Below are 72089 nucleotides of genomic sequence, written 5' to 3'. Positions count from 1 at the left end.
TCTAATTGGCCAGCAAATAAAACAGTGGTCTTATGTAAAAATATGTGTATGATTATTATATACCTTATAATCATATGAAGGTTATATTCACATGAATCAATCACATATATCCCCAGCTTTTATTCCATTTTTCTGACCCCATTTAGAACAAAATCCCCCAGAAATATTTCATTATTCCCCTTGATCTTTTTCTTTTTTCTTGAATTTAGATAATGGCTGGCATGACTATTATAACTGAAAGGTTATCAAGTCAGAGGGTGACTGCAGTAGTCATATATATTTTTTTCATTTTCTTAAATCAGTGAACTAAGACTACGTACCACCTGGTTTCCATAGCACCACTATTAAGGCCATACCACTTCTCAGTCACTAATAAATGTCAACAGAGTCCTATATTCTCACAATATATCCCATTACCACTTCTATGGTCTTCTCACATCTACTGCAAGAGTCAATACAGGCCTCTGGGTCTAAGAGTGTTCTTGACAAGGCGTATGTCCCAATACCACTCTACTTATATCTCATCAAAATGTTCAACTTTAAGATCACCAGATCTCATCTCATTTTGTTCTTTCTTCTAGGTTATTTCAGTAACCACAAGAAGTCTAAGACTCAGGTCGCCTCTCATCTCATGTACTCAAACCCCCATAAGGCTCTGCCTTTCCTCCTTATGACGCCTTTGACTTCCTTTCTTAAATTCTGAACTCTTTATACCATGCTTATTGGGACTGATAATCAATTATCTGCAAAATCACCTCTATTCTGAACTTCTGTCCTAAATATCCTCTTCGGCTTCCTAGTCTAACTTGAAAATGGCTCTTTCCTGGGAACACATATTCTCTTTCTGCTCTCAAAACTCTTAGCTACTTTCTCTTCACACATTTTACACGACTGGGCCAAGAAATGTGCCAAGTGTTCTTCACACTGTTTTCTGATACTTTTTTTTTTCTCTTTCTCTGTTAGGCACTTCCAACTTTAAGTCATGTGATAGCACACCGTAGTACCCACAGAAATGTTGCATCATTATTTCATAGTACCCAATATGCCTGATTGTTATAAACTCCCTAGGTTAATTGCCTTCACTCAGTCGATATTCTATCTTCTAGCTCTCTGTTACTCTCTGATATTACTCCTATTGTAAGTACGCATAATTTTAGTAACAACTTTGATTGTTCTTCCAAAGCCCTTGACTTTCCATTTTTTGACTTCGTAGATTTCAAGAATTTTGTCCTCTACCTAACATTAGCCACTTAATCCCATAGTTGTAATATAGAATCTCTAATCGCAGCAACCCCCCTCATTATTTTAATCTCAATATCTTTCTACTCTATCCCCAGAGTACAGCAATTACCTAATTGTTATATTTCTCTTCTCAACAAGAGCCTAAAATTAGCTTAGATCACTTATTTTCACAAATTATAACCCTCTTCATTTCTATATTTTCATCTTATATAGGTTAAATTATCTGTTAGAGCATTATAATCAGTCCTTTGTATATAGCTTTAATTCTCATACCTTCTATTTCTTCCTAGTCTTTTAAGAAAACCCCAATCTTGTTTAAGTGATGTCTCTACCCATTCTGATTCTATAACCAGATAATGATACAAAGCACAAAAAATCTAACAGTCTTACTGCAAATCTGTGGTTACTAAAGTGACCACTAAATGCTGCCCCAGTCATTGTATCGGTGTTTCATAATCTATTCATATACTATTCTTCTAGAAGACAATTACATTTTCTCCTCTCTCCTTAAGTTTGTTAAGCATCTCTCACATTTCCCATTGCCTCATGCATGTCTTATCACACTTTCTCTTTTACTGGCTTCCATTGCCTTTTTTTGAGGAAAATATCCACCTATCTGTCAGCATCACTAACCATATTCTCTTCCTTTCTTTCTCCAACTAAAGATGAACAATTTCTGTTCCTTCCTGGGGCTATCCTGTCTCCTTATGCACTGAACCCATCCTCTTTTGCTTACTCAGTATTACTCTGGCAATTGAATTCCTCTCTCTTACTTTTTCACTGTCTCCCTTAATATTTTTCCTCATTTAATGGTATTATTTCCTGCAACATGGAACTGCAGTAGTTTATCTCATGTTAGAACAAACACATAAATACACATATAGTAGTATCTATAAAAGCTAAGCATTACCAAGCCCAAAGGCCAATTCTTAGCCCTCATCTTGCATAACCATTGGATAACTATTTTCCTGTTAAACATTTCATTTATTTAACGTATATTTTGTTTGTTTGTTTGTTTTGAGATGGAGTCTCGCTGTGTCACCCAGGCTGGAATGCAGTGGTGCAGTCTTGGCTCACTGCAACCTCTGCCTCCCAGGTTCAAGCAATTCTCCCTGCCTCAGCTTCTAGAGCAACTGAGATTACAGGTGCCCACTACCATGTCAGGCTAATTTTTTGTATTTTTTAGTATAGACAGGGTTTTGCCATGTTGGCCAGGCTGGTCTTGAACTCCTGACCTCAAGTGATCCGCCCTCCTAAGCCTCACAAAGTGCTGGAATTACAGGCATGAGCCCCCACATCCGGCCTTATATTTTTAATATAGAAGAATGTGCTTTTTATGACCACATAGTGATGGTCATGTGATGTCAGTAAAATACGACAGAATAAACTTTTGCTTACCTCAAAATATGCCCCTTCTAGGACATCTGTTCAAGACTGAGAAAAAGAAACTGTGAAAATCCATTAATAGTATGTTGAAACCAAAGGGGGAGTAGATTCCAACATAAACAGAACTAGTAGTATTTAAATATAGAACAAAGAAAGGAAGGAGGTAGGCAGAGAGAGAGAGAGGGAGTGGCAAGAAGGAGGGAAGTAGGGAAAGTGGGAAAGAACAAAGAATGACAATTGCTAATTGATACAGTTTCACTCACATCTCATCTGAAATTGTAATCCCCACATGTTGAGGGAGGGAGGTGATTAGATCATGGGGGGCAGTTTCCCCCATGCTGTTCTTGTGATAGTGAGTGAGTTCTCAGGAGATCTGATGGCTTTGTTTGTGTTAGAAAATTCTTCCTTCACTCTTCTCTCTCCTGCCACCTTCAGGAGAAGGTACCTACTTCCCCTTCTGCCATGATTGTAAGTTTCCTGAGGCTTCCCCAGCCATGCAAAACTGTGAATCAATTGAATCTTTTTCCTTTATAAATTATCCAGTCTTAGGTGGTATCTTTATGGCAGTGTGAAAACAGACTAATACATTAAATTATTAGGGCATTTTCCTATATTCTAGTGCATTCTAAACTTCAACTAGAAGTCTGCGTTTAATGTGGTCCAGGGTTTTAAATGATGGATTAAATGGGTTTTCGTCTTACGTATTTAAAGCAAACAATTTCCATTTTTGAAATATCAGTGCTCTTTATATGACATAAACAACCTAACAATGCATTCACAAACCCCAGTAGAATACTCAAAAACAGTGACTCAAGTATTTGGCAGAGATAAGTTGAAGTTAACCAAGCTGCATGGGTCCTGACACACAAGGCCTGCCACAGGAACGCTCAGCCCCAATTCAGCATAGTTTTGTATTGACTTGACTACCCTGTAAGTAATTTCAAAAGATACAGGAAATGTTGGTTATTGCATTAGTATTAATGTCATATGCGCTCTACCAGGAAAATGATAAGGCATAAATGAAGCTAAATTATAAGCAATAGTTACACAGTTAATTTGTTGTTTGTTAATAACACAGTTAGGAATATTACATCTTTGTTACTGTCAGGAGCAGCATTCACCATGCTTCCTTATATGTGAAGGCAATTATGAATGAGCAATTCAAGGTCTAGTGTAATAATTGTATACAGTTTCCTAGTGCAGAGTTATAACCATTATCTAGTAGCACCTAAAAGCTGTAATTTTTTTAATGTTTGTATTTTGAATAAAGGCTTATTTTAACTTATTAGCCTACTAATGATGCACTCTGTTTAGCTTCAACAACCAGCTAGTAAATTTCCATTCCTAAGGTGGTTCCAAGATGTTATGATGAAACAGGCCATAATTTGTTAAAAAATAGTTAGTTCTTATGTACATGGAATGTTATAATAATAACTGTTTCCTTAAGGTGCTTTTATGATTGCTTCATAGATTTGATTATCAATCCGATAAATATTATCTATTTTCTAAAAGGAAGGAGTAGAAAGAGCTCTAAGATCCAAAATATATTATGAAATAACTAGAGCAGTGCAGTGAGAAAAGGACCAAATTAATTAGATAAGCATAAATCATATATTTTTAAGCTTATTTGGAATCAATTTATATTATTAATCAGGTGCTTTCTTACTTCTCTTTTTTATCTTGTCTTTTAAGAACTTTTTTTTTGTTATGTGGAAAAATTTCTGTCTTGTAGTTATTGACCCATCTTTTTACATATGGAATACTCTTTCAAATATGAAATAATCATAATTTTTCATTCAAACATGGTGTTTCAAAAATGAGATCATCAAACACACATAAAACATTTCCTTGAAAAACCTAATTTATGTAAACAATTCTAATAAACTTTATGTACTTCATTTTTATAGAATATTGTGAATGTATCGTTTTCAATACACAAAAATACATTCTGAAAACCTCAGGCAATTGTCACTGTCATATAGAATAAATAGTATCATATAATAAATACCTTACTGAAAAATAAAGAATAAAGTAGTTATAAAATAATTAAAAATTGTCACGTTTCAGACAACATGCATTTTAAAATATTTTCTTAGCATCCTCTCATCCATATCACGTTAGAAACCTCTTAGATATTAATGATGTTTGGAGTAATCTTGTTGAAATCACTACTAAGACTTGCTGGAAAGGGATTCTTTGCTGATGCTTTGAAATTTAATAGTAAGTCCCTGCAATACACTGAGATAGACTACTCCTATAATGCACTGTGAAATATGTGCAGTATCATGTTTTAGATCTTGTTAACTCTGATTCATAAAATGTGACATTTCTTATGCCATTTGCAAGGCAGTTAATTTATCCAGCAAATCTCATGATATTCTCTACACTCGAAAAGCTTTACTATTTAGTAATAAAAACTGTTTTGGAAGAGGTAGAAGTGATATAGATGTATAATGTGATAAATATGAGATTGTGTTATAAACTCTAAAGCAACCCACTCTAGAATGCTGAAATATTAGCTTCCAGATCAACAAGGTGCAAAACAACGACAATAAAATGTTAACTATCAACCTGGCACAATATTTTGTATGTAGCTGTATTAAAGTTTTAGTCTCTAACCTTTTAATTATACATACTTCTCTGAAAAGTGTCTCTGCAGAAAACTGTGCTATTGGTAAAAAAAATAATATCATAGAAACCAGTTGCATGAAGTATTTGTCTTCAGTTTTTACTTTTATAGATAAATGCTGAAAACATACTAATTAGTCATTTGTCACAATGTCAAATGCTGTTATCTAAACATTAAATTTTTATACCTTTAGCAGTTTTAAAATGCCAGGAAACACAATGACTCATATCTTTTCAGCATATTTTGAAGTAAAGGAGATTCTAATGTAACTCATATTTGGAAAATAGTGTATAATATGATAAATATGATATATCCTGTAGAAAGCCAAAAATGTGAAGAAAACAATAAATATTACCTGTCAATCATAAATATAACTATGTCATTACATTGTATAATTGCTTGGTTACACACTTATAATTTGACTATTCCTAAAGAAAAATTGTTAAGATATTACTTATGTCATTCTCCTTTTAAAATAATAATAATTAATCTTTAAATAAAGCTATGGAATCATTGTGTTTTATAGCATTTTTAAGTGGCTACAGTTTCTTTAGAAAATAATAGATTTATACAATTATAAAGTATGTTACAGTTGTCTGTAACCTAGAAACATTATAAGTGCTCACTTCCTAAAAATATATGTGAATTTTTAAATATTCCCATAAACAATAATTGATGTAACTGCAGGATGAATGAGTAATTTCAAGTACAAAACACAATTTTTCAACCACTAAAATCACCATGAATCATGTAAGCACTGTAGATCCTCTATCATCACTCATAATCATCCTTACATTGTTATAAATCATCTGCTAATATTTACTGGAAACTTTCTTGGTACACAGCATTTTCTTAAATAATAAGGAGGTTTTGAATGAGATAGCTTGTGGAGCAAAGAAATTTATGTAGCAAGCATGAGATAATATTGCTGGCAACTCAAAAAGAATAAAAAAAACGGATTTTAGTACTTAGTTGTACAGCAAGATGGATGACTTAATCTCTAGATTTCCAATAGGATCTACTTCACAAGAAAAAAAGTAGTCAGCAAACAGAAAGAAAATGATTCCCAAGAGTCTGCTTGCAATGAGAATGTGCAATACTTAGGAGTGTTAGTATTTGGAAGGCAATAATGTCTTACCAGTTGTAAGCAGAGGAGGGACAGAATGAGGAATTAGAAGAAACGGGAGTGAGAATGAAAGAGAGAGGAAGTAAAGGTAAGAGACAGAAAATTAAGGGACAGAAGAAAAGCATTTTAGCAGCAGCAGAGTGTGAAAGGAGTACAATAAGGAAATATTTTGAAAGTAATTTTATAGAATTTTCACCTAGGGTTTGCTTTCAAAAAAAGCCACTATTTTTTGCATTGTATTTTAAAGATTTAACTCAGATTTTTTTTTTAAGCTGTAATAATGCCCTGGGGAAATCCCATATTTATGAAATGCATTTTCAGGCTTTTAATGGTATTTTGGGTTTAAGGTACAATGAATACCCAGGTACGTCCTAGATTAAATTTTTACCCTAACTTGACAAGATCACCTTTTCCCTATCTGACTATAGTCTTATCATTAGACTTCTGACTCAAAGGGCTGTCATTGGTCAGACCTATACTTTAAAACTATGGGAAAACAGTAAAATACAATTGAGGTTTGGGAGAAAATATGCTATTTGAGATTGGACATGCTAGAATGAGAATCAATTTGTGATAGGTTAAAGAAAGCTTACTACATAGATAGAATGGAATAAAAACCACCATAAACATAAAACCTGGAAATATATCATTAGCCAGCTATTAGAGACTGAATGTTTGTGTTGTTCCCCCACAAATTCATATGTTGAAACCCTAATATACAAGGTAATGAGATTAGGAGATAGGTTCTTTGGGAGGTAATTAGGTCATGGGAGTGGAGTCATGTAAGAGCCCAACAGAAACACCAGTATGCAACCTAGAAGAGGATCCTCAAGAGACCACAACCATGCTGGCCCCCTGATCTTGTACTTCAGCCTACAGAACTGTGAGAAAGAAATCTTCATTGTTTAAAACCTACCCAGTATATGGTACTTTATTATAGCAGCCCAAACTGACTAAGACATTTATTTTCCAGGAATACATAATGTATTAAGAAATTTGAGGTCTTTCTGAATATAAGAAATTGAAAACTTTCCAGCTTTTGGCTCTAACATGCCTTGGGATTCACTCTTCTGAGGAATTAGACTCTACTCTGGGACTGAAATCTATCATGCTTTAGAAATGCTGGTATTGGCCGTTTGCCATTAGCAAACATTAACTGGAAAATTTAATGAGAAGCCTGGAATGCTGTGCCAACAATCACAAGATAAAATAACCACATAGGGATGCCCAGATAGTTTAGGCAAGAGGCATTAATTTGTGGAAGACACACTGTGACAAGATAGCTAGACTAGATATGCCATAACAGACATTTTAATTCTTCTCTGAGTCTGATGTGTTTGGGTTTTATCCCTGTAATCTGAAGTTAAAAAAAAAAAAAAAGAAAGAAAGAAAAAGGATGCAAATTATGCCAAGATTCTGTCTATAGGTGTTTGTTTGCCTGGAAGAGAAAAAGAAGTGGACAGTGCCACTGCCTCAATCACCAACAGCTACTGAGGCACTCTGTGGACAGGGAAAATGATGAACAAGCAAAACCATTCTTAGAGAATAGCTTTTCACAGCCTACAAATTAACTATTTTCTCATTTCCCTTCACGTCCAGCTAATTCTCTTTTGCAGTAGGCCCAAAGAGCAAGTGTCAGCAGATTTTTATTTTTTATTTTTTGTAAAAACTAGACAGTAAATATTTTAAATTTTGTGGGTCATATGGTATCTGTTTCCACTATTCAATTTCACACTGTCTCACACACACACACACATCCATCTCTGTTCACACAGTACTCAATTGAGAAACCAATGCCTGTGGGTATACGGCCCAGATTTACCCTATCATCATAGTATAAGAATCTCCAAACCAATGGATTAATATCAAAATAAATATCTGTGGCACTTAGCAAAAAGTAAAACTGGCTAAAAAACATCACAAGCTCATGAGATCCTCACAAAAAGAAAACACTATGGTTGAAGATAAAAATCACAATGTAAAAAATGAGATGAACCCAAATGAGTTACTTATAGCAGATAAATAAAAGAGGACTGTAGGACTAAGAAATTTTGAACATGAAAATGGAAAGTCTATAAATTGTAAAGAAAAGGAACAGAGAGACTATAAGCAAAGAGAACAGGTAGATTTAAACAAAAATAAAATTGTGGAAATAAATTGTGATGCTTAACTTTATGTGCTCATGTAGATGTGGCTAGGCCATGGTACCTAGATACTTGGCCAAACACTGGTTTAGATGTTGCTGTGAAGGTATTGTTTAGATATGATTCACATTTAAGTCAGTAGGCTTTGAGTAGATAGATTAACATGCATAATATAGTAGACCTCATTCACTCAGTTGAAGCCCTTTAAAAAAAAAGACTGAAATCATTCCGAGGAAGTTGAAATTCTGTCTCCAGACTGTTTTTTAACTTAAGTTGCAATACCAACTTACCTGGGCCTCCAGGTCTGCTGGCCTGCCCTGCAGAGTTTCCATTTGCCAACCCCACAATCACATTAGCCAATATATGTCTGTGTGTGATAGATAAATACATATGTTGTGTGTGTGTGTGTATATATATACACACACACATATATACCAATCCACTGTAACCTATGTAAATCAAATACCACCTCCTCAAGTTTGTCTATACACACACACACACACACACACACACACATATATATCGTAAAGGTTCTGTTTCTCTGGAGAACTCAGACTAATAAATAAATCATAGAGCTCTTGCAATTAAGATAAATGAAAAAGATGGTAGTGGGTTGAATTGTAACACACTAAAAGATATTTCCATGTTCTAATTAAAGAACCCTGTAAACATTACCTTATTTGGGAAAAGGATTTTGTAGATTTAATCAGATAAAGGATCTTGAGATGAGGAGATCATTCTGGATTATTCACGCAGGTTCTATTCCAATGACAAGTGTCTCTTTAAGTGTGAGGCAGAGGAGATTTGGTGGACAGCATAAAAGAAGGTGACGTGAAGACAAAGGCAGAAATTAGACTGATGTGGTCATAAATTAAGGAATGTTAGTGGCCGGCAGAAGCTAGAAGAGGCATGAAAAGATTCTTCCCTAGAGAGTGTGCAGAAGACATGCTATAAACAGATACTTAGGCTGTACATGCGATGCCCGATATTTTAATTCTCCTTGGAGTCTGATACATTTAAATTTCATAGAGCCGCTGCTAGGAATGAAGTCCTGCTCACACCTAGATTTTAGACTCTAGGCCTCCTATAAAAGAATAAATTATTGCGTATTAAATCATCAATTTTGTGGTAATTTTATATGGTAGCCCAAGGAAACTACAAATTTAAGTAGCAGATATGACAAATGTTTAATAGGAATTCTAAACGTAGAGAGTATTTAAAAAGTCAATAATTATAAAAATTCTTTTTTGTGGTTGTGTTGTTTTTGAGACAGGGTCTTGCTCTCTTGCTCAGGCTACAATGCAGTGGAGTCATCAGGCTCACTGCAGCCTCAACCTCCTATGCTCAGTGATCTCCCACCTCAGACTCCTGAGTGAACGGGACTACAGGCATGTGCCACCACATGACTGACTAATTTTAAGAATTTTTTTTTTTTGTAAAGACAGGGTCTGCCTATGTCGCCCAGGCTGGTGTAAAATATTCCAGATTGATGAAAGACAGACTAAAGAAGTACATGTCTTGAACAACAAGAAAAAAATTAATTCATGTCTATATTCATGATAGAAAAACTGTTACAAGAAGAGTAACCACTGTAATTTAACAACACACTCTTAGGTAAGTAATAGCTCAAAGAAGAAATCAACAGACATATTTTAGAATGTATTTTGAGCTGAATGATAAGGGAAACAAGATCTAACAAAAGTTGTGGGACACAGCTAAGCAGTGCTTAGAGGAAAATTTACAACTTTCAAAGCCTATTATCAGAAAGGAAGAAAAATCAACAATCAACGGCTTCATCTTCCAAATTGAAAAGCTAAGAAAAGAAGAGCAAATTAACCCAAAGTAAACAGAAAAAAAACAAATAGTAAAGATTGACTTAAAAATCAGTAATAGAAAACAAACACTAGTAGAAAAAATTAAGAAATCCAAAGGTTAGTTCTTTGAAAATCTCAATAACATTTACACACTTAGTGTGCTCAAGAAAACAGAGCATGCACATGGCCAAAACCAGGAGTAAAAGAAAAGTTACTAATATAGGGGTTAAAAAGACATTATTTAGGCAGTAACTAAGGGTCAAAGAGTTCTTGGTATTTTTTCTTAGTAAAAAGGTAGCCCCCAAATCATTTCTTTACTAACAAAAAGCAACCTGAAAAATCAAGCTACAAGCATAGGTAAGCAAGCTGGAAGCTTGCGTAGGTAAATGCCAGCAGCTGTGCCAACAGGAAATGGATATCTGGAAGCCAGGTATATTCAACATGGAGGTTTCATCTTCTCTTTTCTTTGTCACCACATGTGCAGGTAACATGGTTCCAGCCAGGTAAAGACCTCACTTGCCTAATAAAAAATTAGGAATGGGATGGCCAGCTGCCTGGCACACTATGTAAATGGCACACACCTGGTCCAACCAATCCACTGTAACCTATGTAAATCAAATACTACCTCCTCAAGTTTGTCTATAAAACCATTCGCATCTTGCCCTAAACTCAGAAACCCACTTGGGTCCCTTGCCTCTACATGAGGAAGCTCTCTCTTCTTTAGCCTGTTAAACTTCCCTCTCTTAAATCTACTCCATGGGTGTTCATGTTTTCAATTTCCTTAGTGCATAACAATGAACCTTGGGTATTTCCCCAGACAAACAACACTGCTTCAACACCTCTATCGATTCCACAGACATACAAAGAAAATGTTACAAGAATGTTATGAATTTATTATTATGCCAGTTACATAAACAGCTTAGATGAAATTGATTAATTTCTTGAAAATTAAAGCTGACCAAAAGTAGCACATGACGAAAAAAATCTGAATGGTTACCTATCTGTAAAATAAACTGAATCTATTCCCATAAGTCTTCCCACAAAGAAATTCAAGATAGCAGTAATTATGTTGGTATATTTTAATTTAAATCAATTATTTAAAAAGATATGATACCAATTTTACTTTCACAACGTAGGAAAATGTTACCTAATTGTTTCATAAGGCCAGCAAAATATTTATAAAACCCTTGACAAAAACTTGACATAAAATATGAAATAACTTGTAAACATAAAACTTAACAAAATGTTACATAGAATCTAGTAAGATGTAAATAAATCATATATGATAAGTGTCTTAATCAGCCTGGGTTGTCACCAAAGACAAGGTGGCTTAAACAGCAAACATTTTTTTTTCCTCACGGTTCTGGAAGATGGAAATCTCAGAACAGAATACCAGCACGGTCCATTTCTTGGTGAAGAGAATTATCTTTATTTGATAAAGGATATGTACAAAAGAACAGAGGAAGAGGGGCAGGAGCAGGGAAGAGAAAAAGAGGAGAAAATAGAAGAAAAAAATCTACAACTATGATCATACTTAATGGTAAAATATTGAAAGTCTTACCTCTAGAATTGAGAAGTGGAGGTTGCAGTGACCCAAGATCACACCACTGCACTCCAGCCTGGGCAACAGAGCAAGACTCTGTTTCAAAAACAAAACAAACAAAAAACTAGAACTATTAAGTAGAAAATGTATTACTTAGAACTGACTTGAGATTTTATAGAAGGCATAAATCTACAGACAGACCAGAAATCATCCTTCCTATTCCATCTGTATTCCCATTCCAACATTTATTTATGCTCATTATATAATTGTTATAAAAATAAATAGTTACTTTTAATTATTCAACATTAATGCCTACTTGCATGTCTTTGATATTTTCATAGCGCATACAAATGATAAATTTTTAGGTTCAATTATCTCCAAATGTTTAAAAAATATCTTTCACAGATGCAAAAGAACCACCACAGCTATAAACAGATCATTTTAAAAGAATCTTCCTTTTGTGAAGGGATGCTTGTTTTTAATTACAAAGTCAGTGAAAAAGACTAAGAAAATTAAATACAGAGTGAAAGATAAAAGCATTGAAAATTTTATCAATGGTTGAGAAAAATATGAAATAAGTCATTGATTTCTCAGCTGTGTTAAGAGACTCCTTAACACAAACAAAAAAGATCTAAAGATAGTCAGGTTTCCTTTTCTCCACCAATCAAAGAGTGGTGTTTTTAACTACCTGATAGAAACCAGGTAACCATGAAGTTAATTTTCCAGTGTTGATATTTTGAACAAGGACAAATAGAAACAGACTATCTGAGCAACTAGAAATATGAAATTGCAATGTACTGAGTTGGATAAAATTGAAGGATAATCTGGTTAGTCACAGGGGGACATTGTATTAAGGTTTGAACAAATTTAAGTTCAGATGCTTATCAGAAATCCAAATACAGATTCTAGTAAGTACTTTGATAAATGAGCCTGAAATTTAAGGGAAAAGTTTGGTAGAGATACAATGTGGGAAATTATTTATACATCGTGGCCAAAGCCTTGAGAATGGATGAGATCAATAAACAACAGGAAAAGTCCTAAGACGGTGGCCTAACATACTCCAGTACATAAAGCTCAGGAATGTAAGGCAAATCTAGCCATGGAAACTGCCCTGACCAGCTCGGTTGTGGAGACTAATCCAGCAGCGCTAGAGGAATTAAAAACACACACAAAGAAATATAGTGTGTGGAGTGGGAAATCAGGGAGCTGACAGCCTTCAGAGCTGAGAGCCTTGAACAGAGTTTTACCCACATATTTATTGACAGCAAGAAACAATGTCATGATAAACATTGTTTGTATAGATTATAGATTAACTAAAACGGGAAACAAAGGGATGGGCTTTGGCCTGTTATCTGCAACAGGAACATGTCTTTAAGGCACAGATCGCTCATGCTATTGTTTGTGGCTTAGGAAAGCCTTAAGTGGTTTTCTGACCTGGGTGGGCCAGATGTTCTTTGCCCTCATTCCCGTAAACCAACAACCTTCAGCGTGGGCATCATGGCCATCACGAACATGTCACAGTGCTGTAGAGATTTTGTTTATGGCCGGTTTGGGGGCCAGTTTATGGCCAGATTTGGGGGCCTGTTCCCAACAGAAACGAGGAAACAGTGACTAGTGAGGTTTAAAAAAAAAAAAAAAGTATGATGTCCAGGAAATTAGAACAAACATGTGGATTCAGGAAGGAAATAGTGATCAGTTGCATAAAATAATGCTAATAGGTGAAAATATATGAGAAGTGCGAATTAATTATAGATGAATTTTTTTTAAGCAAAGTCTTACTCTGTCACACAGGCTAGAGTGCAGTGACTCACTCTGAGTTCACTGCAGCTTCTAACTCCTGGGCCCAAGGAGTTTAGGCCCTCCACATTAGCCTTCTAAGTAGTGGGAAGCACAGGTGTGCACTGCCATGTCCAACTTTACAGATTTTTATTTTTTGTAGAGACAAAGTCTTATTCTGTTGCCCAGTCTGGTCTTAAACTCCTGGCCTCAAGTGATCCTCCCACTTCAGCCTCCTATAGTGCTGAAATTACAAGCATTAGCCACAATGCCTAGCCTATTTTTTTAAGGTAAATGTATTAAAGCTTATTTGTTTACTGATAAGATTGACCTATTAGATTTATAACAGTTGATGGTCATAGATAATAAGGCAAATTGCTGAAACATTATCTATGCAGTTTTTCTCACAATTACTGTAGAAGACTTATTCACAAATGTTAATGAAATGATCATAGTATTGTAAACCAAAAAGTGTGTGAGACAGGTCACAATCAATTTAGAGGTTTACTTTGCCAAGGTTAAGGAAATGTCTGGGAGAGTAGTCTGTGCCTTTCTTTAAAGATGATTTTCAGGGCTTCAATATTTAAAGGGGAAAAGTGGGCTGGAGGAAAAGGAGGATGTGGTCATCCACACGTTGCAAGGGAAAATGAGCAGGTTGAGAAATGATCAGTTATGTTTTTGTCTCAGTTATTCAGCACTTTTCATAAGATTACATGAACATAGAGTAGCTACCTGTGATATATTTAACCTTTTATCTGTACTTGTTTGTTTAGGAACAAAAGGAAAGGTAGCTTCTTGTATGACTCAGCTTTCAGCTGAGTTTTTTCCTCTTGGCATAGTGAACTGGAGTCCCGAGTTTTTATGTTCCTTTCACAGTATTATTTTATCAGAGTAAAGTTTTGAAACGTTTTCAAGATGGATAAAAGTTAAAAGTTTGACTTAGGAAAAATAAAAATTTCCCCCAAATAGTGCAAAATGGACATGTGGTATACAACAAACACTTAATATTGTCCACAGGTTCTTGGTAACTGTGACTTTAATAGAAACAATATACAATAAGTCCTGGAATTACATAGTTTTGTTCAATGACAACTTGTTATAACATTGATGAGGGAGAAAATGGTTTTCTTATATTGTTGTTTTGTTTATTGTTGCATTTTCCAAAAACCTGCTCACATGTTAAGTGAGGATTTACTGTTGTTACGTGAATAAAAACAATATATCAATGGATTAGAAAATCTAAAAGTATCTCTCTCTGTGTGTGTATATGTGTGCCTGTGTGTGTGTGTGTGTGTGTTTGAAAAAAAGAAAGACTAAGGCAGAGAATTCAATAGTAATTAATACCAAAATGGTGATTAGGGATAACTATAGTCTTCCCAACTGGATATCCATTTAAATATAAGCCATATTAAATATTTTGAGCAACAATTTCTTAGAAAAGACTCTTGTAAGATTTTAATTATTTTCTAGTTTTTAAATTTTATGTACAAATGATGGGTGAAAAATTGTATCAAGTTACTTTGAGTCGCATTCCTTGTTGAATAGGAAGTTCTGCATCTTTTTTAGGTACATATATTTTAATGTTTTTAAAAGACTTCTTTGTCAATTACATGAAACACAAATGATTTTTTTATAATATGTAACTTGTCTTTTTACTTTTTAAAACTTATATGGAATATGATCCCATCTTACTCAATGATTTCTAAAACGTCTTAAAACTCCAAAATTTGACTTTACCATTGTTTAAAGGGTGTTTACTATAAGCATACCATCTTTGTCTCCCTCAAACTAATTATATCAAAAAACTTAAGTTTACATTAAAAAGCTGTTTGGGACCAGGCACGGTGGCTCAAACCTGTAATCCCAGCACTTTGGGAGGCCGAGGTGGGAGGATCACAAGTTCAGGAGTCCGAGACCAGCTTGACCAACATGGTGAAACCATGTCTCTACTAAAAAATTACAAAAATTAATGGGGCATGGTGGCATGCACCTGTAATCCCAGTTACTCGGGAGGCTGAGGCGGGAGAATTCCTTGAACCCGGGAGGTGGAGGTTGCAGTGAGCCAAGATGGCACCACTGCTCTCCAGCCTGGGCCGTGTTGAATTATCTCACAATAAAAACACTGAAGTTAGTCTTTAATGCAAAGCAGGATTTGACCTTCCATAAACTTCTGAGGCATGGAAAACATAAGCTCATTTGTGAAGAAAGATTTTCTTTACTTATCCCAATGTAGCAGAGGAACTCGCCCTTGGATGACTTAATTTTTGCATGGCAATGAGTTTTGAGATACATATATTTTGTGACATAAAGAAGTAGTATTACCATATAAAATTACTTAAAGGTATGGAGTTTTTGATATATAGAGTGTGCATGTATCACACATATGTGTGTATATCTTTGGTTACATGAAGAGAGCTTGATTTCATAATTCTCATTAACAGTACTTATAAAAAAACAAAATGACTTTTAATTAAATATTTTATTTACATATTTTTCTTTATACTGTGAGTAAAACTTTTCTTAAATTAATGTAATCATAGAATTTATGCCAAAATAGAAAATACTTATAGCATAGACATAAATAGCACAGGTGAAAGCCACGTGTTTTATTTGACAATTGCGTATCTTTGAAGGCTAAAAATAAATTAAAATTAAAATTAAAAATAAAATTATTTAAATTAAAAAATAAAGCTAAGAATAAAAATATTAAAATTTAAAAAGCAGATTTTAAAACTTGAATGAAAGAAGCATAATGTTAATTTCTATAAAGAGTAATTTGGACTACTTTTAGGAAATCAAGCAATAAATGACTTTTTAAATAAGACCCAAAAAGCAGAAAGGACAAAGTAAAATTAGCTAATTTGACTACTGGAAAATTTCTAAGTTTAGTATGAAAATAAACAAAGTGAAAAGAAAAGGCATATATTGTGGGAGAAAGGGTATCTGCAGTACTTTTGACAAAAGCAAGCATAAAACAAGAACAGCAACAATAAAAACTGGTAAAAATAACCTCTTAAATTTTATCTTTATAATTTGAGCAAAAGTTTTTAAAAATCTGAAAATAAGAAGTAGATATGTAGAAGAACAGAAACTATAAGGTGATTGGTAAGGGTGTGATTAAGAATATCAACTCAGAGAATAATCAAAATCTGGTAGTAATAAAAATAGCTACTAGCTGAAATTTCAATTAATACGTATAAATATATTAGATATATATTACCTGATGTAGAATATTATTTGGGGTCGGACACAGTGGTTCATGCCTGTAATCCCAGCACTTTGGGAGGCTGAGGCAGACAGATCACCTGAGGTCAGGAGTTCAAGATCAATCTGGCCAACAAGGTGAAACCCCATTCTCTAGCGCCTGGGCGTGGTGGCAGGCGCCTGTAATCCCAGATACTTGGGAAGCTGAGGCAGGAGAATCGCTTGAACTCGGGAGGCAGAGGTTGCAGTGATCCAAGTTCAGATGGTGCCACTGCACTGCAGCATGGGAAACAAGAGGGAGACTCCATCTCATAACAAAACAAATTAAGGCAAAGGAGGCATACATATGCACGAAATGTGTCAGTAGGGATTAATTTCTAAATGAAAACCCGGGTCCCAGTAATTTGCATGATATCATAACATTTATAAAAACTTTAAAACAATGGGAAAAACTTATATAAATATACATACGTAGTGAAATGTAAAAATATATACATACATTTGTTAAGAAAAATAGTCAAATTGTTGAAAACAAGCAGTGGCAGGGCTTGAGACGATTTACTCCAAGATCTACTGTGAGAAAAATGCTATCAAATGGCATCACATGCTACAGAGAAATATTTCATGAAAGGAAGAGTCAATTGATGAGGCAGACTTTATTGTTGTCTTATTTTAAGAAGTCGCCACAGCTCTCTCAGCCTTCAGGAACCTCAAACCTGATCAGTCAGTGGTCATCCACATTGAGGCAAGACCTTCCTCCAGCAAACAGATTATGACCAACTGACAGCTCTGATAATTATTAGCATTTTTTAGCAATAAAGTATTTTTTAATTAAAGTATGTACTTTTTTTTTCACATAATGCTACAGTACCCTTAATCAACTATAGTGTAGTGAAAACAACTTTTATATGAACCAAGAAACAAAACAAAATTGTGTGACTCGATTTATTGCAATATTCACTTTATTCTGGTGGTCTGGAACTAAAACTGCAATATCTCCAAGACATGATGTAGAAATCTTACTGGAATTAAGAGCCAAAGGAATATTTGTAGTTCAAAATGTATTTGTTCATTTGTGATAAATACCTTAAAAATACTGCCTTTTCTTTTTCAAATTAGATCCCACAAGAAATGTTACTTATAGCATTAACGTGCTTGGGAAGCATTTATGAAGCAAAACATAAGTTTCATTACATTGTCATGAATTATACCTTTGTGGTCCTAATTATATGTATATTTTACTATAGAAAGTAGAAGATCGAGGCAAATATATTGTGGACATTTTTAATTAGGTTTTAGGTGGAAATGTTAATACTATATTTTCAGGATGATACATTTTACTAAGAAAATGTGAAAAAGAAAGTTAATATGTTGTTGTAGTAAAACTAATTATTATTCTTGTTGGCATACAGTATTTCTTCACTGAAATTTTACTGATTTCATTAGCTGGTCCATTAAGTGCAAATTTTCACTTGTAACAGCCAAAATGAATTAGCGACTTGCTTGTTTTGTTATACTGTAAACTTAACAGAACATATCTGCATATATATATGTATATATATGCCTGTATATATATATGTCTATCCTGCCTGCTGAGAGCCTTTAGGCATTGCTATGTCTCTGCAGAAACTCAGAATATGCCTTAGGTTTCCATTGGGGAAGTTAACATCTCATATGTCAACATTTTCTGTCAAGTGAACTGAGTCTTTATTTTACCAACACATTTAAACCTTGTAAGCATTTGACTTATATATTTCAGCGTGAGATATATAACATTTTCAAAATGATTCTACTGTACTGTAACAAAAGTTGATATTTTTCCTCCAAATGCTAAAAGGATACAAATCTGTGCTCCTGTTACAGTTTAAATACAACAGAATTGAATTAGCGACAATAAAAGCCAAGCCACAAACCCACATTTGGCGATCCTCAGACAGCACAAGATTTCGTTATTTTCTCCTTTGTCAGGCAGTGTTTATTTCACTTTAAAATTCTTCAAGCTATGGATCATATATCTCGTCTTTGGGGAGACTATTGCACCATCAATACAGTTCACAGTACACTAGCTATGTCGAAGTCCAACTTTACTGGCTGAGAATCAGAGTTGAGCAGAATTTCCTTCTAACAGAGGGGCCATTGGACTCATTTTATTATTTTTATTACTGAACACCATAGTGAACTAGCCAGTCAACTGTGCAGTCAAAGACATGGACCTGCCCGAAGGACTCACATCTCAGCAAATGATCCCTTTCCTCTGCCTGGCTAGCCTAGCAAAGGACAGAGAATGCAATCATCTTGATCAATGAACCTGAGGAAAAGCAGAGCAGGCAAGACACTAATCAAATAAGTGGATCTGCTGAGGCTCATCCTTCAACCCCAAACTTTGTTTCTTGAGGGCCTGAAGGAGGTAAGCAGGAAAAAAGAAAGCCTGACAATATGCTGTACTTGCAATGCTTCAAATTGGCCCTCTGCAGTTGCATTTCCACTTAGTTACCTTGAGAATACAAAGCAATGTCAGAGACTTACAAATGCATATTTTGTTTCAGGTAGACTCTTATATATAATTTTGCTACTGTCAGGAGCCTTTCAAGTTACGAAAAATCACACCTGTAATTGCAAGCATCATCAGAGAAAGATAAATAGGTAGAAAACCAATTTGAAAATAATTAGTCTTCATAAAGTTCCCCACATAATATTCTTCAGAGATTGTTACAATTAAAACACTCGAGAAAGAATCAGAATCAATCGAAAGTTGAACATCTATGAACTATGCCACCTTAAGGAAATGATTTCACTTCTCAGCACTTCAAAAGTGTCTGTAAAACAATAATAATAACTACTTCAACAGATTGTTGTGAAGTGTGGTTGGGATAATGCATTCAGAAAGACCAATCATAAAATGCAGTTAACATATGCTATGTTAGATTTTACTCTTTATTACTAAAACAATCATAAACATATTAATCCTAATCAAAAATTCTTATAAACTTCTATGTGGTGTTTTGGGAACCAAAAAATGAAAAGTAACTAGTTTTCAAAAAATGAAATAAGAAACTCATATTAATAGGTCATTTTAGGGAATGTCCAGAGTAGGGAAATTATGTAATGGAAAGAGTTCAATGTTGTGCCAGACAGCAGAAATGATTGTTTTACTTATTAAATTTAAAATAGTAAATGCTAAATCATTTATTTAAAATTTCTTTTCACTATCAGCCTAAACCTCTTTTTTTACATTCTTCTTTTTAATAGTATCAAGTTCTCAGCTTTAAATTGGAATATTCCTTTAAAAAATGTCTAGCAAAATCACTAGCATATTGAATACTTAAAATATTCATATGTGTATTTACAATAGAATACTGTTCAGCCTTATAAAATAATACAATTCTGTCATTTGTAACATAGATAGAATTGGAAAACATGCTACATGAAATAAGCCAGGCAAAGAGAGAAAAATATTGCATGTTCTTGCTTACATGTAAAATTTGTAACAATCAAACTCACAGAAGCAGAGGGTAAAATGGAGGTTACAGAGGCTGGATGATCAGGAGAACGGGGAGATTATGATCAAAGTGTACAAACTATCAGGTGAACAGGAGGAATACTTTTTTAAAATTAGATTTCTATTACACAGTATGGAGAATACAGCTAATAATAGAGTTTGTGTATTTCAAAATTGCTGTGTATTTCAAAATTGCTAAGAATAAATTTCAAATGTTCTGACAATTAAAATATTATTTGAGGTGATGAATATGTTAATTAGCTTTATTTAATTATTCCATATTGTATTTATAAGTTGTAACATCACTTCTTATAACTTCAAAAGAAAATATTACGTGTGTAATTAAATTTAGGGAATTTTTTTTTCTTATGTGTCAAGTTTACACCTGGTAAGGGAACTGATGAATGGATCCCAATGACAACACACAGTTGGGCATATTTGAAGGGCAGAATTACATCAAAGAGAGCAGGAGTGTGAGAAGTTGAACCACAGTGAGATCTGGTAATAATAAGAACTGGTGACTTAGATTCTAAGTAGTTACCTCTAAGAAACTTACACACACCCGCTACAGGACAATCAGCATTTGGCATGTCATGGAAAGGAGAATGAATATTGGCCAAAGAGTTTTGACAGCCAACATCAAGAGAAAAACACAAAAGATCAGTGATGTAAGAGGTTATTTTGTCTCCAATATCGCTCTTCTTCTACCCCAAATGCACTGGTAGAATCATGCCTTAAAGGAGAAAGGAAAGATGTGTCTCAGCCAAATACTCTACCCATCAATGAAAATAATTAGCATGTTTACGGTGACTGAGGCAGTCTTCTCAAGTGCAAAATTTAAGGCAGGAGATCAAAAGACTTAGTAGTCAACATAAATTATATTAATGTATTTTTAAATCTACATTGGAAAAAATTCCATGATGGAAGAAACATAAATATTTTTCATAAAGACAGATTCGCCTGGATGCAGTGGCTCACACCTATCATCCTAGTGATTCAGAAGGCTAAGGTGGGAGGATTGCTTGAGGCCAGATGTTCATGATCAGCCTGGGCAACACAGTGAGATCCCCATCTCTAAAAATATATATGTTTTTAATTAGTTGGACATGGTAGAGCATACCTGTAGTGCCAGCTACTTGGGAGGCTGAGGTGGGAGGATAGCTTTAGCCCAGGAGTTTGAGGCTGCAGTCGGCTAGGATCACACCACTGTATTCCAGCTTGGAAAACAGAGTGAGATCCCTTGTCTAAAACAAAACAAAACAAGACATATTTAGTCAGAGTCATGACATCAAACCTGTGATGCTGGAACAGGAGTTGGACATGTATTGCTCTAGGCTATCTAATAGCCTAGAACTAATAATTAGGAACTAATAATTGTCATTAATGTAGTTTTTAAAAAAAATTCATAATACTAATATATACACAAAAAACCCACTCTGTCAGATAAAAATACTTTATGATAGCTTTTACTTTGAATTCAAACAATTCAATAATCTATCTGATATTTGGGCAAAGGGGTAGGTAGGCAGGATATACTGTACTGTCCTTTTTTAGCAGCTTCATTTCTATAGTTGATCCACAGGTTTCCTTCAGTCTCACAAATGAGACTCACTTCCTGCTGTGTTCTGTGTTGTTATTTGTCATTTTTATTACATGATGGTGTTTGAGGGACTATCAGAAACAAAGAAATGGGTCCCTTTTATGCGTATCTCTGTTCAGACCTGATTGTATTTTATTTTTTAATTTAAAAGCAGAGTTGGAAGATGGTTATTTCAACTGATTTTTTCTGCATACTTTACTCCAGCTGGTATCTCTTAAGATTTACTGTTTTAATTAATTATAGTTTAGACATCATGAAATTATTTAGAGTTAAAAGCAAGCCTGATTTTCTTTGGAACTTTGATAACCAGGGAAAACTACGGAAATATGATGAGGGGTGTGTGTGTGTGTGTTCACCTATATAATAAATATATGTTATGTAGCATATTTACATAATTATATGTATGGTTTATAAAACTACGAAATATAGTTTATGCCAAAGACTGAGTTTGTCTTTTTTATTTTAATCTGTCTCTTGAGGAGCATTTAAAATGTGCTAGCAGGTTGTATAAAAGACATAAGAAGTGAAGCTATTTCATGAACTCCTAACACATAACTCGGTGATGTCTTTTGTCTGCAAGGCAACCTTCAATAAATCACCATGTCAGAGAGTATGCGGGCACCTAAGATCTGATTTCCAGGCCTGGCAAGTGTAAAGGCAATGCTGGAGGGTAATTCCCTCCTCCTATTTCAATGTTTCTGAAGCCCTGACAAAGAGTACATGGTGGATGCAAAGACCTTTCATGCGAATGAGCTTGCAGTTCTGATTTCTGTCATCACAGACTATTTTTATATGACAATAGATTAACCTAGATGAGTAGATACTTAATTATTTAGAAATTAAAAGAATAAAAACGTCTTCCATTTTTTAGGTAAAAAAAAGAATTTTCTCTCAGTGCAAGTTATGTATCATACATTTTTCTGATTTCTACTAAAAAGATGAGCTATAAATATTGGCATGTAACTCCCAGTAAAATAAGAAAAACACTATATTTAAGTTATGCTTTTCTCTGAAAGGCTATTTCCAATTAACATTCCTGCCTGCAATAAAGATAGGCTCTGGAGTTGTCACTGTAGTCATGACATTGTAGTCAAGATTTGACTTGACCTATAAACTATAAAAAAGCAAACGAGGCCGGGCACAGTGGCTCAAGCCTGTAATCCCAGCACTTTGGGAGGCCGAGACCGGCGGATCATGAGGTCAGGAGATCGAGACCATCCTGGCTAACACAGTGAAACCCCGTCTCTACTAAAAAAATACAAAAAACTAGCCGTGTGTGGTGGCGGGCACCTGTAGTCCCAGCTACTCGGGAGGCTGAGGCAGGAGAATGGCGTGAACCCGGGAAGTGGAGCTTGCAGTGAGCTGAGATCCAGCCACTGCACTCCAGCCTGGGCGACAGAGCATGACTCCGTCTCAAAAAAAAAAAAAAAAAAAAAAAAAAGCAAACGAATAGAAAAATAAATGGTACCTTCCTTTTTCTTTTCTTTTTTTCCCTCTCTCTTTCCTCCCATTTCCTTCTTTCTCTCCCTTTCTTTTTCTTTATTTCTTTCAAAGAAAGTTGCAGTTACATCAATTTTTAATGGTGACCTTCTACAACTATATTTTCTTAGAGATATACAAAATTTAATGGTAGTGAATTTTATTAAAATACTTGCTGATAGCATTAACATTTAATTATATTTTATAGTTGTTTTATTTAGGAAATAATTTTTGATCTTCACTCTTATGATATGGTTTGACTGTGTCCCCACCCAAATCTCATCTCGAGTTTTAGCTCCCATAATCCTCACGTCATAGGAGGGACCTGGTGGGAGGTAATTGAATTATGGGGGCACATTTTTCCCATGCTGTTCACATGACAGTGAATAAGTCTCACGAAATGTGATGGTTTTATAAAGGGCAGTTCCCCTGCACATGCTCTCTTGCCTACTGCCACGTAAGGCACGGCTTTGTTCCTCCTTTGCCTTCCCACATGATTGTGAGACCTCCCCAGCTATGTGAAATGGTGAGTCCATTAAACCACTTTTTCTTTAAAAATTATTCAGTCTTTTGTAGTTCTTATAACAGCATGAGAATGGGCTAATACATCTTAATTCCAAAAAAACTGGTTATAAATCTATTTGAGCTACTGAGAAAACAAAAAACAATAATACACAATATAGTCATTTCTATAATTTCTATAAAAGTATAACTCCAAAATAATTAGTAAACTGTTTTCAATATTACTAAATAAGGTTAATAAATATAAATATAAAACAAAATTTTAAAAATATTGACATCTAGTAAAATTAAGTAAGTTTTATATGAAGACTAATTGCAATCACTATATGACTGAAATTTGGCTAATTTTATTATCTCAAAACTTTCTAAAAGTACTTAATAAGTTTAGAACATTATTACATGTAGACAATATATTTTATAATTTGTAGGAATTGTGTAGTATAAGCAAAAAAGCTATTCTTAAAACTTACATGTCACTTACATGTCAAAGAAGATGGAGTAGGTATATCTTTCTCTATTCTTTGCACTAAGTGCAACTGAAAGCCCTGGAAATCATATATAAGACAAGCATAAATGGACTATAAAAGGCAAACAGAGAAAGGAAGATCATTTAGGGACTTTGGGACCCAAGGAATGACATGATAGTGTGTTGTCTCAAATTTCTTTTCACTTCATACATTCTGAACTTGAAGCTGAACAAACTGACCACCCCAAAATGCCCATAGGTCTGCACAACAAAAGCCCCAACAAAAGCCTGCTATCTCTAGACAAAGGACCAGGAAAAAGAACAACTTAGCAAGACAGAAAACCTTTAGAAAATAACTGCTCTTTGCCTGCCTAAAAGCACAGGAAAACAACAACAAAACTGGTTTCTCACCCGCCCACATCAGCAAGAGTCTAGTGGGAAATCTAGATTACCTAGGCTGTAATGAGTCACCTCAACATCCCACCACAGTGGTGTTAGACAGAGTACATAGGGACCTGAGGTTCTTATACCGGCCAGGGGTCCACAAGTACTTGCACCCTCTGATATCTGTAAAACAAAAACAGAATTCTAAATCCCTCAGTTGACTAAATGGACCCCTCCTCTCAGTCAAGGCCATTCCAAAGTAAACCTGAAAAACTAGTGCATCCATCATGGGAAGAGGGGTGTCAGACATGTCTCATTACACCCTTCTCCCTTTGGAATTAAGGCACAACTGACCAGGATTAGCATTAAAACAGAGATCTTAGGACTGACAAACAGACTCTTTACCACAATAAAATACTTAGTTCTAACCTGACTCAAATACAGTATCACATGACAGATAGCAGGCCCTAAAAGAAATCAAAGTATTTCACCCCAAAATATATTTCACTGACATATTTGAAATGACCCTGCAAAGCTATCACTTACAGGGAAAATCTATATTCTGCAGAGAATCCTCCTCTCTTTCCAAGCCTTTTTGTGACACAGAAGAGATTTAACTGTCTGGCACCTTTTAGGGTCTGATAAGAGACATTTATTGTCTATTCTCTCTGAAGCCAGCTACCTAAAGGCTTTATCTACATAATAAGAACTTTGGTCTCCGGAGTCCCTTACCTTAACTCAGAAACTCCTTTCTATCAATTCCATATCTTTAGATAATAACTTCACTCTATCAACCAATTGCCAATCAGAAATTTTGAATCCACCTCTAACCTGGAAGTCCTTCAACTCTGAATTTTCCTGCCTCTTCCAATGTGCACCTAATACATATCGATTGATGATCACTTGAAATATCTGTCCCCCTAAAATGTAAAAAATCAAGCTGTAACCCAACCACCTTGGGCACGTGTTCTCAGGACCTATTGAGGCTGTGCTATGGGCCTTGATCACTCACATTTGGTTCAGGATAAACTTCTTTAAGTGTTTTACTGCAATAAAGAACTGGAATCAGGACTTGTGTGATCTTCTAGTGACAGAGAGGTCACCCCAAGTGCAATGTTACAGAAAACCACATGGGAAGCTAGAATGCCCTCAGTTCCCCCAAAAGCAATCCTTCCCTCAGTTATCTCCACTATTCTCCTTAAAGGAGAATAAGTGGAGAAGCTGGACTTTTACCTCTGCCTATCAGAGAAGTGGGTACCTCTGCCTATCCTTTCCCTGCCAGAGTGTTGTCAAGAGAGACACTGAAGACAGGAAATCTAAATAAGATCATATTTTAAATATGTAAATATCCAGGTTTTAAGCAATCATTTCTATCATTCCCAGAACCTGCAAGATCTCAAACTAAATATACAAAAAGACAGTCTGTGGATGTCAATACTGAGATAAGAGAGAAGCTAAAGTTATCTGAAGCAAAATGTAAAACAGTCGTAATAAAATTGATGAAGTGAGTAATTATGAACAGATTTGAAACAATTGCAAAACTAGTCCCAGTAAAAAGAAAACATGAAGGTGAAACAAGTGGAAATTTTGAAACCAAAACATACAATAATCAAAATTTTAAAAACTCCAGGAATGGATTCAACAGTAGCATAGAGGAAACAGGGCAAAAAAATCAGTCAACTTGAAAATGGAATAATAGAAATTATCCAACTTGAATGACATAGAAAAACAGACTAAATAAATGAATGAACAGACCATCAGGGTGCTGTGGGAATCCAACAAAATACCTCACATTCAGGCCGTAAAATTCCATGCCTTGGTATTTCATTCCATTCTGGATTTTTTTATACTCTTACACCAAGAGCATATTGAATTAGATTAGCCAAAGTCTCAAAACTCCTGTGAACTATTTTGAAACACCCTTTTTCTAAACCTAAAAGCTTGGCATATTAAAAATTGTTACTTTAGGTTTTCACTTTGCCAAAACACACATTTCTGTATTCTGATGCAAGAACTTTCCCTGAGCCCAACAAATCTATCTTGGTAAAATTATTTAGTTTTTTCAGTGCAACAGATATTTATTAAGTACTCACAAAGGGTCAGGTTCTGATCCACTCTCTTTTCACATGTTGTTCTTCTTTCCTAGCATGGCCTTTCCTGGTCCACCTGGTAAACTCCTATTCTTCCTTCAGATTCAGTCCAAATACAGTCTTCAGTAACATGAGTTCCTTCAGCTTGACATATATTTGTGTGATACTCAACACATCATGCACTGATTTTTTCCTTGCGACTAAACTGTATATCTGTGGAAGTCAGGACAGTGTCTTTTCATCCTTATTACTCCAATTGCATTGAAATCTCCTTTATCACAAAATGTGTTCAGTAGTTTCCTCTTGCATAAATAAATGAATTGATGTATTCAGCTATGCTTCTGATATTTTTAAATACCTACTTCCTACTAGGCAGAGTAACGGACCCAGGTATACACGGTGAATGAATGATGTTACTCCTCGTACTAAAGATTGCAAACTTTAGCAGAGATGATATACCATTGGAATAAAGAATTAACCGTAATAAAAAAGTTGTTGTAAGATTTTAAGAATAAGAATGATCTTGTTCTTATTCTAATGCATATCAAAACTTAAGGTATCTTTTAGAAATATGCTAGGTTTTAAGTAATAAAGAACAGTGCCTTAAACACATAAGAATTCAGTTTTCTCTTAATTACAAAGAGAGGAAGTTCAGAGCTGCTGCATGTGTTCAAGTAATTTCACAAGTATCACTGTCCTTCAATCTTCTTCTGTTGTTTCCAACATGTGACTTTCATCTTCGTGTTCACATGATCGCTGCTACATATTTCACCTTATATTTGTTATACAACCAAGAAAGTAAAATCAAAGTGAGGGAGCATAAAAGGCAAGAAACTGAAGAGAAATGTCCTTACAATATTTTCTAGCACAGCTACTCATTGTATTTCAATGGCTAGAATGGGGTCACAAGTCAACCTTAAGATGTAAATATGTCTGGAAATATATTTAGGCTTAATCTGCAATAACAGAGGAAGAAAATGAAAGAAAAAAGGATAATAAATGACTTTTGGGCAAATATTCCACTTTTTAAAAATTTAATTGGCTATCATAGTTGAAAATGGTAGTGACTAATGGGCAAAAAAATGATGAATATATTAAAATCAAAATAGATAGCTATTTTGTCTCTGATAGTTATTTTGAAAGGTACTTGAAAGGTATGATTCAAAAAATATATTTTTAAGATATGGCCTTAAAACCACCAGAAAATTTTATTTCAATTATTTTAAACAAATAAGAAAAAAAGTTTCTAAATTATTTATGCTATAATATGAAAATTCATAAAGATGAAGATTTTTGTAATGAAATATTATAATTTTATAAAGTCCTGAACCTTTTTTCCCAGTGCTCTTTCTCTCTATAATACAGTACACTGAAAATGAACAGCCTTTGGTAGCACTATCTTTAAACCCTCAACGTTGCAAAACTCTCAATATTCCCACAGAATTCTCACTTACTGGACTTGGTTCTTTACTGAGAGAATGAGGCAGAGTAAGTCTGTATATAAATGTTGGGAAGGATACATTTTTCATTTTGGGTAAAGTAGAATTGAATAGTTTTTTTATTTGTTTGTTTGTTTCATCCAAAGCAGATGACTTTGGACACCACTGGTGAAAAATAAGGTAAAATTCTTGAATTTCAAATTTTCATAGATGGGTTTTAAGAGCACCGCAGTAGGTGTTATTTATAATAATCAACACCTTTCTAGGATGTGATATCCTAGAAGGTAACTTTCTTGGAAACTTCATTGAAAGGTAACCTCATAACCATTGGGTTTGAAATTCAAAATTTGAAACTGGGGCCAAATCCTTTCTGATATTACTTCCCTTTCTCACTGTTTCTCAAATTTCTATACCAATATATTGCAACTCAAAGAAACTACTTAAAATTTCTCATTTATAGAATGAGTACTTGGAACAGTTCCATGTTATAGCAGATTTATGTTAAACTTGTTTCAACAGGTCATACTTTTAATGCGAATTTAATACTGGATGCATTCAGCTACATGTTTTCTTCTTCAAAAGAATGTTTCATTTTAGGAATTTGGAATCATACAGGGATGACTTTTTTTTTAAATAGTTACTTTCCATTTTTATGTAATTTTTTTTACATAGGATATTAAACTAATTTTATACACACTAGTCAAATCTTCACCATTTTAAAAACTACTTAATTACATGTGTTTTTTCATACCTCTGTTTGATTTTATCCCCAGGTAGAATTTCCTATTCAAAAATGGATCTAACTTGATAACATACCTTTCTCATAGTGAATAGCTAATATACATTGTTAGCACATTCATTTTGATTATTCTTTAATTATTAAAGCTATATTTCCCGTTTTTTAGTTAATAATTGATTAGTATGATAACGAAACAGTTGGAGAAGTGTATTTTTTTCCCAGAAGAAGAGAATATATCTTGAGAAGATGACTATTGCTTACGACCATAGATTTATTTATGTTCTTGAAATAATGCTTACCACAATACTAGGAATGTGGCAATTAATGATAGTTATTGAACTAAAATTCCATGTCCTTTCATGTAATAAAACCAACATATTAAACAAATAAATAAAAATGACTTATTAAGGTTTATATACCTTTCCTTTAAAATGTTATATTTCCATTTTTTAAATAAACATTTTGAAAATACATTTAGATATTCTTAAACATAGATTTGATATTATCCTTTTGGTGGAAGAATGTGATCTTGCAAAGACTTTTAAATGACCCTCCAGGGGCTTGTCCATTACTCACAAATTTTAAGTTGCACTTTGTCTGTGTGGTCAGTAAGACTGAAACTTATGCAAATTAAAGCAAATATTTAATCATATTATGATTTATTTTAGCAATAAATCATCCTTGCCAGTTATTTATACATGTTGAAGGTTAGTGCAACAAATCACCTTTGCTTCTACTCTGTGTCAAACACTTTGCCTCAGAAATAAGAAAGGAGAGATCATTATAAATCTGACTCTAGACTCTATGATAGTGCTTGGCACATTAATTAATGTAATTCAGGTCCCTGCATCACATCTTTGAGCACATGTATTCAGTCATAGAGGCATATATCAGAAAAAGGTGCTATTGTTGTCCCTTTTTATTTTTTAATTTATTTATTTGTAATTTTTATTTATTTATTTTTTGTGAGCAACAAGGCTCTTTATTTCACCTGAGTGCAGGTGGGCTGAGTCTGAAAAGAGAGTCAGCAAAGGGAGATGGGGTGAGGCTGTTTTATAGGATTTGGGTAGGTAGTGGAAAATTATAGTCAAAGGGGGTTGTTCTCTGGTGGGCAGGGGTGGGGGTCACAAGGTGCTCAGTGGGGGAGCTTCTGAGCCAGGAGAAGGAATTTCACAAGGTAATATCAACAGTTAAGGCAGAAACCAGCCATTTCCACTTCTATTGTGATTCTTCAGTTACTTCAGGCCATCTGGATGTATACGTGCAGGTCACAGGGGATATGATGGCGTAGCTTGGACTCAGAAGCCTGACATTCCTGTCTTCTTACATTAACAAGAAAAATAACATAAAATAATGTTGAAGTGTTGTGGCAGTGAAAATATTGGTGGGGTGGTATGGAGAGATAATGGGTGATGTTTCTCAGGGCTGCTTTGAGTGGGATTAGGGGTGGCGTGGGAACCTAGAGTGGGAGAGATTAAGCTGAAGGAAGATTTTCTGGTAAGGGGCAATACTGTGGGGCTGTTAGAAGAGACATTGGTCTTATAGAATGATTGGTGATGGCCTGGATACGGTTTTATATGAATTGAGAAACTAAACGGAAGACACAAAGTCCAAATAAGACAAGGAGAAAAACTAAGGACTAAGAATTGGGAGGATGCAGGACATCCAATCAGAGAGTGTTCAAGGGGGTTCAGTGTAATTATTTGCTTGGTTGGTGAGTTTGGGGGCTCTATCCTTGACAGAGTCCTCCTTTTTAAGTTGGAAGCTGAGCTTGGTGAGGTGTGTTTTTAAAAGACTATTTGTCCATCCTACCTTTCCTGAAGATTGAGGATGGTAAAGGGTATGAAGGTTCCACTGAATACCAAGAGCCTGAGAAACTGCTTGGGTGATTTGACTAGTAAAGGCCGGTCCGTTATTGGACTGTATAGAGGTGGGAAGGCCAAACCGAGGAATTTTGTCTGACAGAAGGGAAGAAATGACACAGTGGCCTTCTCAGACACTGTGGAAAAGGCCTCTACCCATCCAGTGAAAGTGTCTACCCAGACCAAGAGGTATTTTAGTTTCCTGACTTGAGGCATGTGAGTAAAGTAAATTGTCAGTACTGGGCAGGGGCAAATCCCCAAACTTGATGTGTAGGGAAAGGAGGGGGCCTGAACAATCCCTGAGGAGTAGTAGAACAGCTGATGGAACACTGAGAAGTGATTTCCTCGAGGATAGATTTCCATGACGGAAGGGAAATGAGAGGTTCTAAGAAGCAGGCTAGTGGCTTGTAACTTACATGGAAGAGGTTATGAAATGATGACAGAATAGAATGGGACTGTGAGGCTAGAAGGAGCTATTTTCTTTGGTCCAAGAACCATTTGCCTTGTGTGGGAAGAGATTGATAGTTGGAAGTTTCGGTGGGGCAGTAGGTGGGAGTGACCAATGAGAAGGAGAAAAACTGCCATGAGGGACAGAAGTTGGAACACTGGAACACTAGCTGCTTTTTTAGCTACCTTATCAGCATGAGTGTTGCTCTGAGTGATGGGATCTGATGCCTTTTGATGGCCCTTGCAGTGAATGACTCCAGCTTCCTTTGGAAGTAAAGCAGCCTTGAGAAGAGTTTTTATTAAAGAGGCATTAATGATGGAGGACACTTGCATAGTGAGGAAACCTCTTTCAGCCCATATAACAGCATGGTTGTGCAGGATATGGAAGGCATATTTAGAGTCAGTATAAATATTGACACGTAGTCCCTTTGCAAGAGTGAAGGCTCTTGAGTTAAGTTAAGGCAATGAGTTTGGCTTGCTGAGAAGTAGTGGAGTGGGGTGGAGCAGTAGCCTCAATGATAGATGTGGAAGATATCATAGCATAGCCTGCCTTTGCTGGTGAGTAGTAATTAGGCCTGGTGGAACTGCCATCGATAAAACCAAGTGTGATCAGGGTGAGGAATAGGAAAGAAGGAAATATGGGGAAATGGAGTGAATGTCATGTGATCAGAGAGATACAGTCGTGGGAATTAGGTGTGGTATCCAGAATAATGTGGGAGGCCGGATTGAAGTCCAGACCAGGAACAATGGTAATTGTGGGAGACTCAACAAAGAGTGAGTATAGCTGAAGGAGCCAGGCAGCAGAAAGTATATGTGTCAGGTGGGAGGAACAAAACAGATATTGGAAGTTATGAGGACTGTAGAGAGTGAGATGAGCACAGTTTATGATTTGGAGGGCCTCTAAAAGTATTAAGGCAGCAGCAGCTGCCACAGAGAGACATGATGGCCAGCCTAAAACAGTAAGGACAAGTTGTTTGGACAGAAAGGCTATAGGACGTGGTCCCGGTCCTTGTGTAAGAATTCTGACTACACAGCCCTGTACTTTGGCTCTGCATAATGTAAAGTGTTGGGATGAGTCAGGGAGAGCCAGTGTGGGAGCAGTCTCTAAAGCTGTCTTCAAGGAATGAAAAGAGGAGTGGGGAAAGGATTTAGGATCTATGGGGTCAGCTAGGTTTCCCTTTATGAGTTTATATAATGGTTTTGTTAGGATGGCAAAACTAGGTATGCAAAGGCAAAAGTATCTAACCATGCCGAGGAAGGAAAGGAGTTGTTTTGTAGAAGGGATTGGGGTTTGAGAGGTCAGTCAGACATGATTGGCAGGGAGAACATGTGTGTTTTCATTGAGAATTATGCTGAGATAGGCAATGGATGAGGAAGGAATTTGGACTTCACTGAAGTAATGGAGGCTGTCCGTGAAGGCTTGCAGCAATACAGCCCAGATAAGTTGCTGAGGTTGATAGGTGTCAGGATCAGTTCAACTGAAAGTGAAGAGAGGCTGGAATGAAGGGTGCAAAGGAATCGTAAAGAAAGCATGTTTGAGATCCAGAAGAGAATAATGGGTTAAGGAGGGGTTGTGAAGGGAAGTATTGAGGATAGGAGAGTAATGGCTTTGGCACCATGGGGTGGATAGGCAAGACTATTTGGTTGTTAAGGCACAGATCCTAAACTAACCTGTAAGACTTGTCCGGTTTTTAGACAGGTAAAATGGGGGAATTGTAAGGAGAGTTTATAGGCTTTAAAAGGCCATGGTGTAACAGGTGAGTGATAACAGGCTTTAATCTTTTTAAAGCATGCTGTGGGATGGGATATTGGCATTGAGTGGGGTAAGGATGATTAGGTTTTAATGGCATAGTAATTGGTGTGTGATCTATTGCCAGGGAGGGAGTGGAGGTGTCCCATACTTGTGGGTTAAGGTTGGGGGATATGAGAGGAAGACGTGAAGGAGGCTTTGGGTTGGGAAAAAGAGTGGCAATGAGATGTGGCTGTAGTTCAGGAATAATCAGGGAAGCAGATAATTTGGTTAAAATGTCTCGGCCTGATAAAGGAACTGGGCAGGTGGGGATAACTAAAAAAGTGTGCATAAAAGAATATTGTCCAAGTTGGCACCAGAGTGGGGGAGATTTAAAAGGTATAAAAGCATGGCCGTCAATACAACAGTTATGGGGGCAAGGGATATAGGCTGTTGAAAAGAAGGTAATGTGGAGTGTGTAGCCTCTGTATTAATTTAGAAGGGGACGGACTTACCCTCCATTGTAAGAGTTACCCAAAGCATCTGTGATGGTTCCGGCAGCTTCTGAGGCAATCGGGCAGTGTTGGTCTTCAACTGCTAAGCTCAGAAAATCTGGGAAGGAGTCAGTCAGAGAGCCTTGGGCCAGAGTTCCAGGGGCTCTGGGAGTCGCTGCCGGGTGAGTTGGACAGTCTGATATCCAGTGGGGTCCTGTATAGATGGGACATGGTTTAGGAGGAATCCCGGGCTGCAGGCATTCCTTGGCCCAGTGGCTAGATTTCTGGCACTTGAAGCAAGATTCTGATGGCGGAGCTTCTGAAGGCACGCTTGACCACTGTGGCTTAGGGATTTTGAAGTTCTTGTGTGCTGGAGAGGTGGCTGGGGTTTGTCTCGTGGTGGAGGCAAGGAATTGCAACTCAGAAATATGTTGCTACTTGGCTACCTCTACTCTATTATTGTACACCTTGAAGGCGAGGTTAATTAAGTCCTGCTGTGGGGTTTGCGGGCTGGAATCTAATGTTTAGAGCTTTTTTTTAATGTCGTGAGTGGGTTGGTTAATAAAATACATATTGAGAATAAGACGGCCTTCTGGCCCTTCTTGGTCTAGGGCGGTAAAGCATCTAGGAGTTGTTGTCAAAGGGGCCATGAACTGGGTTGAGTTTTTATATTTGATGAAGAAGAGTCTAAATGTTAACTGATTTTGGAGAGGTCAGATAGAGAAAAAGGAGCATTAACCTTGGCTATGCCTTCAGTTCCAACCACCTCTTTAAGAGGAAATTGTTGGGCAGGTGGGGGAGGGCTAGTGGCAGAACAAAACAGTAAGCCGGACCGGGTGTGAGGAGGGGAGGTGATAAAAGGATTATAGGGTGGGGGAGCGGAGGCTGAGGAAGAATTGGGACATGGCTCGGCCTGGCAAAGAGCAGCCTTGGGAGGAGGGGAGAGGTCAGATGCGTCTGTAGAAAAGGAGGATTCAAAGGACTCAGAGCTTGGGGTGGAGACTGAAGGAACAGACAGGGTAGAAAGAAGAAAGATTTGGGATGAATGGCATTGGGAGTAGAGACTAGGGAGGGACCAATGTGTAAAAGAATGCCTGGACATCAGGCACCTCAGACCCATTTGCCCATTTTTTTGACAAAAATCATACAGGTTTTGTAAAATGGAGAAATCGAAAGTGCCGTTTTCTGACTATTTAGAACCATTATTCAGTTTGTATTGGGGACAAGTGGTGTTGCAGAAGAAAATAAGATGCTTAGGTTTTAGGTCAGGCAAGAGTTGAAGACGTTTGAAGTTTTTGAGAACACAGGCTAAGGGAGAAGAAGGGGGAATGGAGGGTGGAAGGTTGCTCATAGTGAAAGAAGCAAGCCCAGAGAAAAGAGAGGGTAGAGACGTGGAGAAGGGGGGTGGCGAGCAGCCCTGGGCTGCAATGTGGGTGAGCAGCCAAAGCAGGCGCCTCCGCAATTGACTTGCCACCAAGGGAATGTGGGTGAATGACCAAGGCAGGCATCCCGGCATGGTCAGATACCTCTGAAACCTATGTGAATAATCAGGCAGGCATCCCCGCAGTGATTAAACATCAAGGGAAGACTGTCTTCCGGAGTCCGTGACCGGCGCCAGAGTTTTGGGTCCACGGATAAAATGTGTCTCCCTTGTCTCTAGTAGAGAGGAAAAAGAAGTGGAATTGGAAGGACAGGGAGATTGAAGGGTAGCGAGAGAGGCTGGAGAAGAGAGTGGAAAGACCACTTACCTGATTTGAAATTGGTGAGACGTTCCTTGGGCTGGTTGGTCTGAGGACCGGAGGTCATAGGTGGATCTCCTCATGAAGTGAGGGTGAGGACAGGCGACCAGTCTCCTGAAGGAGTCCTCCTGTCCTACGTCTTCACCACCAAATGTCACGCACGTCCATGTGAAGGGACCACAAAACAGGCTTTCTATGAGCAACAAGGCTGTTTATTTCACCTGGGTGCAGGCGGACTGAGTCCGAAAAGAGAGTCAGTCTGTTGTCCTTTTCTATTCACTTTTATTTTCTCTCTCTCTCTTTAACTTGTGTTTCAGTACTTTTTACCTTGAACGTAGCACAATGTGGAAGACGACTGGTCTGATGTAGTATCAGGGAGACTTTCCCACAATGGAAATGTGTGCTCTGTCAAGGGATTAGCTGTGAGGTCCACCCAGGTTATCATTTTTTTTCATTCATTCATTAAAAAACAAATTTATTGGCCAGGCGCGGTGGCTCAAGCCTGTAATCCCAGCACTTTGGGAGGCCGAGACGGGTGGATCACGAGATCCGGAGATCGAGACCATCCTGGCTAACACGGTGAAACCCCGTCTCTACTAAAAAATACAAAAAACTAGCCCGGTGAGGTGGCGGGCGCCTGTAGTCCCAGCTACTCGGGAGGCTGAGGCAGGAGAATGGCGGGAACCCGGGGGGTGGAGCTTGCAGTGAGCTGAGATCCCGCCACTGCACTCCAGCCTGGGCGACAGAGCGAGACTCTGTCTCAAAAAAAAAAAAAAAAATTATTTAAAACTACGTACCCTGATATGTAGGGTATTTTTACCTTGCTTAGTGATAAGGAATTACAAAGATGAAAAGGAGAACATGAACAACCCAGCTCTCAAAAACCTTATATTTTGTCTTAATGACTTCTCACCAACATTTCCATAGCTTTGACTATCTACTGGAGTATGTTAAACTTGTTTTCTCATTTCACAAGTAATCCTCTTTTGATGAACAAATATGCAAAAATATTTTCCTGTCAACTTGCTTATTTTAGCTAATATTACTATATATTCAACACTAACAGACATTCCTTATGTGCTTTACATAATTGTGATTTAATCCTCTGAAAAACTCTATCAAGAAAGTGCTTATTGTTTACTTTTTATAAAGAATAAAATTGTGACTTCAATGGATGAAACAACTTGTCTGGGGTCCTGCCCCTGGTATCTCACTCTACAATCACGTGGACAAAGTTTTCAGACCCCAATGCCAAATTCATAGGACTGAGGCAAAATGTTTAATAACAATTTCTTTTCTCTTTAAGTAAATTTCTTTGACCAAATTGATTTCCAAATTGCTGGTACTAAACAGGAAATAGGACGACTTTTCAACTGTCTACAGTATTTATCTGTCACTAATTTTTCAACTACATAATGTAGTAGAGTTCTTGAAAACAGTCTTAGGAGGCAGTTCCCACTCTTCACCATTTTCAGATGAAGACAATATGGCTGAGAAGCTCTAGATATTTTGCATAGTGTCATATAACTGATACGTCTTCAAGCTGAAATTGAACCCTTTTTTTTTTTAGCTATTTATTTTTCTGCTACTTCCACTGCCTAGGTGTTCTTTTTGATAAATCTTGGCAGAAGATGGCCAATGTGCCCTACCATCATCACACACCTTGGCTTATTCCAACAATGTGTATAAACACGTTGTCAGAGAAATAGGAAATGAAATAGGAGTAGTTTAGGTACCTATATTTATCCAACAATAGAGAGAAGGAGACGAATAGGAGGAGGGAGTGACAGAAGAGTAGATGAGCGAACTCCTCAGGATACCTGACTCCGCAGACCAGGGCAAAACAGGGATTTGAATTCACCTAACTCTCTAGTGTTAGCCTCAATAAAGGAATTCAGAAGCTTATTACTGGGGGTTACGAATTAGCACAGAGATACTTTCAGCCCCTGCTGAAAGAATTATTTATTCTTTACTAAATGACATAGGCCATGTAATGACAAAGAGAACAGAAACTGGGAACTTCCTAGTTCACAATTCAGTAACACAGGGTTTCTGGGTGAAACAAAAATGGATTTGTTCTTTAATTAGGGCAGTTAATTAGCATGGTAATAAGACAAAATACAATCTGCTCTCCTCCCACCTGCTTCCCACAAGCTTCATTTCCGATTTTATCTTTCTCATGAATATGGTCTTTGCATGCAATATAATTTTACCTGTGTTTTCCCTCACCTGGATATGCATTCCTTGCCCGAGGTGTTCTTTAACTAGCATTTCTATTTCTTCAGTAACATCTAGCCTCTGAATTCTTTTGGTTGCTTATCTGGCTTCACAAATATCTAAATTTCTTGAGGGGAAGATTGTGTCTCATTGAGTTTACTGACATCAAGCACAAGTCCAGGTAATTGTATAATGTAATAAATGTTAAAGAACTGGATGAATTTATACCACTGGTTTTCAAAAATAACAAGTTATGGTGTTTCCTTCTAGACAGCTAAAGAGAGCATATTCTGTTTTCTGTAGGTCTTTGGATTAAGGGAAATTCCAACATCTTCTTGTTTCTTTCTGTTAACAAATAGATGTGACTCTATTAAAGTGTGCTCATAACTATGTCTGCAAGAGATTGTAATTATATCAGATTATGATGCAGCACCATAAAATTCTACATATTTAATTCGGAAATAAAATTTATTGGAATTTCTAATTTATTATACCACTAAACGCTCTTCCTTAGATGTTATACAACATAATAATTGTCTCAGAACTTAAAGAAATTAAAGGTAATCCAGTAATCAGTAAGAAAGGGTCATCTAGAAAATTAATATGGTACATACCTAATACTCTATGTCTATTTGTGAAAAACCATGGTACATGCTCAAATTTTCTGTATTTTTGTTTCTGTAGACAAAAATACTCTAAAAAACAACGATTTTTCAAAATTTAATGTGCATACAAATCACCTGTAAATTTGGTTAAAATGTAAATTAGTTAGTTTAGGGTGGTGCCTGAGTATCTACCTGCCTTTCCGACAAGCTCACCAGGTTCATCAAATATACATTTGAGTGTGAGACACACTGACTTGAAAAGATATTTGCATTCATGTCTAGCAACTTAAAAAAAAAAAGTGAAATATTGAGTAGAATCGCTCCTTCACACTTACCCAGTATCTATTTTGATCAAGAGATGTGACAAATTGAGGGATAAGGAGACCGTATGGAATTAACTTGAACTACAATAATATGCTCTTGAAGCCACATGACAAGTGTAGATTCAGTGTCCTGGAAAATGATAAAGACTCTCTCCTTGACCAAACTTTAGTAGGGCTCTTCAGAGCCCAGCCAGGTCCCATCTTAGGGCATGTCCCCCTAGAGCCCAACTGTAAAAAACTCCTGCTAAGTCAGTTTACCCAGAATCCCCCTCCCTTGAAATCTGATCAATATCCTCATCCTCTCAACCTGACCTACCTTCAACAAAAATCCTATTAGGTGAGTTGAATCAGAATCTCCCCAGACTCCTGATGTCTCCTGTTAGTAATTTTTCATCCACTCCTTCCCCATGGCCCAGCCTGTAGCTGTAAAATTCAACTTTATCTAATTGTATTTAGAGTTGAGCTGAATCTATGCCCCCTACTGCAAAACCCCTCACAGTAGTCCCAAATAAAGAGTGCCTTACCTTTTGAAGAAGTGTCATGAATAATATTTTTCTTTAACAGAAAAAATCCCCCCGAAGCAAGAAAGTATGGAGCTATTTAATCGGATAGATAGAGCAACATAAGTCTGTGCAGAGAAGGGGCAACTGGTTCCAGGTGGAACAACTAGTTTCAACTTGTTATAACTAGAAAATGCTTCTAAATTGTCCTAGTGAAGTGTATACACTTGGAGAGTAGAGAGCCAAATGTCCAAAAATAAATAATTACAAAATAAAATTGCTAAATATTTTTGCTATCACCTTCAGTCAAGTGAACAGCAATTGAGAAAGCTTCAGTCTACCACCCTGGCTAAACAGGAGAAGAGAGTCATAAGCCTGAAATGCTTAAAAAACCTACCCAAAAGAGACCTGATCCCCTATTAGTGAGGCAAACTTGACATTTGAATAATAGATTAAAAATTGTGCATGTCTCTGTAATTTTAGTCCAATCATATTAGCAAGTAAACACTGTAACATATAATGTAAAACATAAAGTTACATTATAATCCTGAGAGTTTGCCATATATTCTGAATGCTAAAACATCTTAGGTATTTTGTGTAGTTTGCTTTTTAATATCTTAACCCTAATGTCAATTCTTCGTGGATGACAGCTATAACAATCAAATTTAAGCATACTAAATGTTGTCATTTAAAATTTTAATGGTGTAAATAATTATTATAAAATACATTGATTTCTCATTGTCAGTGAAAATTACAATGCAATACACAGCAAGCTTTTAACTGAGTGAAAATGGTTTTTATAGTGTCAGTTTATGGCATTGCATAAATAATTGTCTAAGCAACCAATTATATGTTTATTAGGGAAACATATGGCAAAACAACTGAAAGGTTAGTGTAAAATGTTTATATTGTTTTCTTTTTGAACATTTGTGTTACATTCAAATGCTGGTATTTCCAAGTTTATATTTATTAATATAATGAGCTCCAATTGGGAATATTTTGACATTCAAATACAACTAGAAAGTATTATATTGACTACAAAATCCAAAATGTGACACAGTTGTAAATTTTTTTATGAACACATGCATCATTATACTCTACAATAATTTTTTTCTTGCAAAGTACAAGGGCACATTGAAATCCTATGAATCACAGGAAACATGCAAATGGCCACAGGGTAAAACCAAAAATTACAAAATATCCCTGATAAGTCCAATGGACCTTGAAAGAGGAGGAGGGAGGCATCCGATAGCCAATTAATGGCACTTTAGACTTCAAGAAATATCCTGAAAGTCCAAGGTCTGAGGAGTAACAGGGTTCTCAGAGCCACAGTGGTATCTCAAGATATCATTTCGTCATTTAGACAAAGTGTCTACTGCTAATTACTGCCAACGTTTTATTGCTTTCATCTTCAGGTATTTTTAAGCTCAGTTGGCCCATTTGGTAATGCAAAGCCCTCTAAGCATCGACTTTGTCCTCCATCCAGCCTTAGCTGCTATACAGTATAAAGGCAACCTTCACCTTTTTGACAAATGTATTTACAGATTATGTTTGAAATTTAAAATAACTCAGTATATAGAGCAGTGTGCATGTGTGCATGCATTAATTTTATTCTATACCTGAGGGATTTTATGTTACATTTGTAGGACCCTAATTAAGAATATACTATTTGGAGGTAGATAATTAGCATTTGAAGGTCCTTGACTGGGGATTCATACTTCAGAAATCTTATACAAACTCTTTATACATCATTAAGTAAATATGCAACACAAGGCTCAGACTTAACATTAAGAATATTAAAATGTTTTATTTGGGAAGAATAAGGGATGTTCAGGATATATGGTTGTCTAAAAAGAGTGTATAGTACATTCACACATCATACCCACAATTTTTCTCGCCCTCTTCTTTTTCTTAATCAAATATTCTGATACCTGGAACAAGTAGAAACATGGCTGGTCCTTCTATCAAGTTATACTTTTATCTGCTTTAGAGTAAACTGAGAATTTCAAAGTTCTTGTAAAAGTGCTTCAAATAGACCGGGCGCAGTGGTTCACGCCTGTAATCCCAGTACTTTGGGAAGCTGAGGTGGGCGGATCACGAGGTCAGGAGATCGAGACCATCCTGGCTAACACGGTGAAACTCTGTCTCTACTAAAAATACAAAAAAATTAGCTGGGTGTGGTGGCGGGCTCCTGTAGTCCCAGCTACTTGGGAGACTGAGGCAGGAGAATGCTGTGAACCTGGGAGGCAGAACTTGCAGTGAGCCAAGATCGCGCCACTGCACTCCAGCCTGGGTGTCAGAGTGAGACTCCGTCTCAAAAAAAGAAAAAAAAAAAAAAAAAAGATGCTTCAAATAAACACCAACACTATAACTTACATTATGTGGTTTTTTACATGCTTGGTGATAAATGTTTGTATGTTTATCAGAATACATTCTGAGGTCTACTTCCATTGTAACATGTTCCACGACGGCAGGTTAGAAAGAAATTTTATACAGACACCGTCTGTCTCTATTTACTAAAAGAACCTGACAATTGTTCATTGCAAACATTTGCTTAGCTTAATACACCGCAACTCCTCCGATTGTCAATACCATATTAAATTTATACGCAATAAACACATTAATACATATTAACACTTAAAGTAATAACAGAACACACTAAAAATGGATATTTAAAGACAAGCAATATAAATTAGTGTTATTTACAGAAATTCTGAGCCTTAAAATGAGAAGCTTCAAATACAATAAGCACACAAATCTAAATTTCATTTTACAAAAACAACACATTGTTCAAATGATTATAATTGTAAGTAGTACATTAATATGTATATCCTTAATTAACGTACAATATTGATTATAAACCACTTGATAGTCACAAAACTTTTAAATGAATTTGTACTTCAATAATTACATAGAATAATTTATGTATCTTTCTTTTTATCTTAGTATCATAAACTCAGAACACGTGCACTATCATTGTAACATGTTCCACGACGGCAGGTTAGAAAGAAATTTTATACAGCCACCATCTGTCTCTATTTACTAAAAGAACCTGACAACTAAAGAAATGGGTGTCCTTGGCCATGTTCTGCTACAGACACTCCTGCACCAAATCCTCTGGCCTCCACATCTGGCATGCTGATTACGGAAGAAGTTTTCATCTTGTTGATGATGTTTCACCCTGTTGCTGCCTACTTAATATCTACTCTCTTCTATTTCCTTACCAGCAAATTTTCCATTTTGTCTAGGGTAACATTGTGCCCAGGTGATAAACTGCATTTCTCAGACTCCTTTGCAATTCAGTCTAGTCATGAGACAGAGTTATTGCAAATGAATATTTGCTAGGGATTTCTGGGAAATTTTGTTTTCTTGATGTAAGTATCACCTCTTTGTCTTCATTGCTTATTTATTCCTGTAACTATTCTGGCAGGGATTGCAAATATGAAGCCACAGATGGAGCATGACCATACAACCATATGTTATTAAAACAAGTAAAAGGCTTCTATTCTACTCAAGATGGTCAGGCAGAAACATAGAAGGAGATTGGGATGTTGGTGATACTATAGAGCCTCAGCTGAAACTCCAGACTGCTTGCCTTTGAATATTTCTTTATGTGAGGGGTCACTGGTAATAATTCTATTACTTGTAGCCAAGGAAAATCCCAAACTGCTCTAAAAGTCATGACAACTTATTTTCATCCTACGTGTCAAAAACAGGACCAATATTAAATCATAGTTCACTAGAAGACATTTCCAATAAAATATAAATTTACATAACATTTATTTTAATTTTTATAAGGAAAATACAAGCATCCATTAACTTGCAGACCAATTTCCAAAGGAAGCAATTTTAAAAATTTACCCATGATAATCTGAAATTCACATTTTGGGGGGCAAAAACTAAACCAGTCATAGAGAATTAGTCTCAGTCTATATATATATATATATATATATATTTTTTTTTTTTTTTTTTTTTTTTTTTTTTGAGACAGAGTGTCGCTCTGTCGCCCAGGCTGGAGTGCAGTGGCCAGATCTCAGCTCACTGCAAGCTCCGCCTCCTGGGTTCACACCATTCTCCTGCCTCAGCCTTCCGAGTAGCTGGGACTACAGGCGCCCGCCACCTTGCCTGGCTAGTTTTTTGTATTTTTTAGCAGAGATGGGGTTTCACTGTGTTAGCCAGGATGGTCTCGATCTCCTGACCTCATGATCCTCCCGTCTCGGCCTCCCAAAGTGCTGGGATTACAGGCTTGAGCCACCACACCCGGCCTCAGTCTATATTTTGAACATCTGTATTTATTTTGTATGGATAATCTAGCTTTGAATAATATTGAGGATAATAATAATTGATGATGATAAATGAAATCATAACTTTACTTTTGAACATTTATGTAGCACACCATGTACTTTTACATACCCATTATATTTATACTTATAATAACTTAAGTGAAATATTTATTTTCATAATTTTAAAATAAAAAATAATTGAGGCTAAGAGAAGTCAATGACTTGCTAATTATGGCTGCTATGTTAAGAAGTCAAATTTCACACATTCCCTCATTATTCTGAATTGATTTCAATTCTGAAGTTAGACTATTCTTTTACTTACCTTTGTTATGGTTCTAGGAAGAATTTGGAAGAAAAGTTCATGTGAGTCAGTAATAATGGAGTTAAAACAAGAGTGAAAAACATGAAAATTATAAATAGAGTTAACACTCTGAGGGAATTGGTGAGTTGAACGGGCAAGAAGCAATCCACTCGTACTTTAGGCCTCTGGAATCCTGGCAGGACGAGACCCTTGACCACTGCTGCTTAGAGAAGTGGTAAGATAAGTGGTATTTATTTGTTTATTTATTTATTTATTTATTTTTAAGATAGAGTTGTTTTTTTTTAATCGTACTTCTTTAGATATAGGAGTTTTGAACTCAAATACACAGGAGAAAATAAATTAAGATTGTGCTATCCTGCAACTTATTACCAGTGACATATTGCAAAGTGAAACAGCCTAGAAAAGAGGATGGGAGAAAAGGGAAACGAGGGAAGGAAGACAAAGAAAAGGAATTAAGTTGAACAAGTGGAATTATTTTTCTTTTTTTAGTTCTTGGGAACTATGAGGTCCTTGCAACCACAGATCGTTTCTGCGGATTATTTTCCAAACATGTCCAAAATTGAACCAAAACAGAGACTCCCTTAACAACCTGAAAAGGTGCAACATTAAAAGCTATGATTATCCAGTAGCAAGTGTTCCAGCCTTCAGTTGCCAGCTGCTCCCACCTCCTATGCTTAGTTAGCAGGATGAAAGCATCTTCCGTGTGATCAGTATGCGTGGAGGTGTGGAGGCCAGAGAGTTTGGTGCAGGAGTGTCTGTAGCAGAACATGGGCAAGAACACTCATTTCCCTAGGCTTGACTTGTTTCCATAGCAGACTTTAGGCCTAGTGGAATTGTCTTACCTGAATTCTGCAGGGCAATCTTGCCCATTGGACTGGGCAGTCTGACTTAAGCACCACTTGGACTATTGTCCTCTCCTGGGACCCCATCTTGTCTGCACCTGTTTGCAGGACAACCTCAGGTGCCCTGGGACCCCACATCATAGCTCCTGTGCAAGTAGACCTTGCCTGAATGGTGAAGAAATCTGGGGGTTAACCCCCATGGTCATGCACCAGCCCATCCACTTCCTGCCCATATTGCAGCTTCCCACAGGCCCACAGCAACCAACCACATAGCTTTACTAGCATGTGTGTGCATGGGCAGGTTTTGCCATCCTTGCCCTACCAGTGCATATGTGTTTATGCACCTTGCTCTGCCACTGCTGAGGCAAAGTTCACTCGGACCCTATACCCTCACTAACCTGCAATGTAGTTATAGCCTTGGAAGACACACAGCCAGCCAGCCCAGCCCCACCAGTGACCTACCCTTGCACCAACTCTGCTGGAAGAGTGAAACTAGGCAGTGAGAATAACAGATCCTCCCACACCCTGAGCAACCACCCCTGCCTGTGGCACACAGAAAGCATACACAGTCCTGTTCCTACCAGTTTCCTGACCTCATGATAACACCACCACCAGCAGGACAGCGCACAGTCACTAGCAGGGATTCCTTGTCCCACCCACCATGATGCCTCTGCCACTGTGGTGAATGCTCACATAGAGGCAGGCATCCTGGCACCCACTAGCACCCTGCCACAACCTGTGAGCCTGCACTCCACTGCACTGCCACTGCCACTGCTGCTAGCAAGTGAGAATGAGGACAGATCCCACTGCAACCACATTGTGAAATGCTCTGGCTGATACCACCCTCAGAGTATAGTGGCCAGTTGTCCAGGAGCAGCTTGGCCCCACCACTGCAGAGGATTTTTACCCTTGAGTATTCAGAAAACAAAGTAGGGGCTAATTCAAGACACCCAGAGTTAGAGCACATAGTCCAGAAGTTGGGAGCTGAGCGCTGACCCCTAAAATCTTCCAAAAACAAAGCCAGTAAGCTGAACCCACCTTATACCACAATCAAACCCTTAAGGTAATTAAATAAGATAAAAGGGAAACAAACAAACAGACAAACAAAAACAAAGGTCAGCAACTGCAAAGACTGAAGAATCATCAGCCCGCAAAGATGAAAAAGAACCAGCACAAGAGCTCTCTGACAACTCAAAAAACCCAGATGCATTTTTTCCTCCAAATAACCAAACTACCTCCCCAGAAAGTGTTCTGAGTCAGGCTGAGATGGCTGAAATGACAGAAATAGAATGCAGAATATAAGTAGAAATGATGATCACTGAGATGGAAAGTATGTTGAAACCTAATCCGAGGAGGCTAATCATAGTAAAACAACAAAAGAGCTGACAGACAAAATAGCCAGTATAGAAAAACAATGTAACCCATCTGATAGAGCTGAAAAGGCCACTACAAGAATTTTGTAATGCCACTACAAGTATTCACAGCAGAATAAGCCAAGCTGAGGAAAGAATCTCAGAGCCAGAAGCCTGGCTCACTGAAATAAGATAGGCAGACAAGAATAGAGATCAAAGAATGAAAAGGAATGAACAAACCCTCTGAGAAATACAGAATTATATTAAGAGAAGAAATTTAGACTCATTGGTGTCCCTGAAAGAGACAGGGAGAGTGTATGCAACTTGGAAAACATATTTTGGGATATCATTCATGAGAGCTTCCCCAATCTAACTAAAGAGGCCAACATTAAAATTCAGTAAATACCAAAAACCCCACAAAGATACTTCACAAGATGATAATTGCCAAGACACATCCTCATCAGATTCTCCAAGGTTGAAATGAAAGAAAAAAAGTGCTAAAAGCAGCTCAAGGAAAAGGTCAGGTCACCTACAAAGAGAAGCCCATCAGACTAAGAGTGAACCGTTCAGCAAAAACTCTACAAGCCAACAGAAACTGGGGGCCAGTATTTAACATTCTTAAAGAAAAGAAATTCCAACCCAGAATTTTATAATCAGCAAACTACACTTCATAAGCAAAGGAGAAATAAGATCCTTTCCAGACAAGCAATAGCTAAGGCAATTCTTTACCACCAGACATGCCTTACAAGAGCTCCTGAAGGAAGCACTAAATATAGAAAGGAAAGACTTTTACCAGCCAGACAAAAACTCACTTAAGTACACAGACCAGCGACAATAAAACAACCACACAAACAAGTCTGCATAATAACCATCTAATATCATAACAAGATTAAATGCATGTATATCCATATGAACCTTTAATGTAAATGGCCTAAATGTCCCCGTTAAAAGACATAGAGTGGAAAACAGCATAAAGAACCAGGGACCATTTTTATGCTGTCTTCAAGAGACTCAGAGACTCATCTCACATGCAATAACAACAATAGGCTCAAAATAAAAGAAGAAAAAAAGTTACCAAGCAAGTAGAAAACAGAAAAAAGGCAAGAGTTGCAATCCAAATTTTAGACAAAACAGGCCTTAAACCAACAAAGATTTTTTAAAAAAGCAAAGAAGGACACCACATAATGATAAAGGATTCAATTCAAGAACAACATGAAAATATCCTAAATATATATCCACCCAACAAAGGAGCACCTACATTCATAAAGCAAGTTCTTACAGACCTTTAGAGAGACTCAGACTCCCATAGAACAATAGTGGGAGACTTCAGAATCCCATGGGCAGTATTAAATCATCAAGGCAGAAAATGGACAAAGCATTCAGGAACTAAACTGACTATTGGACCAAATGGACCTGAAGTCCTGTCTTTGTTGGTTTGAAGTCTGTTTTTTAATCTTTGTTGGTTTAAAGCCTATTTTGTCTAAAATTTGGATTGCAACCCTTCCTGTTTTCTGTTTTCTATGTTCTTAGTAGATTTGTCTTCATTCCTTTATTTTGAGTCTATAATTCTTATTGCATGTGAGATGAGCCTCTTAAAAACAGTGTATTAGTCTGTCCTCTTGCTGCTAATACAGACCTGACTGAGACTCTGTAATTCATAAAAGAAAGAAGCTTAATTGACTCACAGTTCTGCAGGACTGGGGAGGCCTCAGGAAACTTACAATCATGGCAGAAGGGGAAGCAAACACATCCTTCTTAACATGAAGGCAGCAGAGAAAAGTACAGAACAAACTGGGGAAAAGCCTCTTGTAAAACCATAAGATCTCATGAGACTCATTTATGATCATGAGAACAGGATGGGGGAAACTGTCCGCATGATTCAATTATCTCCACCTGGTTCCTCCCACAACACATGGGGATTATGGAAACTATGATTCAAGATGAAATTTGGGTGGGAACACAGCCAAACCCTATCAGACAACATGCCAATGAATTGCTTGCCACTCTATGTCTTCTAATTAGGACATTTAGGGCATTTCTAAAGAACTCATCACCCAAAAATAACAGAATATTTTTCTTATTGCCAAATGGCACATACTGTAGAATTGATCACATAATCAAACACAAAACACTCCTCAGAAAAGGCAAAATAACGAAAATAATAAGGACCACTCTCTTGGACCACATTGCAATCAAATTAGAAATCAAGACTAAAAGTTCACTCAAAATTATACAATTACATGATGTCACTCTCTTCTAGTTCCTTTCTTACATTTTTGGCTACTGTGGGGATAGTAAAAAACAAACTGTCCTTTTGCTATTTCCTGAAAAATCAGTGTTTACCATAAGTAACCCTGCTATTGATCCTATATCCAAAATATCTCTCATATGTTTTTCTTTCCTTCAAATGAATTGTTTTCTACTACTATAAGGCCACATCTAATACTCATAACATCATGCATGATTATATTCATTTATTTTTGATATCCATTTCCCACAAAAACATAAACATTGTTTTTTACAACAACTAAATTATATTGTATATTTATAGGTAAAACAATGAAAGCTGTGCTCAAAAAAATGTAACCTGGAATCGTTCTTTATTGTCTGGCTCTGAGAAATATTTTCTAGTACCATTTTCAGAAGTTTTTCCCTGGAAAATGTCGTTCCAGCTATGCAAAAATGGCTTGCAATTATGAAAATGTGATATGCTCTAGCACATGTGACTTGTAACATATGCTGTTCTTTTCCTGTACTGCCCTTCTTCTGCTCCACCAATCAGGTTAATTTCTATTCTTTCTTCAGTGGTCAGCTCAAAAATTACTTTTCCCAGTAAACGTTATTCTAAAATAGTGTTAAGCCCTTCTTCACAGTTCTATAGAGTTTTATATCTACTTGCATTATATCAATTAGTCATACCAAATTGTAGTTTTCTAGCAATTTTCACAATATTAATAAAAGCTATTATTTGAGTGCTTTCCATGCAAACATGTATTTTTCTTAGTAACCCTGTGAGATGGGGTATGTTGACATTCCTGTATTATAAATGAGCAAACTGAGGCTCAAAAATGGTTAAGCAACTCGCACAAAGTTTCATGTCTACTGAGTGACAAAGGCAGGACATTGTATCATGAATTTTATTCCATTTTCATATTCCTCTGTAAAAACCTCAGCAACCAACATATTGAATTACTTATAGCAGGGAGCTAATGTGTGTTTACCAAATGTTGAATGAGATAGGAGAAATACAGTAATAGACATGGGAGCATGCAAATATCCAGTTAAGTACTTATTGGAGTTGCTCTATCATGTCTGCTTAATTACTGTTCACATGAGAGGCATCAACATTTAAAGGTTAACAGCTCATGTGCAAACTCACATATGGCAAATTCTCCATTTTTTTTTTCTTTTTACTCTCAGGTGGGAATGAATTTAGTTGACAGCCAGTTATTTAATTTACATATGTAGCAGAAATGCTAAGGAAGAATTGAGCAGAAATGTAGAGAGGATCAATGAAATCATAAAATAACATTCCTTTCTTTCTATCCTGAAAGTCTCTAATGATTCCTCTGAACTCTCCAGTGGCATTATTTTCTAATCCTGGAACCCTTTATCATTTTAATGCTTTGGGAAGACACATTAAGTACATAATCATAAATCACAGTGAGAAGGGTAGAGCAAGAACACTTTGTAGGCTCACTGGTCCCAGTGTCATTTTTTAATGAGAAGATGCTTCTGTGTGTTTAAATAATAAGAGAAAGAAGATTCTGAAGGAAACATGAGCAACTTTCATTTCAGTTGTTATTTTACATCAAAAATTACATGCATTATCTAAAAATATTTAAATTGATAAATTTAAATTTTAAAAAATTAAAACTTTATATTAACAGTTTATAATTCTTTTACATGTAAAGTTATACAAGTTATTTTCCTCATCAAGCTTGTCTTACATATACTATGTTCATTGATGACTTTACTCATTTTCTCCATTTGCTGAAAATGTTATTTTCTTACCATATCATACCCTACCTGTCCAGGGTTTCATGAAATAATAGTCTTAACTGAGCTCATTTGAATTTTTCTAAGGGTTACAAATCTTTTCTATGTTATATAACACTTCATTCCTTATATTTACCTTGTTTTGTGAATTGTTTACTCACTTAATAGGCCTTCACTGTGCAACTATTACAAACCAAGCATTATGCTGGCATCAAAATATAAGGTGGTGAAAAAGACAAAACTGGGTGATGGAGCTAAGGAATGTGGGAAACAGTGAGCTGGAAAACTGTTCAGAATCATAGACTGGGCTCTAATCAAGAAACATTCCCAAACACCCGTGAATCATCCCTTTGCAATTTCTACCCAGTAGGATCAGGATACTAAGGAAAAGTAACTGCTATGTGCCTTTCTAAATGGGATAATTAAATGTGATTATATTATCCCCATTCTACTACTTTTATGCTAAATGCATGGATTCAGAAATCACAGAAGGAGGTGAGAAGTAGATAATTTGACAATGTCATATATAGATCTCTGAGTTTAATGGCATCCTATTGTGGTCTAATGTGGGGACCATCAAAAAAAATCCTCCACTTGGACCTGATGTCATAAGTGAATGGGGCAATGTGTCGTCTACCTAGAAAAATAATGAATCTACTTTTTGTGCTTACGTATGAAAAAAAAAAGAAATATTTTGAACATGAGGATGGATTCTGTCAGATTCTGTTGGTATTGTCAAAAGATTTGCTTTTCCTCTGTACCAGATATATTCTTGTGGAAGAATTACAAATTCTATTGGATTCGGATTGGTCATATTAATTGCTTTTTTGAATGAAAGGTGGGTTTGTAGTGCGTGTGTCACTTTTGAGCAAGAGTTGAAGAGTCTTCATGAGAGCCCGCTTTCTCTATTTTCCCATGTGTCACGGGTCTTGGTAATCAGAGACAAAGGCTGCTGTTTAGCTGGTGTACTGTAATAAAAAAGACTTGAAACAAAGCAAAAGTTGACAAGCAATAAACATTAAAATGTGTAAGAAATAAACTTTGGTTCTTGCAAGCTAATAATATTTTGCATGTTTTTTTCTATAAGTTAACCTAGTCTAAGCTGATAACGAAATCAAAACAGAACACACATTGTATATAACATCATGAAACTTTAAACGAGGAAAGATTTTTAAAAATATATTTTTAATTTTTGTGGGTATTCAGTAGTTGTGTATATTTATGAGGTACATGAGATATTTTGATACAGTTATACCATATGTAATAATCACATTAGATTATAATTATCAGGGCCACTAAAGAATCAGCTTGAAGGACTGATAGGTGAAAACATGGAAGTCTGAAGAGATAATCAAAAAAAAGCAAACACATCCATCTTCCCAAGAAGAATCTTGGGAGCTACAGAGGGGTTAAATACATACAAGCCTCCAGGGGATTAATCCTAGGGGCTTAACTCCTAATCCTGAGGGCTTCTCTGTATTTAACACCTTAAATTGCCTGGGGCCAAGTGTTGTCATTTGGGATGCTTTACTACTAGGACTGATATTAGAGTTGGTAACGGTAGTGTGAATAATTAATTATGATGAGGTAGAAATTGTAATCAATTTTAAAAATATGGAAAATTGGGTAACATTTGAGGATGAGGAAGTGGGATTACTTGGTGAGGATTCTATAGGTGTGGCCGCATAATATAGCTATGAGAGTTGACTGGTGGTGGTTGCTGATTAATCTTTGTTTGTTAGTATTTTTATTGCAATAGAGATTACCCAGAGAAGTAGGGTTAAATGATTAAGAATAAGGTTAGGAGAGATGGAATAAGGAAAGAGAAAAAGTGGAGCATAAGTAGACCTTTCTGGGCAGATACAGTGGTTGAGACTATGATCTGAAATTGGGCAGTGTTTTTGGTATTGTATTTTCTATTCAGATTAGATTTAGTAGGAGGGAGGCTATATTTTGGCTTGCAAGGAAGTTTGAATATGGTGTTGCATGGTGCATTGTGCTTGAGTAAAATCCTAATACATTGGAAAATTTAAATATTTGTGATTGGTATTAAAGTTTGAGGTTATTAATGATAAGGTTGAGTTATAGTGCCAGTGAGAAGCCTAGAATAGTCATGCCCAGAACTGTGAGCTTTGTATGGAGAGGCATAATTATTTGGGGAATTGATATTGGGGAGATATTGTTGGAGATTAAAATCTGGCAAAAATGATACCAACTGTTCAATGTTTAATTGAATTAATTAGGAGGGGATTATTTTTGTTGATAACAACTAAAGCTGTGAAGTGAAGTTGTCGTAGCAGTGCGAAGAAGATAATTCGAGTACTGTAGACAGCTGTTAGGGAGATGGCAATGAGTGTGATTAAGAGGGCTCAGGCATTGGTATATGATGTATTTGTGGCTTCAATAATAAGGTCTTTGGAGTAGAAGCCTTTCAGGAAAGGTATACCCCTGAGTGCGAGGCTGCCAATAATATGTGAGGAAGAGGTAAAGGACAGGGCATTAAATAGCCTACCTATGTTTTTAATATCTTGCTCATGGTTGAGGTTATGAATAATAGACCTGGAGCATATAAATAATATAGCTTTGAAAAAGGCATGTGTACAAATATGAAGAAATGCTAGGTAAGGTTGGTTAATGCCAGTTGTAACTATTATGAGTCCTAGTTGACTTGAGGTGAAAAATGCCACAAATTTTTTAAGTGCCATTTTGTGTTAGAGCGCAGATTGCTGTAAATAGTGTAGTAATAGCTCCTAAGCATAATGTGAGCATTTGAATAGGTATGTTATTCTCTGTTAGGGAATAACATTGGATCAGTGGGAAAATGCCTGCTACAACTATTGTGCTAGAGTGGAGTAGGGCTGAGATGGGTTTTGGGCCTTCTATAGCTGACAGGAGTTAGGGGTGGAGAGCAAATTGAGCTGATCTGATAACTGTTGCTACTAGAAAACCAATTAGTGGGAGAGTACTGGGGCTAGGTTTGAGGGTAAATATTTGCTGAAATTGTCATATATTGGACAAGAGAAATTGTGCTATTGCTAGGAAAAAGCCAATGTCTCTGATGCAATCATGTCAGACTGCTTAAACGGTTGCTGTGTTGTTGTCTGTCCTGTCATACCATCAGCCAGTTAGCAGGAAGGACCTAATACCTGTTAGGTTTTGACAGGAAGGTAAAGGTTAAAGAAAGATAGAAAGAGAGTAGGCAGCTCTACAGCAACACAGGTTTATTGCCAGCACTACCTGCGGAGGTGGGGGACCAGCTTAATGCCAGAGCTCACTGCTGCTTACTGGCTGGGGCAATTTATAGGTGCAGGGTTGATGCTCTTTGCGGTATGGCTTGCTGTCTGGGAGGATGTTGATAAGGATGTTCCTTCAGTTGTACCTTTGTCCGGCAGGGTATGCTAAGGATGTTCCTGTGCCTTGTGGTCAAGTGGTTAGGCAGGATGGTTCTCATGGCCCAAACCCCCGTGGAATGTTTCACTCTGATCAGGGTTTGCAAAGTGGTGCTTACAAAATGGTGCAGTTTGGACTAACAATACCTACCCCTTTCCATTCGATAAAGAGTTGGAATAGGTTGTTGGCAGTGACTAGAATTAGTATAGTAATGAGAAAAATGAGTAGATATTGAAGAATTGATTTATGTTGGGACTGAGTATATATATATATATATATAATATTGAGAATGCTATAATATATCATGTGACAAATAGTGCTATTGGAATGAATATTGTAGAGAAGTAATCTAGTTTAAAGCTGAGTGAAAGCTTTAGAGTTTGAACTGTCATTCAATGTCAGTTTGAAACAATAGTTTCTTGGCCTGCATAGATGAATCTGGTGGTGGGGATGAGGCCCGTAATAAAGGTACATGCAATGGATGATTTTACATCATTGGGGTACAAACTGTCTTTATAAATGCTAATTGAGGTAATAATAATTGGAAAAGTTAGTAGGACTAGTGAGTCAGCATAAAGAAAAAAAATGTATTTATTACTTTTATTTGGAGTTGCACAAACGTCTTGGGTTCCTAAGACCAAAAGATAAGTCTTATCCTCTAAAAATTAAGAAAGCCTTATTGTTAAATACAGAGGCATGAATTAGCAGTCCTTGCATACTTTGTTGGTAGGCAAGAAGTTATAGACTTCTATTATTAGATCCATAATCTAATGTTTTAATTAAACTACAGCTACATTATATAAACCCCCAAATTACCCCAACACTGCAGCTACATTATATAAGCCCCAAAATTATAGCTTGGGATTTAGTGATAATAGGAGAAGGGTTAGAAAATGTTTACATATTAGGGTATTTTCTGATGTGAAGGATGATTTAATATTATAAGTGTGATATGTGAATACTCTTCATTGTGTAATAATCAATATATACAGAGAATAAAGGGCTGCAATAGATTACATTCTACAAACATAATGGTAAGGTTAGATCAAGAGAATGAGGCTATGGTTATGAAAATTTCTCCTACTAGATTAATGATGGGGGTAGGGCAAAGTGAGTGAAGTTGGAGGTTGTTGAGATTCGAGGTTGGGCGAGGTTGGAGAGTCATAATGTGACTGTTATCGCCATGTGGCGGGAGGAGTGTTTGAAGGTCCTGGGCTAGCAGTATGGTTTGGCTATGGACTCATTCATAGTTTGAGTTTGCAACACTGAATGATATGGATGAGGTGAGTCAATGGGCAATTATTATGGTCGTTACTCCTAGAAAACTTCAGGAGGTTTGGATGAAGATGGCTATGACAACAAGTGCTATGAGGCTTTCAGAGCAGTAGGCAATGAGTCACTTTAGTTTGGTGCAGGCAGATGAAGCTTGTTATAATTATTCCTCATATGGATAGTATGAAGAAGGGGTAGGATATACATTCTGTTAGGAGTTTAAGGATTAAGTTGACCTGCATTATTCAATAGCCACCTAATTTTAGGAGTACTGCTGGGGGGGACTATTGACCCAGCAATGGGGGCCTGATCTTGGGCTGTTGGCAGTCACAGGTGGAGTCTACAGAGAGGTATTTTTACTATAAATGCTGTGATGTATCATAGTCATAAAAGACTATTGGATTAGGAAGTTGTTATTTCTTGAGCACTATATGATGTAATTAGTATATTTAGGGAGTCTAGGGCATTTGGGGTATAAATGAGCATTATGAGTAAGGGTAGAGATCCAAACAGCGCATAGCAAAAAAAGTATAGTCCTGCGTTAAGACATTCTGTTTGATTGCCTCAGCAGGTAATGATAACTATGGTGGGGACTAGTGTGGCTTCAAAGAGGATATAACATAAGATAATTTTGTGGCAGTAAATGTTATAATTTAAAATATTTGTAGGAAAATTAGTATTGAGATGTAAAGTTTTTTTGTTTGTTTGTTTGTTTTTTAATGGGAGTGACTCTTTGGAGAGAGATATTGGCTCGCTATGATTATGAGAAGCAATAGTCAGGCTGTTAAGGTTAGAAGGGGTGGTGATAATGAGTTGAAAAATAGGTTAGTGAAAAGTTAGATGTATCATCATTAAATTGTTTAAAGAAGCTACCAAACTATCTTAAGGGCATCTATGTATTTAACACCTGTATAGCTTCTCAGCCAAGCACTTAAAGTCATTCAAGGCTTCTATTGGTCAACAGGGCCAGCAGTTGGGAAGATAAATTGGATGCAAAACAGATAGTAGCTGGGACTATTGTCTATGTCTGCCACCATATGTGAACATTATGGCTTTTAGAGAATAATGGCTACAGCTTCACTTTTATCCTCCAAATCTCATACAAGATCCGTTTTAGAATATTTCTAATTTGGAATCCTAGAGGGATAGAGGGTCTGGGAAATCCAGTTTCCATCTTAACCAAGTTGATATTAACACATTCCAAGACACAGAGCATGCATTCAGCTTAAAAAAACAGTTTAGGCTGCCCTGAAAATCATTTTATAATACCACTTAAATATAAACACTTTCCAACTTACTCTTCCTTAACTTGCTGAGAAGAACAACTGCATAACACAATAATTATGCCAACAAGATTATATTTCTCTCAAGGCTCTTCATCTAATAGAGTTGTAACTTATATTTCCATGATTAAATCAAATAAATTAATGTTTATAATTCAGATTTCCAAAGCAGAAATGTAAATATAACACTCATGCTTAGTATCCTCGGAATATAACTTTTAACTATGAGTTTTTTTTGTGACCATAAAATTAGCAAACATTGTTTGCCATCAGAAATTGTATTTTTTTCACTTAAGTATGAAATATTTAGTATGGAAATTTGCTCACTTAATCTGTATATTAGTTCTTCATCCTAGTATAGGTTCTCATCAGGGGCTATTTTGCCTTACTCTTTCATATGGCTGCATTAAGAAATCATAATAAAATTGTCCCTGACAGAGCAGAATCAAACCCAAGGCAAAGTCTGATTTTGTTCCACAGTGGTTTCTCTTAAAATTCATGACCACAGACTTCACAGAAACTTGATATTGCTTAGAAATCTAACATGTCCCCCTGTGTTACCGCTTTTCACTCTTGAGACTAATTTACACTTTTAACCTTTTTTCTTAATATTTAATTCCTGTACGTCTTCTTTTTCAGCCATGGGTCTCATGTCAAGATTGTTTGAGAAAATAAAAGTATTCAAAGAGAAGCTCAAATTCTTAATCCCAAATTTCGAAGCCATCCTGTGCCTAAACTATGATCTTAGTCTTTTCTCCTGCTAAATGGAAGAATTATCCTGTTTCCCCTTGAAGTTCAAATATTACTTGCCCTCTAGATTCCAAAATTCAATTAACTGCCTGTTTTATATTTATTTATCTACTTCTTAAAATTTAACAAGAACTTAATGGAACAGATGACTCCTCTACCTCAGTTTATTATTCTGCCAATGCTCCTTGTTCTAAAATTAGCGCCGCTCTCTTATCAGCCGTTTGAGCCAAAAACTCAGTAGTCATGCTTGAATCCTCCCTGTATTCATCCAGCCCACCAGCAAATTCCGGTTACAGCTCCAAAATACATCTCAAGTCCACTAATGTTTTTCACGCCAATTGCTGTCACTCTAACCATGCCCCAATCATCTCTTACCTCAGATTTTGCAATAATCCATTGGCTTCATTTCACTTTGCCTGGGTATTCTTCATGGCTCAAATCCTGCTAATTTGCTTGCTCAGTCACTAGAGCTATGGGAACATAAAGAGTTTTCAAAGATGCTCTCTTAAGAACCATGACTTGTGGTGTGGAGTGATGTAACAGTGTTTTTAAGGCGCATCACCTCAAGGTCCCGTCAAACCCTTTTGGCAATAGCGCCCCCAAAAAACTTCTTTTTGTTAGTCTATTTGTGTTACTACAAAGGAACACCTGAGACTGAGTAATTTATAAAACAAAAAGAGGTTTAATTTGCTTATGATTTTGCAGGGTGTACAAGAAGCGTGGTACGGGCATCTGCTACTGGTGAAGCCTAAGGAAGCTTACGATCATGGCAGAAGGTGAAGAGGAGCAAGCACATCACCTGATCAGAGTGGGAGCAAGAGGACAGGGGAGGTTTCACACACTTTGAAACAACCAGATCTCCTGAGAACTCACTCTGGCGAGGACAGCACTAAGCCATTTGTGAGGGATCTGCCTTAAGACATAAACATCTCCCAATAGGCCCCACCTCCAACATGGGGGATTGTATTTCATCATGAGATTTCAAGGGGACAAATACCCAAACTATATCACTCCTACTTTTAGATGTTTTTGTAACCAGTATTGCCTACAAAATCTGTGATAAAATGTAGCTGCAAACTTAATGGGACATATTCAAATAGTCGTGTGGAAAAGGAAGTCACAAGCTTACTATCCCATCGTCTTAGACTGAAAGAAAACTCTCTCAAGAACACTCTCATCAAACTCTGTAGTGGTTACAGCAGAAGAGTAGGTTTTGTACTTGAATAAATATACATCTAGTGAATGTTATATCACTCACGTGTCTTATAAGCACTGCCTGTAAGTATGAGTGTTTCCTTAGGAGAACCTTCCACGTGATGCAGTAGAAGAAATCATATTTATCTCCTTTCACTACTTATCTTAGAATATTTAAGGTATTTTGTTCTGGCATCATTCCATATGACTACTGGTCATTAGCAGTTTTGTGAACTAAAATGTGTTGATTTGAAATTATAAATCCTATTTCTATGCATTAGCTTCAATATGGGAAGCACTGAAGTCCTTCTAAACATTCTGTTATATGTTCCACTTACCAATGTTCTGATTGTATGCCGCTGTTGTTAAACATTGAAAGTGCCATAGGGCTGGGCGCAGCGGCTCAAGCCTGTAATCCCAGCACTTTGGGAGGCCGAGACGGGTGGATCACGAGGTCAGGAGATCGAGACCATCCTGGCTAACATGGTGAAACCCCGTCTCTACTAAAAAATACAAAAAACTAGCCGGGCGAGGTGGCGGGCGTCTGTAGTCCCAGTTACTTGGGAGGCTGAAGCAGGAGAAAGGCGTGAACCCGGGAGGCAGAGCTTGCTGTGAGCTGAGATCCGGCCACTGCACTCCAGCCTGGGCGACAGAGCAAGACTCCATCTCAACACACACACACAAAAAAAAAAAAAAAAAAAAAGAAAGTGCCATAAAGGGAGGAACTATATCTGTGGTGCTTAGTATTTTATCTGTCATTTATTAAATCAGCAGCAGACAAATACATTTTCTAAATCAGTAATTGTTAAATGGATGAAAGAATAAATGGATGATGAACGAATTACACAACATATTATACTAGTAAAATTTGAGTTAGTGAATGGCTGAACTCCTCCTGTCAAATGGATTACCAATTCTTCCCTCTAGAAATATAACTATTGTAACGTGGGGATGCTGATGTCTGCACTACACATCTAGCAGGCAGTAAAAGGAAGGTATGGTTTGAATTACAGACTTGGAAATTATAAGCATATGAAAGAAATTTGAATCTGTTACATATCCAGGGAGAGAATGGAAAATAATTACTTGCCTCAAATAGAAATCTGGGTATTACACTGGCAGCAATTAATATTTATTGAGCAATTACCTTATGGCATGCATTGTGCCAACTGATTTTCATGAATGACCTAATTTATTCTCAGTTTTACAGGTGAAAAACTAAAGATTAAAGAGCTTAAATTTCACCTCCAAGGTGGTTATTTCTAACCGTAGAAGGCGAGATATAGAACACAGGGAGCTGCTATTTATAAGTACTCTGCTGTCTTATTCAAAAAGAATTGTGCCATGAAGAATAAGAGTCCAATAAATGGGAGAAAATTAGTATAATTTTATATGTTGTTTGTATTATGCCATTCTTGCATTGCTCTAAAGAAATACCTGAGACTGGGTACTTAAAGAAAAGAGGTTTAATTGGCTGATGATTCTGCAGGCTTTACAGAAAGCAGTGTGCTGGCATCTGCTTGACTTCTAGGTAGGCCTCAGGAAGCTTACAATCATGGTGGATGAAGAAGGGGAAACAGGCCCATCACATGTCAAAAGCAGGAGTAAGTGAAAGAGTATGGGGAGTAGGAGATGCCACATACTTTTAAATGACCAGATCTCACTAGAACTCATGAAGACAGTTACCAAGCCATAAGAGATCCACCCCCATGATCAAAACACCTCCCACCAGGCCCCACCTCCGGCATTGGAGAGTACAACACAATATGAAATTGGGAAAGTACAAATATTCAAACTATATCTGTGTTCAAGGCGTTGTCTCTTTCCACATTTAGAAAATTATTTTCAGTTACTTTGTCAGGTTCCTTTTCCCTCTTCAATTGAAAGTTGACTTTGAAAATTATTCAGTGGCTTGGATCTTGTTGTGTTTATTTATTTTTGCCAGGTCTTATCGCTTATCGGAGTTTAGGCTTAGCTCCCTAACTTCGTGAGAGCTATTAGCTATTTTTATGCACAGATTTATGACTTCTGATAATAACTGACTTCTAAGTAATCCCTCAAATAAAAATCTCAGAGCTAGCAATTTTGAGAATTATTAAGCAGACTTATTAATCTTCCAAAGTACATCTATAGGATTCCTCAAGAGGGCATTCTAGAAAATGCCCTCTTCATGCCACCTACTTGACTGCAGCTGTTTCTCATATTGCTAATGGAGCAAAATCTACACACTGTCATCAGTTCACAGAATTGGGCAAGTTGTGCCGATCAGTCTTTTCCTAGAAATGTTAGAAAACAGAACTAGAGAGTAAGACCTGTACTTCTAATGGTAGTTGAAATTCTAACATTTAAAAATAAGAGTCCATCAACATACAGGTCCAGCCAGGTGAAACACAAAGGAAAAGGCCGGTTTTTGAAAAGATAATACACTTGATTAGCATTCTTACAAAGATAAGCAGAGACCAGAGGGAGCAAGAGACCTGTTGACATAAGAATCCCTAATTCCAACTGGTTGTTGAGACCTAGTAGGATTTCTGTTGTTGAGTTCTGTGAGATGTTCCAGTACATTACAACAAATTCCTGTTTAAACCTCAGCTAGCCCAACTTACTTTCTGTTACTTATATTCAGAAGAGTGCTAACTATTACATGTTCCTTAGATAATCCTTGAGTTGCATTTCTAGAGTGAGACTCTGCAGTTTCTTTGGTTACTGGACACAATTTCAACCTGATGTCAGGAAAAAATATATTTTCTTTCTTTGCTTGCTCTATGTTTTAGCCAAAAAATTATTTTTTTATACTGGCGTCTATTGCACTATCCATCACAGACCACTGTATTGTAGCCACTTATGCGTGTTTATCTCCTGCAACACTCTTTACCCCTTTCCTTGAGGTCAAGACAATATTTTACACATCATTCTATCAGTGCTATTATCTAGAGTAGTTCTTGGCATACAGATGGGGCAAAATAAAATATATAGTAAATTGCGTTGTATGATTTGAATATTTCACTTAAATTATAAATACATTAAAGGGTGAAAGTGTTGGTATTACTTCATTTAATCCAATAAAATTTGTAATGTGTTCAATGAACAGTATAATATTAGTTCCCAGAAAATGACCTAATTTATCCTGATCAGGTCATTACTAAATAGTTTAAGAAGCTGTATATTAATGTAACTGCAATTTATGATTTTATAAATAAATTTTAGTGTGCCTTTAACTACAGGCTACATTCCAAGTATTATTGTAAGAAAGTGATTCATGCATGTCGTGCTTTGCAATAACTTTCTTCAATTATAAAATGACTTTGTTTTACAGTTTATCATGTGACCAGGCAGTTCATAAACTTCTCAGTAACAGGAAAATTACTGTATATTAATTCAAAATATGTTTACAGTATATGAATCATTAAAATGCATTTTAAATTATGTTTCACCAATTTGGAGCAGTAATTGAGTTATATTCATCTGACAGAGTATTATGGGGTTTTTTTTTCTTTTGTTTTTCTACAGTTTGTCAGCCCTTGGATTATGAGTGTTAGCACAGTTTTGACAGCAAGATATTTCATCAGAATAAGGGAAATACTTGACAGAATGAAAGACACCTAATAATTTTAACCAAGGAAGAACTAAGGAGTCTGCATTAAGATGGACATGGATTTACCAAAAATCAGCAAAACAATTAAAAGAGAAAAATGTCAAGTAAAAAGTAAAAAAGAATTACATTTATGTTAAGGTCACCAAAAAGTAATTCTAATACTTCACCAACAAGTAAGTAAATAGTTCACAAATACAAGAAAAAAATAGAAAATAAGACAAGACGGATGATCAAAACACAGGGAAATGATCAGATATCAGGTTTTTTCATTAACATAGTAGACAATTATTTTATTTTTTCTCATTTGCTCTCCAAATCTCACCTAAGAGAGAGTCAAAAGAGCAAACATAAATGAAATAATATAACACAAAACAAAAAATATGGAGTATATCTGTTATAAAAAGAAGAACATGAGAAAGGAGTAATCAACACATAGGATATTTTAGTACCTTATAAAGATGAAAACCTATGGGTAACATATATTTGTCTGTTGTACCAATTATCTTGATGACCTCCTATAGTCTACTCTACTGACAGGAAAAATCCTACAAGAGTAACACTATCATATCAAACTCAATTCAGTGGGACACAAGGCTGATCTTTTTACTTTGTCAGTTAGCTATGCTGCTGAGCTGTCTCTTTGCTCCTATCCCCTTTCCTTCCCTTTATAGCATTTCCACATCAACAAACTTAAGAAGGGGGACCAGACGATACTCCATTAAAAAAAATGTTTGTTCAAGAACACACACTTACATAAAGATAAAATCACCAGTTCATACTTTTAAAATGAGAAATTGTATGATGATTATTTGTCTAGATTTTGGCCAGTCATCTTACTTTGTTCTCTAATAATTTGTTTAACAGGTTACTTTTTTCTTGTATATTTTGATATTAATTGCTGAGCCATTGACATCTGTCTTTTTCCTTGTTTCTCAAACTGTTATTTGAAACTCTACATATCATATCAAACAAAATCCACTCTATTGTCAGCATAATATTGCCCTCATGTAAAAGAGAGAGAGAGAGAAACAGAAATATGTCTCTATTGTTTAAGTTTGGTGTCATTTGAAGGATTCAAACACAATAGATTAGAGCTGACATTGGATATGGCAATGCGAAATACTTAAGAATTGCACAATTGCAAAAATATGGAACCAGCCCAAATGCCCGTCAATCAACGAGTGGATAAAGAAATTGTGGTAGTTATATAAGATGGAATAGTACTCAGACATAAAAAGAAATTAATTAATAGCATTCACAGCAACCTGGATGCGATTGGAGACTATTATTCTAAGTGAAGTAACTCAGCAATGGAAAATCTAACATCCTATGTTCTCATTAATACGTGGGAGTTAAGCTATAGGATGCAAAGGCATAAAAATGATACAATGGACTTTGGGGACTCTGAGAGAAAGGGTGGAAAGGGGGTGAGGAATAAAAGACTACAAAATAGATTCAGTGTAAACTGCTCAGCTGATGGGTGCACCAAAATCTCACAAATCACCACTGAAGAACTTACTCGTATAGCCAAATACCACCTGTTCCCCAAAAACCTATGAAAGCTAAAAAAAAAAATAACCAAAATAGATAAGCATTGTCAGAATACTACTTCATGCATTTTATGGCTCTTTAATTGTTAACAGAGGTAGATACTTTACCTAAGTCAGAAATTTTTCTCATTACTATAAACAACAAGAATAGCAGTAATAATTTCTGGAAAGCAAAATGGGATGTGCTGAACAGTAAGATTTTACATTTCATATTATGTTCATCAGACCAATTTGATTTGTGTCATATGCATGTAGGACAGCCACATGTAGTCAGATTTATTTTATTTTATTCTATTTTATTTTTTCTTTGAGACGGAGTTTCACTCTTGTTCAGGCTGGAGTGCAGTGGTGCGATCTTGGCTCACTGCAACCTCCGCCTCCCAGGTTCAAGTGATTCTCCTGTCTCAGTCTCCCAAATAGCTGGAAGTACAGGTACTCGCCACCAAGCCCAGCTAATTTTTGTATTTTTAGTAGAGAAGGGGTTTCGCCATGTTGACCAGACTTGTCTCAAACTCCTGACCTCAGGTGATCCACCCATCTCGGCCTCCCAAAGTGCTGGAATTACAGGCATGAGCCACCATGCCTGGCCTCAGATTTTGTTTTTAAAGAAAGAATCATTAGCTAGATATTAATAGCATCAGCAGGCTGACAAGGCATATAATTGAGGCGAAAAAAGTCTGGAGAAAAGTAAAGACAAAATATCAGAACAAATGAAATTCTAGGACTCAGAAGCACAATACTAGTAGATACAATTTTCCTTTAGAAATTTCAGAGACTTTAACCTCATCGTTATTGAGATAGAAGCAATACAAGAATGGGTGACTGTAATTGTTGAGTGGAAGCAAAATCTGAAGGACTAGTTTTATGGGTCAAAAAGAAGTAATAATTTCTGGCAGGTAGATATAACATTCTCATTATATTTTATGCTTTTACAAAAACTGTAAGAATGTTCTTTTCAGTCTCATATGCTGTATATTTATATCTGAAATCAGAAAAACATGTTTGTTAAAATTGGGCCTCCACCACTTATTGTCCGTGTGAAATTTGAAATTGTTTTTGTTTAGTGTTAGTTTTAGCATTGGATAAATGAGAGTAAGGAGAGCATCTAGTTTACAGTAGGAAAATTAAATAATATGTTTTATGTTTATCACAAAGAGTCCAGAAAAGAACTTATTCTAAAGAGAGAAATAGAAATTAACTTTAATATCACCTTGATCAGAGATATTGCAGTGTAAAATACAGTATGTAGAAAAATATTAAACTCTTGGTAAAACATTTTGTGATACAAATTCCAATACATCTTTACTATCCTCTATAATGTATTAATTTAGAAAAATGTTGGAGAAGCAGTGAACTAATGCATTCTTCATTAGGCAATTTCACATACACCAGCTGATTTGCAGCACACCAAAAATGTGCTATTTTTGTAATATGGAAAATGAAATCAGAGCAGTATTATCCTACAGTTAATAATTACAGAGTCATGAACTGAAGCCAATTTTAGTTTTAATCCTAAACTCAAAATTCCATAATACCTGTTACAACAGCTATAATACCATGCTGTCTGTCAACAGGGAATAGCAAATGAGAAAAGAAAAGCAACTTCCTTGATCCCTATGTTCATATTTAGCTATAAATCCACCTCTACATCAAGTTCCCTCAATTTTATAGGAAATGACCTCCACGTTAACAGAACACATATTTTGATACCCTCTTTGAGGGTTCTTTGAGATTTGTTCTTTGAGATCTCAAAGCTGGTCTCCTTGGTGTGCCTTACTGATTATCAGTAACAGGGTAACCTGTTCCCTCTGGTGCACATCAGCAATGAATATAAACGTGATGATAATATTGCTACAAGTAGTGGCAAGAACGCATTACACACCCGTCTCTTGTAATGCATATACACATATAGAGTTTCTCAGATGAATGTTTCTGTGATATATTTGGAAAAACATTTAACTATATGAAAAAGCTATCCCAATGTGAAGTAAGAAGGGGTTGATCATGAAAGTATGAAGTTGTATAAATAGGAATTGTTTGAAAAGACAGATATCTGTTGTAGCGAAAAGATGCAGGGTTTCAATGCCATGGTAGTTATTTTCTTTACATTAAAAAACAAGAGATCATGTTTGATGATAATTAAGACCAATTTAATAAAATAATAATAGCATTGCTTTATTTCAAGTACCTCACCAACTTATTTCATAAAATTTGCCCCCTCTTAGAATCTCATAGACATACAGTAACATTTCAAATTTTAAACTATACTTATTTATTCTTCAGTGATTGAATGATAGGTATTTTTGACAAACACGAATGATTTCAGATCAAGTTTTGAACATTATTTATTTTTCATCCTCTAAATACATGGGTATTTTATAGTTTTAGTAAAATATAATAACTCTTTTAATTATGACTTTATTTCTGAAAAATATGTATTTAAAAACAATAGCTATGATCTAAAACGATTTTGCTAGAATGCCACCAAAGGAATTTAGACAATAGGCAAGCATAATGCAATTTACAGCATTTTAACATGATTTTACACTACATAAATTTTTAGTGATGGGGCCAAAGTACTATGTGTAGCTGTGTTAAAAGCTACTTAGTTTTCAAAAACATTATAGGGCCAGTTTTCAAGGGGAATGCTGCCAGCTCTTGCCAGTTCAGTATAATGTTGGCTGCAGGTTTGTCATAGATGACTCTTATTATTTTGAGATATATTCCTTCAATACCTAGTTTATTAAAAGTTTTTAACATGAACTGGTGTGGAATTTTATTGAAAGCCTTTTCTGCATCTGTTGAGATAATTATGTGGTTTTTGTTCTTAGTTCTGTTTATGTAATGAATCACATTTATTGATTTGCATATGTTGAACTAACCTTGCATCCTGAGAATAAAGCCTGCTTGATCATAGTGGATTCACTTTTTCATGATTTGCTAGATTCTCTTTGCAAGTATTAATATTCTGTTGAGAATTTTTACATCAATGTTCATCAAGAAGATTGGCTTGAAGTTTTCTTTCTTTAGTTGTGTCTCTGCCAGGTTTTGGTAACAGGATAAAGCTGGCCTCATAGAATGAGCGAGGGAGGACTCCCTCCTTCTCAATGTTTTGGAATAGTTTCTGTTGGAATGGCACTAGCTCTTCTTATCCTGTGTTTCCCCCCTTCCCATTGGTAGGCTATTTATTACTGATTCAGTTTTGAAGCTCAGTATTTGTCTGTTCAGCGAATTAATTTCTTGGGAGGGTGTATGTCTCCAGAAATTTGTTGATCTTTTCTAGGTTTCTAGTTTGTGTTCATAGGAGTTTTTGATGGTTATTTTTATTTCTTTGGGGCAAATAATAACATTCCCTTAATCATTTCTAATTACTTTGATAAGCTTCTGTAAAAGTGGCATAAGACAAGGATACCCTCTCCCATGACTGCTCCTATTAAACGTAGTATTGAAAATCCTAGCCAGAGCAATCAAGCAAGATAGATAAATAAAGAGCATCACATAGGAAGAGAGGAAGTCACATCATCTCTGTTTGCAGATGATATGATTCTATGTCTAGAAAACCCATGGTCCCATCCCAACAGCTCCTTAAGCTGATAAACAACTTCAGCAAAGTTTCAAGATACAAAATCAATGAAAAACAATTATGAGCATTTTTATTCATCAACAACAGCCAAGCCAGGATCCAAATTGGAAAGGCAATCCTAGTCACAATTGCCACAAAAAGGATGAAATACCTAGGAATATAGCTAACCAGGGGAGTGAAAGCTGTCTACAAGGAAAACTACAAAACACTGATTATAAAAAAATCAGAAAAGACACAAACTAATGGAAAAACATCCCATGCTCATGAATAGTAAAGAAGAATCAATATTATTAAAATGGCCATGCTACCCAAAGCAATTTACAGATTTAATGCTATTCCTATCACACCACCAATGACATTCCTCATAGAACTAGAAAAAGCTGTCTTAAAATTCATATGAAACCAAAAAGTGCCCAAATAGGCAAAGCAATCCTAAGCAAAACAAACAAATCTGGAGGCATCACATTACATGACTTCAAACTCTACTACAGGTCTACAATAACCAAAACAACATGGTACTGGTAAAAACAGGCACATAGACCAACAGAACAGAATAAAGAACCCAGAAATAAGGCCATACACTTATGATCAGCTGAGCTTCAACAAAACTGAGAAAAACAAGCAATGAAGAAAAGACCCCTTATTCAATAAATGGTGCTGGGATATCTGGCTACCCACATGCAGAAGACTGAAGCTGGAATTTTTCCTTAGACCATATACAAAAATAAACTCAAAATAGATAAAAACCTTAAACATAAAATCCAAAAGTATAAAATCCCTGGAAGACAACCTAAGCAATACCATTCTGGACATAGGAATGGGAGATTTCATAACAAATACACCAAAAGCAATTGGGACAAAAGCAAAAATGGACAATTTGGATCTAAGTAAACTTAAGTGATTTTGTACAGCAAAAGAAACTATCAACAGAATAAACAGACAACCTACAGAATAGGAGAAAATTTTTGCAAACTATGCATCTGACAAAGGTCTAATATCCAGCATCTATAAAGGACTTAAAGAACTTTACAAGAAAAAAAGCAACTGCATTAAAAAGTGGGCAAAGGATAAGAACAGACACTTTCCAAAGGAAGACATACATGCAACCAACAAACATATTGAAAAAGCTCAGTATTACTGATCCTCAGAGAAATGCAAATTGGCCGGGCGCGGTGGCTCATGCCTATAATCCCAGCACCTCGGGAGGCCAAGGCAGGTGGATCACGATGTCAGGAGTTCAAGATCAACCTGACCAACATGGTGAAACCCCATCTCTACTAAAAATGCAAAAATGGGCAGGTAGTGGTGGTTCGCACCTGTAATCACAGAAGTTTTGGACCCTTGGCTAAAAGGATTATTTGTCATTAAGAAATACTTGGCAGCCAGGCGCAATGACTTACACATGTAATACCTGCAGTTTGGCAGGCTGAGGCGGGTGGATCACCTGAGGTCAGGAGCTTGAGACCAGCCTGGCTAACATGATGAAACCCCGTCTCTACTAAAAATAAAAAAAAATAAAAAATAAAACAAACAAACCAAAAAAAACTGGGTATGGGGGTGTGCGCCTGTAATCCCAGTTACTCAAGAGGCTGAGGAAGGAGAATCGCTTGAACCCGGGAGGCGGAGGTTGCAGTGAGCCAAGATCATGCCACTGCACTCCAGCCTGGCTGACAGAGCGAACCCTGTCTCAACAAAAGAAATGCAAATCAAGATCACAAAGATATACATTTCATAGAGTCAGAATAGCTATTATTAAAAAGTGAAAAAGTAACAGATGATGGTGACGTTGCAGAGAAAAGGGAACAGTTACATGCTATTGGTGGGAGTGTAAATTAGTTCAACCATTGTGGAAAGCAGTACGGCGATTCCTCAAAGAGCTGAGAGTGGAAATATCATTTGATCCAGCATTCCCATTACTGGTTATGTACCCAAATAAATACTTGTCCTGAATATATGCATGCATATGTTCCTTGCAGTACTATTCACAGTAGCAAAGACATGGAATCAACCTAAATGCCCACTGATGACAGATTGGATAAAGAAAATACTTTGAAATACTATGCAGCCATATAAACAAACAAGATCATGTCTTTTGTGAAAAAAAATGGATGGAGCTGGAGGCCATTTTTATTAGTAAACTAATGCAGGAAGAGAAAAGCAAATACTGCATATTCTCAGTTATAACTGGGAGCTAAATGATGAGAACTTATGAACACAAAGGAGAAAACAACAGACGCTGGGGTCTACTTGAGGGTGGAAGGTGGGAGAAGGGAGAGGAGCAGAAAACATAACTACTGAATTCTGGGCTTAATACCTGGGTAATGAAATCATCTGTAAAACAAACCCCCACGACACGAGTTAACCTATGTAACAAACATTTGCTTGTACCCCTGAACCTAAAATAAAAGTTTAAAAAAATTCTAAACAACACATCTATGTATTTCATGAAAAAGCTACATTTTGGTACCAATATAATATTAATTTAGAAAATCAGTATTACTTACATCTATGTTCTGCATAATCTAATTTCTTTTTTTCTATCTAAATTGGATAATGTTTGTGCTTATCCCTTGATGTAAAGAATTAATAGTATTTTCTTTTAAAATTACCAAGAAAATATAGTCATGCTAAAAGAAAATACTAACCTAGATATTTCTTAGATCAATATATGGAAAAAAGCAAAATATAAAGCAAAAAAGAATGTTCCAAAATACAACTACTCAAAACTGTATTTTCGGTAAATTTATTTTTATAAGTTGCTAATGATTTTCTGATGATAATTAATTAACAAATCTGACTTACACAAGTACTGTTAAACTATATTAAACTTTCTTGCTGATATCCACACATACAAAAATCTAAGTATTTGATTATGGTACAAAATATTTGGTGACAACAATTTTCAGCATGTTAAACAAAAATATTGGTATGGATTTTTATTTTAGTAGAGGAGCAATCAAATTTGCATAATGGAACTTAAGATGTCATATTAAATTGACTGATATTAAACAGCCATATCCAAGATTACGAAGAAATTTTAACAGTTATAGAGCACCTAAAGGGAGGGAAAAATATAGTAGTGTGACATGCCTGTGCTCACTTTTCATGTGTTTCTTTTAAGTCCCTAAAAGTGAACACTATTACTGACTTCCATGGACATAAGAAAAATAAATTTTAAAAGTATAATTATTCTAGGCCTAAATAGATGCTATTATTGAACAGACTTTACAAGCCCTGTAGTACTTCATTGTGCATAGGTAAGATAAAATTGACAAGTTAGCAGATGGTAGCTTGATGAAGAATGCTTTTATTAATCTATAAAAATATTGCAAAGAATCCCTGCTGGGTGCCATAATAAAAAAAAAGTAATATATTTAAATTCTATAAATTGTGGCATAAGTCCTAGAGGGCAGGCGATACATGTTTGTATATAGAGTAGGCAGCAATATAAAATTACTATGAATAGGGTTACAGAGTGAAAGAAAAGAGAAATCAGAAGAAATGCAAAAATATGACTATGTTTATATATTATTCTGCAGGCAAACTATGGTAATTTAAATAGCCCACTAATAAAATGTTATTTGACAGCATAAATATCATATTTTAAAAATTTGTTTACTTAACTTTATGTTAAAATATTAATTACGTAACACCTAATCCCTATTGTTTTAAATCAAAGATTATATTTTTTCCTAAATATGTGTGATATTAATGAACACTAAAGAAGGATTCAGCCTTTGTCAATTTTAAACTTATTCTGAAATTTCCACTTGAACTGTTCAGGCTCATGTTGTGTGTGTGTGTATGTGTGTGTGTGTTGTGTGTGTATGTCTTTGTGTGTGTACGAATTTATCATATCATAATGATGAAATAAAAAACAATGAAAACAGTGTGATACTATTTTTTAATTTTTTTTAAAGTACAAACCATGCTACACATGCACATATGCAACTGCATAGACAAAAAAAATGACAGAATATACAATAAATGGTAAGAGTCATTATTAGGTAGACCTTTAAGTATGATTTGAAACCTGAAACTTTGTTCTTTTGTAGATTATTTTTGCAAGATTAAAGTTATTTCTTGAAAGAAAAAAATAGGTTTAAATAACTACATTCTGATTTCTCTTGCCACTAAACTATTCACTAATATAGGTAGTTCTGATAATCCAGGGTTCCCTTAGATGTAATGAACTGAAATGATACCTATAATAATCAAGCCCTGCTCATAAGTTTCTTTGAATTTCTCATATTGCAAAGATCCCTTTGAAGACTAGTATGAGATAAAATAGAACATGTTTCAATATGAGCATTTTGGCTGTAGGAAAGAAAAATATTTTACATTTTGGTAAACTTTCCAAAGAATATATCAGTAAAAAATGAACATTTTAAAAATGCACATTTTTACAGCCCAACTTATCCTTTAATGTCCCTGTTTTGCCAGAGAAGTTTCAGTACATCTGCACATATTTTACATAATAAAAAATTAAAACGGCAGGTATAATTGTTTAGAAAAACCACGAGAGTCAATTACATAAGAATATCAGAAGTTATATAATATTTTATTAAAAGTATTTTAGTCATCATTACTTCCAAAACTATGAATTAGCCCAATTTCTTGGCTATTATTTTAATTTAGCCATTCTTCAATCACTTTAAAAAGATAGCTAGAGATAAAAGTGTAGATATGACACCCTGAAACCACTGTCATTCTAAATGAACAGTAATCAGAATTCATCTAGAGAGCTCTACTTAACCTCTGCTCACTACTCAGCTAAATAGTTCCAGTGGAAAGTAGGTCTGGAAACAGAGCCAAGGAAATGAAGGTAAAAAAAAATTCTTCAGAATAATCTTTGTACTTGACCATCAAAATAAACTTTATCTGAACTATCACTTCAATTTGAGGCATAACATGAAGCTATGTTGTATGGTAGGTGCAGCTGGTAAGATCTTTGTGATTTATTTCTAGATATACAGGTATATGACTAATTCTCAAACATTTCCCAGGTCTTCTTACTGATATCTTAAGAAAGAATCATGTCTTCAAATAATAATCATAATGATAAAATGGGGAAAGTCATAACTTTACTTGTGCCAGCTGCTGATAGAAGATCTATCATTAGAGAAATCACACTTGGGAACTGTTTGGGATGTTTGGAACAAAAATTAGGGTAGATAGGTGTATTAGCTAGCTGCTGATAAAGACGTACCCAAGATTGTGAATTAAAAGAGGTTTAATTTCTACCCAAGACTGGGAAGAAAAAGAGAACTTACACTTCCACATGGCTAGGGAGGCCTCACAATGATGCAGAAGAAAAGGAGGAGCAAGTCATGTCTTTCATGGATGGCAGGAGGCAAAGAGAGAGCTTACACAGGGAAACTTTTTTTTTTTTTTTTGAGACTGAGTCTCGCTCTCCCACCCAGGCTGGAATGCAGGGGCAAAATCTTGGCTCACTGCAGCCTCTGTCTCCTGGGTTCAAGTCATTCTCCTGCCTCAGCTTTCTGAATAGATGGGATTACAAGTGCACGACACCATGCCCAGGTAATTTTTGTACTTTTAGTAGAGACGAGGTTTCACCATGTTGGCCAGGCTGGGCTTGAACTCCTGACCTAGTGATCTGCCTGCCTTGGCCTCCCAAAGTGCTGGGATTGCAGGCGTGAGACACTACGCCTGGCT

The sequence above is a fragment of the Chlorocebus sabaeus genome, chromosome 3 (assembly GCF_047675955.1).
Source record: "Chlorocebus sabaeus isolate Y175 chromosome 3, mChlSab1.0.hap1, whole genome shotgun sequence".
In the NCBI taxonomy this organism is placed as follows: Eukaryota; Metazoa; Chordata; class Mammalia; order Primates; family Cercopithecidae; genus Chlorocebus; species Chlorocebus sabaeus.
The sequence above is the reverse complement of the archived record's forward strand: the minus strand, read 5'-3'. Positions refer to the sequence as shown.